This window comes from Myxine glutinosa, chromosome 1 (genome assembly GCF_964187855.1).
Source record: "Myxine glutinosa chromosome 1, kmMyxGlut1.1, whole genome shotgun sequence".
NCBI lineage: Eukaryota > Metazoa > Chordata > Myxini > Myxiniformes > Myxinidae > Myxine > Myxine glutinosa.
The window spans coordinates 237496053-237568141 of NC_136261.1; the positions used below are offsets into that span (position 1 = coordinate 237496053).

Below are 72089 nucleotides of genomic sequence, written 5' to 3' on the forward strand. Positions count from 1 at the left end.
GAATTTTAACCATAAGATAGGAATTTTAACCACAGGATAGGAATTTTAACCACAGGATACGAATTTTAATCACAGGATAGGAGTTTTAACCCCAGGATAGGAATTTTAACCACAGGATAGCGCCTCTGTCTTGGTTATATTATCAGAGTTTCTTGCAACTGAGCACACGACTTCACAAGAAGGACAAACCAAGTTTACCCAACAACCCCTCACGATCATGAAACAGAGAGGTCCTGCTACATGCACACTCTCTGATGGGAAGGTGTGGAATGCAATTCATGTCGCACTTGATATTCAAACCACAAAATGGACTTGCTGCTGAAGTCTGACAGGTTTTGTGGTAACTTTGACCAACAAATGCCTCCACAAGTCTTTGCCCCAGGTGTTTGCCGTGGGACCAGACATCGTCAAGCTCCTGAATGGACGAAGGACTTTGTCATGTGACATGTTTACCTTCAATCACATGCTGACTATATTATTTGTTTTTCATTGCAAAGTGTTGATACGTAATTAAGCAGTTGTGATCATCTTCACCAAAAAGGGACATGTGGTCTGGTGATTTCAGTATTCAGGATATTTACCATCAACAACATGTTTGCCTTATTATTTGTTTTTTTTCATAACTAGAGTTGTTGATAGCTTTTCAAAAAAAGGAACATGTGGTATTGTGTGTTGTGTCAATCTGAAGGAAGGAATTATGTCTCGGTAATGATGAGGCAGAACCGGAGGTGACGTGTGAGAAGGTGTGGAAAGGACATGGAAGAGAGGTCTTTAAACCGTTTCGCTGAAGAACCTGTGCGTCTGTTGCCATGACTATTCAACAATAATCCCGAACATTTCCTCCCTCCACTTCCCACCGTCACGTGACTTCCCTTTCCTCTCTGTCCTTCAGCAATGTTCTTCTTCTCCCATTAAAATAATATCCCACAACTCTTCTTTATCACTTCACACAATGCATATTAATCACCTTTCATAAACAATTATGAAATTGCCAATAATATTTAATAATTTAATATTTAATGCATAATATTATTTAATATATAATTTAATATAATATTATTAATAATAATTTCTGGTGAAACTGCCAAAATCAAGACTCTCTGCTCACCTTCACTCTTTCATTCCTCTTTTTTCCGACCTCTGGAACAAATTCCCTCACTCTCTTCAATCCCACTCCTCCCTCCAGGTCTTTAAAACAGTTGTTCACCATCATCTCTAATCTTCCCCCATCCAAAACCTTGATCTTTTCTACCCCTGTCTCCCGCTCCCTTATGTGACCCCAGATCCACTTTTTTGAAATACCGGCTTCTTCCCTGGAAGTGGTTGCTGTATTCATGTGTTTTATACCTCGATTCCCACGCCTCCTCCCCCCAAGCCCTCTCCCTCCCACAGATCTCCCGATGTTCCTGCTCTCAAATGTTGTACTTGTGTGCTTCCCCCTCTCTCCCCATCTTGTCTCCCACTCCCTTTATTTCGTCTCATGTGCCCGTTCCTGGAAGTCCGAGTCATACCAAAGACAATTTTAACCTTTTGTGTGATTAATGTTAGCTCTTGCACGAGCCTGGATCTTCTCGACAAAAATTTTTTTTTAAACAATTCACTTCTGATAAAAAAATTTTATTTACCCATTCGATCTCTCATTACATCATTCAATGTTCCTCCTTGTGCAGGTACAGGTGTGCAGGCTGTATATAACTCCAAGCACAACCCCACAGCTGCCCCTTCCACCAATTTCCCCTTAGACCTGAAACTTTGTGCTGATTTTGCCTCCATAATGTGAGAAGAAAATGTTTCTCTTTAAATGAACAAATCATATTGATTTGAGCGAATGTTTCAACAATAAGAGTTCCGGTATTTCATTTACTCACGAATAGTAACCAGGTGTGCATGTGCAGGAAGGTAAAAGGTTGTTGTTACGTTTGTGGTGGATCAAAACCTCGGAGTGTTTCACAAAGTCAGTCTTGAAGGAACTGCGCTCCAACGCGAGTCGAAAGAATTGACGCGACCAAAGACGGAATTCGTCCGAGTTGCTTTATTGAAACAAAACAGCTCAGGTATTCTGACAAGCCCGTTTTTCGGGCAACAATATATATACACATTTATGTCGGGAAGTTTGCCCGGTAAAAGCTATACCGGGCATGCCCGGGTATCAAGGGCGAGCCTTGGAAAGGCGAGTCTGGACCTGCCCGGGCGTGTTTGGCTGCGGCCTGGCAAGTCGAGGCTGGGCGTGCCCGGGCGCTCTGGGCGAGCACTGGAAAGGCGATAGCGGGCATGCCCGGACGCTCTGGGCGAGCCCTGGAAAGGCGATAGCGGGCATGCCCGGACGCTCTGGGCGTGCCCTGGAAAGGCGATAGCGGGCATGCCCGGACGCTCTGGGCGAGCCCTGGAAAGGCGATAGCGGGCATGCCCGGACGCTCTGGGCGAGCCCTGGAAAGGCGAGAGCGGGCATGCCCGGGAAAGACGAGACCGGGCGTGCCCGGGAATTCGGGCGTGCCCGGGAACAGTGAGTCCGGGCATGCCCGGGAGAGGCGCGTCTGGTCGTGTTCTGGCCGGTGCAAGGCGATTATGTACATCCAGCGGTAACCGCTACACACGCCCCTCCAGAATCGACCTGCACCGGCAGGGTCAATTTAAGGGGGGTCCGGATGACCCGGCCGAAGCGACCCCTGGAGGGTCGTGGGGAGGGGTCTGACGTGGTGGTGGGTGGTCGAGCGGGGGGAACTGTGGACGGGGGGCGGCCTCGCCGCGGAGGAAGGGCCAACCGTGGTGGTCGGTCGACGTCCATGTGCGCCGGTTTGAGGCGGTCCACAGAAATCCGGTCCGGCCGGCCGCCGAAGTCGACGATGAAAGACTTGTCGCCCCGTCGCAGGACCCAGAAGGGCCCGTCGTACGGCGGCCGGAGTGGCCCCCGGTGCGCGTCATGACGCACAAAGACGTACTCCGCTGTGCGAAGCGCCGGGGGGACGTAGGACTGGGGGCCACCGTGGCGGGACATCGGCACGGGGGCAAATCGTCGGGTGGCCTCCTGGAGGTCCGAGCGCTGGCGAGCGGCGGACCAGGGACTGGTAGCGTCAGGCACGAATTCGCCCGGGACGCGGAGTGGCTGGCCGTAGACGAGCTCGGCGGCGGACGCCTGGAGGTCTTCCTTGGGGGCCGTGCGAAGGCCCAAAAGGACCCACGGCAGCCGGTCGGCCCAACCATCGTCCTGAAGGCCGGCCATGAGTGCGGCCTTCATGGAGCGGTGAAACCGCTCGCACAACCCATTGGCTTGGGGGTGGTAGGCCGTGGTGCGGTGCAGCGTGACCCCCAACGGACGGGCGACCGCGCCCCAAAGCTCAGACGTGAACTGTGGGCCGCGGTCGGATGAGATGTCCGCTGGTGCGCCGAAGCGCGCGACCCAGGTGGAGATGAACGCCTGCGCCACGTCGGCGGTGGTGGTGGAGGTGAGGGGCACGGCCTCCGGCCACCTAGTGGTCCTGTCCACCATGGTGAGCAGGTGGGTGAACCCCCGCGTGGGGGGCAGGGGACCCACCAGGTCCACGTGGACGTGGTCGAAACGCCGCTCAGGCACGGCGAAAGGTGCCAGCGGGGCCTGGGTGTGGCGGTGGACCTTGGCTCGCTGGCAGGCCGTGCAGGCGTTGGCCCAGTCGCGGATGTTTCGTCGAAGGCCGTGCCAGACGAAACGCGCCGACACCAGCTTCTGAGAAGCTTTCCGGCCCGGGTGAGAAAGGCCGTGGATGGAGGCGAAGATGCGGCGCTGCCAGGAAACGGGCACGATGGGGCGAGGCTGGCCCTGGGAGACGTCGCAGAGCAGGACGGTGCCCGCGAAGGGGATGTCGGCCAGGCGGAGGCCCGTGTCCGCCACGCGGAGTGCCTGCACCGATGCGTCGGTGGTCTGGTCGGCCGCCATGAGCGTGAAGTCCACGCCGAGGTGGACCGCGTTCGCGCTGGCCCGCGAAAGGCAGTCGGCCACGGCGTTGTCTTTGCCGGCGACGTGCTGGATGTCCGTGGTGAACTCCGACACGGCGGAGAGGTGGCGCTGCTGGCGGGCCGACCACGGCTCCGTGACCTTAGCCATTGCGTAGACCAACGGCTTGTGGTCGACGAAAGCCGTGAACGGGCGGCCCTCCAGGAGGTGTCGGAAATGGCGAACGGCCAGGAATAGCCCGAGCAGCTCGCGGTCGAACGTGCTGTAGTTTAACTCGTTCGGCCGGAGTTGCCGGCTGAAAAAAGCGAGTGGCTGCCAAACCCCGTCCACCCATTGCTCATGGACGGCGCCCACCGCGTAGTTGGAGGCGTCCGTAGTGAGGGCGATGGGCGCGTTGAGCACCGGGTGAGCCAGCAGCGTTGCGTCGGCGAGGGCCCGTTTGGCACTGGCGAAGGCCGCGTCCATGGCCGCGGACCAAACAATGTCATGCTTGGCCGGCTTGCCCCGGAGGGCCTCGTAAAGGGGCCGCATGAGCTGAGCAGCGCAGGGCACGAATCGGTGATAAAAATTCACCATGCCGAGGAACTCTTGGAGGGCCTTGATGGAACGGGGACGCGGGAACGTGGTGATGGCCTCGACCTTGGTCGGCAGCGGCACGGCCCCGGTATTGGTGAAGCGGTGGCCCAAAAAGTCAACGGTCGTCGCGCCGAAGTGGCATTTGACCGGGTTGACAATTAAGCCGTGCTCGCTGAGGCGACCGAACAGTGTTCGGAGGTGGAGGAGGTGCTCGACGCGGGACGTGCTGGCGACGAGGATGTCGTCCAGATAGACGAAAAGAAACGGCAGGTCGCGCAGCACGCCGTCCATCAAGCGCTGGAACGCCTGGGCCGCGTTCTTGAGGCCAAACGGCATCCGCAAAAATTCGAACAGGCCGAACGGCGTGATGACGGCCGTCTTCGGGATGTCGGCCGCCCGGACAGGTACCTGGTGGTAGCCCCGTATCAGGTCAATTTTCGAAAAGATGACCCGTCCCGCCAAACGGGCGGAAAAGTCCTGAATATGCGGGATCGGGTACCTGTCGGGGGTGGTAGCGTCATTGAGACGGTGGTAGTCGCCACACGGGCGCCATCCACCCCCCGGCTTTGGCACGATGTGCAGTGGCGAGGCCCATGCGCTATCGGAGCGCCGCACGATGCCGAGGTGCTCCAACGCGTCGAATTCGGCCTTTGCCACGGCGAGCTTGGCTGGGTCGAGGCGGCGGGCCCTGGCGTAGACCGGCGGGCCCGTAGTGGGTATGTGGTGCTCGATCCCGTGCCGCACCGCGACGGCCGAAAACGTCGGCCGCGTGAGGGCCGGGAATTCCACGAGCAGGCGAGCGAACTCGTTCGTTGCCGGGAGGGCGCACGCCAGTTCGGTCGGCGCGGAGCTGCTCATTGTGCACGCCAGGGAGCTGAAGGTCTCGGCGTGGACAAGGCGACGTCGTTTGACGTCGACCAGCAGCCCTTGCGCGCAGAGGAAGTCGGCGCCCAGCAAAGCCACGGGGACGCTGGCGGTAACAAAAGTCCATTGAAAGCGCTGGCTGCCGAAGCAGAGGGTGACGACGCGTGGGCCGAAAGTGCGTATGGCCGAGCCATTAGCAGCGACCAAAGAGGGGCCGCAAACTGCGTCCAGCCTGTCCTGCTCGGAGGCAGGTATGACGCTCAGTTGGGCGCCGGTGTCGCACAGGAAACGCCGTCCAGACGCTTTGTCCCGAATAAACAGCAAGTTGCCCGAGTGGCCGGCGCTCATGGCTGGGAATGAACGCCGGCCCGGCCGTTTCCCGACCTGCCGAAAGTGCACGGGGGCCGGCACGTCCGAGCCTTGTGTCCGAACCTGGCGTGGTAATAACACCACGCCCGGTCAGGTGGAGGCCCCGGCCGTCGTGTCGGAAGCGGGCGGTGCAGCGTGGCGGCCGCCAGTTGCACCGGCAGTTCGACCTCCAACCACGCAGGGCGCTCGGGCGTCGTGGGCGTCGCCTCGGACGGCGGCGGGCTCCAGGTAACCGCGCCGATGTGCTGGCCCGCCGAGGAGATCTTATCGGCTTCCCTGGCGAGGCCGCGGGAATCCGTGATCAACGTGCCAGCCAGGGCGAGGCGTACCGGGTTAGGCAGCTGACGGAGGAACAGCTCCCGGAACAGGAATGCCGGAGAGTGCTCGCCGAGCAACGAGAGCATATAGTCCATGCGCTCGGACGGGCGCGTGTCGCCGAGCTCGGGCAGGTCAAGCAGGCGCAGTGCGCGTGCTGCCGGTGAGAGGGCGAAAGCGTCGAGGAGGAGCGTCTTCAGCGCGTCGTATTTGTCAGCAGCCGGCGGGTGCTGGAGGAGGCTCAAGGCGCGGGCCGCGGTGGTGGAACCGAGCGCCGCCACAACATGGTGGAAGCGGGTGTCGTCCGCGGTGATGCCTCGCAGGGCGAACTGAGAGTCCGCCTGGGCAAACCAAACAGCCGCGTGAACCTCCCAGAAGGTAGGCAGTTTAAGCGTCACTGCCGTATCCATGTCGGTAGGTCACCAATGAAGGAACTGCGCTCCAACGCGAGTCGAAAGAATTGACGCGACCAAAGACGGAATTCGTCCGAGTTGCTTTATTGAAACAAAACAGCTCAGGTATTCTGACAAGCCCGTTTTTCGGGCAACAATATATATACACATTTATGTCGGGAAGTTTGCCCGGCAAAAGCTATACCGGGCATGCCCGGGTATCAAGGGCGAGCCTTGGAAAGGCGAGTCTGGACCTGCCCGGGCGTGTTTGGCTGCGGCCTGGCAAGTCGAGGCTGGGCGTGCCCGGGCGCTCTGGGCGTGCCCTGGAAAGGCGATAGCGGGCATGCCCGGACGCTCTGGGCGAACCCTGGAAAGGCGATAGCAGGCATGCCCGGACGCTTTGGGCGAGCACTGGAAAGGCGATAGCGGGCATGCCCGGACGCTCTGGGCGTGCCCTGGAAAGGCGATAGCGGGCATGCCCGGACGCTCTGGGCGAGCCCTGGAAAGGCGATAGCGGGCATGCCCGGACGCTCTGGGGGAGCTCTGGAAAGGCGAGAGCGGGCATGCCCGGACGCTCTGGGCGAGCCCTGGAAAGGCGATAGCGGGCATGCCCGGACGCTCTGGGGGAGCCCTGGAAAGGCGATAGCGGGCATGCCCGGACGCTCTGGGCGAGCCCTGGAAAGGCGATAGCGGGCATGCCCGGACGCTCTGGGGGAGCCCTGGAAAGGCGATAGCGGGCATGCCCGGACGCTCTGGGCGAGCCCTGGAAAGGCGATAGCGGGCATGCCCGGACGCTCTGGGCGAGCCCTGGAAAGGCGAGAGCGGGCATGCCCGGGAAAGACGAGACCGGGCGTGCCCGGGAGGTTCGGGCGTGCCCGGGAACAGTGAGTCCGGGCATGCCCGGGAGAGGCGCGTCTGGCCGTGTTCTGGCCGGTGCAAGGCGATTATGTACATCCAGCGGTAACCGCTACAGTCTCATTCTCATTCATTCTCCAGGTCGTGTATTTCAAGCGTCTCATTCTCCTTCGTGTGCGTGTGTCCTTTCCAACCAACCACGTGATTTTCATTTATTAACACCTGATTTCCTCCAGTCACGTTAATTAATGTGTCTCCCTGGTGGTCTAGTGGTTAGGATTCGACGCTCTCACCGCCGCGGCCCGGGTTCGATTCCCGGGCAGGGAACATTCTTTATTTCTAAACCACAATTTTAACCGTTGGTAATTTAACCACGACATTATTTTTTAACCACATTCAATCTTGCTTGTTGGAGCGTCTATTATCAGTCTGGAAGGTCGATGGTTCAAATCCCTGCTCTGAGTCTGGCAGGTCGGTGGTTTAAATCCCTGCTCTGAGTCTGGAAGGTCGGTATTTCAAATCCCTGCTCTGAGTCTGGAAGTTCGGTGGTTCAAATCCATGCTTTGAGTCTGGAAGGTCGGTGGTTCAAATCCCTGCTCTGAGTCTGGAAGGTCGGTCGTTCAAATCCCTGCTCTGAGTCTGGAAGGTCGGTGGTTTAAATCCATGCTCTGAGTCTGGAATGTCGGTGGTTTAAATCCCTGCTCTGAGTCTGGAATGTCGGTGGTTTAAATCCATGCTCTGAGTCTGGAATGTCGGTGGTTCAAATCCCTGCTCTGAGTCTGGAAGGTCGGTGGTTCAAATCCCTGCTCTGAGTCTGGAAGGTCGATGGTTTAAATCCATGCTCTGAGTCTGGAAGGTCGGTCGTTCAAATCCCTGCTCTGAGCCTGGAATGTCGGTGGTTTAAATCCCTGCTCTGAATCTGGAAGGTCGGTGGTTCCAATCCCTGCTCTGAGTCTGGAATGTCGGTGGTTTAAATCCCTGCTCTGAATCTGGAAGGTCGGTGGTTCAAATCCCTGCTCTGAGTCTGGAAGGTCGGTGGTTCAAATCCCTGCTCTGAGTCTGGAAGGTCGGTGGTTCAAATCCCTGCTCTGAGTCTGGAAGGTCGGTGGTTCAAATCCCGACCGAGTCAAACCAAAGACTTTAAAATGGAACATGATGCTTTCTTGCTTTATGTTCAGCATTTCGAAAAGGCGGAATTCTAATTTAAAAGGGTATTTTCTTGGACCGAACTGATAAACAACCATAGGTTGGTAATATCCTTGCACAGACGTTGAGAGGGTGAACGGGTGGAAGTTTCGCCAAGGAAGCTCATGTTATTACTTTGCAGGCCTGGTGTTGGTCTGACGGTCACATATCTGAACGATCCTACTCGTCCATGTGCCAGGTGCAAACATTTTTCAAGGTGAGTATCAATTTGAGAGAGTGAATCCCACTATGATTTTTACTTCCACCAAGGTATGACGTCCATGAAAAAGAATGATGGACATTTCAAAGGAGTTGCTTGTTGCCATTTTCGACGCCATCTTTATAGAAAGCCGCCATTTTCAAGCAGTATTCAAGTAATTCAGCACTTTGGCTGCACGGCAAATTCTGGTTGTCAAATCATAACTTGTGTTGATCAATCGTTGTTCGCTATAATTATGAACATGTCAATATTTATTTTAACCATTTTTGTCATGTTTGCCTTGAAATCTTTCAAATGCCAAGAAAAAGCCTAAATTTGTTATTTTTAAACATGTCACTCCCAAAAAGATGTGTAACAGAATTGTTCAACTAAATTGCGACAGACCTTTTATGAGCTCAGAATTCTGCTGACCTGCCTATGCAGAGCAGCCTCACATCCACAAAGACGAATCAGATGTTTGAGCAAATGTTGGCTTACGGAACAACGACTGGACAAACCCATTTGGCCAGGACCCTTCAGATCTTGTCAGTATCTCGGGAGTACCTGCCAGACCTGAAGTTTATCGTGACCTGCTATATGCACCACAGAAGGGAAGGAGGCTCACAAGGTATTTCAGGAGCAGAGCCTCCAAAAATTGAAGGTTTCTCCACAAAAAAGCTGAACTTGAAAGGGTTTGTTGAAGTCAATGAGAAATCTGTGAAGGGCACAAACAATTCGGAAGCAGTTCTGCAGAGTAACAGGGGATTGTTTGTCACTATCACACTCATGATTTATCATTCATGATTATCATTATCATTATCATTCATGATTTATTCATGATTCATTATCATTCATTCATTATCATTCATGATTTATCAGGCAGTTCTGCAGAGTAACAGGGGATTTTTTGTCACTATCACACTCATGATTTATCATTCATGATTATCCGATGGTTAATCTCGAAATGTTAACCATGATCATGATTATCATTCAAATATTCTACAGGTGGACGCACTTCTGCGGTAGAATTTCGTGTCAATCGGACCAACGGTTGCCGAGAAAATGAATTTTAAAAGTGCAGACATATACGCCACACGTGTGAATAAAACGAATGCCGAACCCTGCTTTTCGCTTTGCGAGCTCAGAGTCATAAGCGTGTGGTGTCAACAGGCACAAAACAACGACAAACCATTCCTGGTCATGGCAATATCATGCATTGTCGGAACATGAAATATAATGAGACGGCAGGTACGAGCCGACCTTTACATGCTCTGCTGTCGCCAGACACAGCGTATATCCCGTTTGATGGGCCTAGTTTGCCTTTCTCTTTCTATTTCGACTTTGTTCAGCCGCCATGACACCTTTATCAGCAGGTGAGACAGTGCAATGCATTGTGGGATGCCATCAACCAATCCAAAGTTCATCCAAACCTTATTCAGCCTTATCTGGTGGATTATAGCTATCCTCCTCTAATCTTCCCATATGTTATCCATCCGATAGTTTGTCATTGGATAAGAATTTTAACCATCGGAAAGGAATTTTAACCTTCGGATAGGAATTTTAACCACGGGATAGGAATTTTAACCACAGGATAGGAATTTTAACCATCGGATCGGAATTTTAACCATTGGATTGGAATTTTAATTATTGGATCGGAATTTTAACCATCGTGTCAGGATTTTAACCACAGGAAAGGAATTTTAACCATTGGATAGGAATTTTAACCACAGGATAGGGATTGTAACCATCGGGTCGGAATTTTAAGCACAAGATAGGAAGTCGAACCATCGCATTGGAATTGTAACCACAGGATAGGAATTTTAACCATCGGATAGGAATTTTAACTGCAGGATAGGAATTTTAACCGTGGGATCGAAATTGTAACCTTTGGATGTGAATTTTAACCATTGGATAGGAATTTTAAGCATCGGATCGGAATTATAACCACAACATAGGCATTTTAACCACCGGAAAGGAATTTTAACCACAGGATAGGAATTTTAACCACAGGATAGGAATTTTAACCACAGGAAAGGAATTTTAACCTTCGGATAGGAATTTTAACCACAGGATAGGATTTTTAACCATCAGATCAGAATTTTAACCATTGGATAGGAATTTTAATGTTCGGATCAGAATTTTAACAACAGGATAGGAATTTAAACCATTGGATCGGAATTTTAACCATCGCGTCAGAATTTTAACCACAGGAAAGGAATTTTAACCACAGGATAGGAATTTTAACGTTCGGATCGGAATTTTAACCACAGGAAAGGAATTTTAACCATCGGATAGGAATTTTAACCACAGGATAGGAATTTTAACCATCGGATCGGAATTTTAACCATTGGATAGGAATTTTAACGTTCGGATCAGAATTTTAACAACAGGATAGGAATTTTAACCATTGGATCGGAATTTTAACCATCGCGTCAGAATTTTAACCACAGGAAAGGAATTTTAACCATGGGATAGGAATTTTAACCACAGGATAGGAATTTTAACCATCGGATCAGAATTTTAACCACAGGATAGGAATTTTAACCATCGGATAGGAATTTTAACCACAGGATAGGAATTTTAACCATCGGATCGGAATTTTAACCATTGGATTGGAATTTTAATTATTGGATCGGAATTTTAACCATCGCGTCAGGATTTTAACCACAGGAAAGGAATTTTAACCATTGGATAGGAATTTTAACCACAGGATAGGAATTGTAACCATCGGATCGGAATTTTAAGCACAAGATAGGAAGTCAAACCATCGCATTGGAATTGTAACCACAGGATAGGAATTTTAAATGCAGGATAGGAATTTTAAATGCAGGATAGGAATTTTAACCATGGGATCGAAATTGTAACCTTTGGATGGGAATTTTAACCATTGGATAGGAATTTTAAGCATTGGATCGGAATTATAACCACAAGATAGGCATTTTAACCACCGGAAAGGAATTTTAACCATTGGATAGGAATTTTAATGTTCGGATCAGAAATTTAACAACAGGATAGGAATTTTAACCATTGGATCAGAATTTTAACCATCGCGTCAGAATTTTAACCACAGGAAAGGAATTTTAACCATGGGATAGGAATTTTAACCGCAGGATAGGATTTTTAACCATCGGATCGGGAAGCACAAGATAGGAAGTATAACCATCGGATTGGAATTGTAACCACAGGACAGGATTTTTAACGATTGGATAGGAATTTTAACCGTGGGATCGAAATTGTAACCTTTGGATAAGAATTTTAACCATTGCATAGGAATTTTAAGCATCGGATCGGAATTATAACCACAAGATAGGCATTTTAACTGCCGGAAAGGAATTTTAACCACAGGATAGGAATTTTAACGTTTGGATCGGAATTTAACCACAGGAAAGGAATTTTAACCTTCGGATAGGAATTTTAACCACAGGATAGGAATTTTAACCATCTGATCAGAATTTTAACCATTGGATAGGAATTTTATCCTTTGGATAGGAATTTTAACCAGAGGATAGGAATTTTAACCATCGGATCGGAATTTTAACCATTGGATCGGAATTTTAACTATTGGATCGGAATTTTAATCATCGCGTCAGAATTTTAACCACAGGAAAGGAATTTTAACCATCGGATAGGAATTTTAACAACAGGATCGGAATTTTAACCATAGGATCGGAATTTTAACCACAGTATAGGAATTTTAACCACTGAATCGGAATTTTAACCACAGGATAGGAATTTTAACCATCGGAACAGAATTTTAACCGCAGGATAGGAATTTTAACCATCGGATATGAATTTTAACCACAGGATAGGAATTTTGACTATCGGATCGGAATTTTAACCATTGGATCGGAATTTTAACGATTGGATCGGAATTTTAATCATCACGTCAGAATTTTAACCACAGGAAAGGAATTTTAACCATGGGATAGGAATTTTAACCACAGGATAGGAATTTTAACCATCGGATCAGAATTTTAAGCACAAGATAGGAACTATAACCATCGGATTGGAATTGTAACCACAGGATAGGAATTTTAACCATTGGATTGGAATTTTAACTACAGGATAGGAATTTTAACCGTGGGATCGAAATTGTAACCTTTGGATAAGAATTTTAACCATTGCATAGGAATTTTAAGCATCAGATCGGAATTATAACCACAAGATAGGCATTTTAACTGCCGGAAAGGAATTTTAACCACAGGATAGGAATTTTAACGTTTGGATCGGAATTTAACCACAGGAACGGAATTTTAACCTTCGGATAGGAATTTTAACCACAGGATAGGAATTTTAACCACAGGATAGCCCCTCTGTCTTGGTTATATTATCAGAGTTTCTTGCAACTGAGCACACGACTTCACAAGAAGGACAAACCAAGTTTACCCAACAACCCCTCACGATAATTAAACAGAGAGGTCCTGCTACCTGCACACTCTCTGATGGGAAGGTGTGCAATGCAATTCATGTCGCACCTGATATTCAAACCACAAAATGGACTTGCTGCTGAAGTCTGACAGGTTTTGTGGTAACTCTGACCAACAAATGCCTCCACAAGTCTTTGCCCCAGGTGTTTGCCGTGGGACCAGACATCGTCAAGCTCCTGAATGGACGAAGGACTTTGTCATGTGACATGTTTACCTTCAATCACATGCTGACTATATTATTTGTTTTTCATTGCAAAGTGTTGATACGTAATTAAGCAGTTGTGATCATCTTCACTAAAAAGGGATATGTGGTATGGTGATTTCAGTATTCAGGATATTTACCATCAACAACATGTTTGCCTTATTATTTGTTTTTTTTCATAACTAGAGTTGTTGATAGCTTTTCAAAAAAAGGAACATGTGGTATTGTGTGTTGTGTCAATCTGAAGGAAGGAATTATGTCTCGGTAATGATGAGGCAGAACCGGAAGTGACGTGTGAGAAGGTGTGGAAAGGACATGGAAGAGAGGTCTTTAAACCGTTTCGCTGAAGAACCTGTGCGTCTGTTGCCATGACTATTCAACAATAATCCCGAACATTTCCTCCCTCCACTTCCCACCGTCACGTGACTTCCCTTTCCTCTCTGTCCTTCAGCAATGTTCTTCTTCTCCCATTAAAATAATATCCCACAACTCTTCTTTATCACTTCACACAATGCATATTAATCACCTTTCATAAACAATTATGAAATTGCCAATAATATTTAATAATTTAATATTTAATGCATATTATTATTTAATATATAATTTAATATAATATTATTAATAATAATTTCTGGTAAAACTGCCAAAATCAAGACTCTCTGCTCACCTTCACTCTTTCATTCCTCTTTTTTCCGACCTCTGGAACAAATTCCCTCACTCTCATCAATCCCATTCCTCCCTCCAGGTCTTTAAAACAGTTGTCACCATCATCTCTGATCTTCCCCCATCCAAAACCTTGATCTTTTCTTCCCCTGTCTCCCGCTCCCTTATGTGACCCCAGATCCACTTTTTTGAAATACCGGCTTCTTCCCTGGAAGTGGTTGCTGTATTCATGTGTTTTATACCTCGATTCCCACGCCTCCTCCCCCCAAGCCCTCTCCCTCCCACAGATCTCCCGATGTTCCTGCTCTCAAATGTTGTACTTGTGTGCTTCCCCCTCTCTCCCCATCTTGTCTCCCACTCCCTTTATTTCGTCTCATGTGCCCGTTCCTGGAAGTCCGAGTCATACCAAAGACAATTTTAACCTTTTGTGTGATTAATGTTAGCTCTTGCGCGAGCCTGGATCTTCTCGACAAAATTTTTTTTTGAAACAATTCACTTCTGATAAAAAAAATTTATTTACCCATTCGATCTCTCATTACATCATTCAATGTTCCTCCTTGTGCAGGTAAGGTGTGCAGGCTGTATATAACTCCAAGCACAACCCCACATCTGCCCCTTCCACCAATTTCCCCTTAAACCTGAAACTTTGTGCTGATTTTGCCTCCATAATGTGAGAAGAAAATCTTTCTCTTTAAATGAACAAATCATATTGATTTGAGCGAATGTTTCAACAATAAGAGTTCCGGTATTTCATTTACTCACGAATAGTAACCAGGTGTGCATGTGCAGGAAGGTAAAAGGTTGTTGTTACGTTTGTGGTGGATCAAAACCTCGGAGTGTTTCACAAAATCAGTCTCATTCATTCTCCAGGTCGTGTATTTCAAGCGTCTCATTCTCCTTCGTGTGCCTGTGTGTCCTTTCCAACCAACCACGTGATTTTCATTTATTAACACCTGATTTCCTCTAGTCACGTCAAGTCATGTGTCTCCCTGGTGGTCTAGTGGTTAGGATTCGACGCTCTCACCGCCGCGGCCCGGGTTCGATTCCCGGTCAGGGAACATTTTTTATTTTTAAATCACAATTTTAACCGTTGGTAATTTAACCACGACATTATTTTTTAACCACATTCAATCTTGCTTGTTGGAGCGTCTATTATCAGTCTGGAAGGTCGATGGTTCAAATCCCTGCTCTGAGTCTGGAAGGTCGGTGGTTTAAATCCCTGCTCTGAGTCTGGAAGGTCGGTATTTCAAATCCATGCTTTGAGTCTGGAAGGTCGGTGGTTCAAATCCCTGCTCTGAGTCTGGAAGGTCGGTGGTTCAAATCCCTGCTCTGAGTCTGGAAGGTCGGTGGTTCAAATCCCTGCTCTGAGTCTGGAAGGTCGGTGGTTCAAATCCCTGCTCTGACTCTGGAAGATCGGTGGTTTAAATCCCTGCTCTGAGTCTGGAATGTCGGTGGTTTAAATCCCTGCTCTGAGTCTGGAAGGTCGATGGTTTAAATCCCTGCTCTGAGTCTGGAAGGTCGGTGGTTCAAATCCCTGCTCTGAGTCTGGAAGGTCGGTGGTTCAAATCCCTGCTCTGAGTCTGGAAGGTCAGTGGTTCAAATCCATGCTCTGAGTCTGGAAGGTCGGTGGTTCAAATCCATGCTCTGAGTCTGGAATGTCGGTGGTTTAAATCCATGCTCTGAGTCTGGAAGGTCGGTGGTTCAAATCCCTGCTCTGAGTCTGGAAGGTCGGTGGTTCAAATCCCTGCTCTGAGTCTGGAAGGTCGGTGGTTCAAATCCCTGCTCTGAGTCTGGAAGGTCGGTGGTTCAAATCCCTGCTCTGAGTCTGGAAGGTCGGTGGTTCAAATCCCTGCTCTGAGTCTGGAAGGTCGGTGGTTCAAATCCCGACCGAGTCAAACCAAAGACTTTAAAATGGAACATGATGCTTTCTTGCTTGATGTTCAGCATTTAGAAAAGGCGGAATTCTAATTTAAAAGGGTATTTTCTTGGACCGAACTGATAAACAACCATAGGTTGGTAATATCCTTGCACAGACGTTGAGAGGGTGAACGGGTGGAAGTTTCGCCAAGGAAGCTCATGTTATTACTTTGCAGGCCTGGTGTTGGTCTGACGGTCACATATCTGAACGATCCTACTCGTCCATGTGCCAGGTGCAAACATTTTTCAAGGTGAGTATCAATTTGAGAGAGTGAATCCCACTATGATTTTTACTTCCACCAAGGTATGACGTCCATGAAAAAGAATGATGGACATTTCAAAGGAGTTGCTTGTTGCTATTTTCGACGCCATCTTTATAGAAAGCCGCCATTTTCAAGCAGTGTTCAAGTAATTCAGCACTTTGGCTGCACGGCAAATTCTGGTTGTCAAATCATAACTTGTGTTGATCAATCGTTGTTCGCTATAATTAGGAACATGTCAATAATTATTTTAACCATTTTTGTCATGTTTGCCTTGAAATCTTTCAAATGCCAAGAAAAAGCCTAAATTTGTTATTTTAAACATACATCACTCCCAAAAAGATGTGTAACAGAATTGTTCAACTAAATTGCGACAGACCTTTTATGAGCTCAGAATTCTGCTGACCTGCCTATGCGAGCAGCCTCACATCCACAAAGACGAATCAGATGTTTGAGCAAATGTTGGCTTACGGAACAACGACTGGACAAATCCATTTGGCCAGGACCCTTCAGATCTTGTCAATATCTCGGGAGTACCTGCCAGACCTGAAGTTTATCGTGACCTGCTATATGCACCACAGAAGGGAAGGAGGCTCACAAGGTATTTCAGGAGCAGAGCCTCCAAAAATTGAAGGTTTCTCCACAAAAAAGCTGAACTTGAAAGGGTTTGTTGAAGTCAATGAGAAATCTGTGAAGGGCACAAACAATTCGGAAGCAGTTCTGCAGAGTAACAGGGGATTGTTTGTCACTATCACACTCATGATTTATCATTCATGATTATCATTATCATTATCATTCATGATTTATTCATGATTCATTTATCATTCATTCATTATCATTCATGATTTATCAGGCAGTTCTGCAGAGTAACAGGGGATTTTTTGTCACTATCACACTCATGATTTATCATTCATGATTATCCGATGGTTAATCTCGAAATGTTAACCATGATCATGATTATCATTCAAATATTCTACAGGTGGACGCACTTCTGTGGTAGAATTTCGTGTCAATCGGACCAACGGTTGCCGAGAAAATGAATTTTAAAAGTGCAGACATATACGCCACACGTGTGAATAAAACGAATGCCGAACCCTGATTTTCGCTTTGCGAGCACAGAGTCATAAGCGTGTGGTGTCAACAGGCACAAAACAACGACAAACCATTCCTGGTCATGGCAATATCATGCATTGCCGGAACATGAAATATGATGAGACGGCAGGTACGAGCCGACCTTTACCTGCTCTGCTGTCGCCAGACACAGCATATATCCCGTTTGATGGGCATAGATTGCCTTTCTCTTTCTATTTCGACTTTGTTCAGCCACCATGACACCTTTATCAGCAGGTGAGACAGTGCAATGCATTGTGGGATGCCATCAACCAATCCAAAGTTCATCCAAACCTTATTCAGCCTTATCTGGTGGATTATAGCTATCCTCCTCTAATCCTCCCATATGTTATCCATCCGATAGTTTGTCATTGGATAAGAATTTTAACCATCGGAAAGGAATTTTAACATTTGGATAGGAATTTTAACCGCAGGAGAGGAATTTTAACCACAGGATAGGAATTTTAACCATTGGATCGGAATTTTAACCATTGGATTGGAATTTTAATTATTGGATCGGAATTTTAACCATCGCGTCAGGATTTTAACCACAGGAAAGGAATTTTAACCATTGGATAGGAATTTTAACCACAGGATAGGGATTGTAACCATCGGGTCGGAATTTTAAGCACAAGATAGGAAGTCAAACCATCGCATTGGAATTGTAACCACAGGATAGGAATTTTAACCATCGGTTAGGAATTTTAACTGCAGTATAGGAATTTTAACCGTGGGATCGAAATTGTAACCTTTGGATGGGAATTTTAACCATTGGATAGGAATTTTAAGCATCGGATCGGAATTATAACCACAACATAGGCATTTTAACCACGGGAAAGGAATTTTAACCACAGGATAGGAATTTTAACCAGAGGATAGGAATTTTAACCACAGGAAAGGAATTTTAACCATCGGATAGGAATTTTAACCACAGGATAGGAATTTTAACCATCGGATCGGAATTTTAACCATTGGATAGGAATTTTAATGTTCGGATCAGAATTTTAACAACAGGATAGGAATTTAAACCATTGGATCGGAATTTTAACCATCGCGTCAGAATTTTAACCACAGGAAAGGAATTTTAACCACAGGATAGGAATTTTAACGTTCGGATCGGAATTTTAACTACAGGAAAGGAATTTTAACCATCGGATAGGAATTTTAACCACAGGATAGGAATTTTAACCATCGGATCGGAATTTTAACCATTGGATAGGAAATTTAACGTTCGGATCAGAATTCTAACAACAGGATAGGAATTTTAACCATTGGATCGGAATTTTAACCATCGCGTCAGAATTTTAACCACAGGAAAGGAATTTTAACCATGGGATAGGAATTTTAACCACAGGATAGGAATTTTAACCATCGGATCAGAATTTTAACCACAGGATAGGAATTTTAACCATCGGATAGGAATTTTAACCACAGGATAGGAATTTTAACCATCGGATCGGAATTTTAACCATTGGATTGGAATTTTAATTATTGGATCGGAATTTTAACCATCGCGTCAGGATTTTAACCACAGGAAAGGAATTTTAACCTTTGGATAGGAATTTTAACCACAGGATAGGAATTGTAACCATCGGGTCGGAATTTTAAGCACAAGATAGGAAGTCAAACCATCGCATTGGAATTGTAACCACAGGATAGGAATTTTAACCATCGGATAGGAATTTTAACTGCAGGATAGGAATTTTAACCGTGGGATCGAAATTGTAACCTTTGGATGGGAATTTTAACCATTGGATAGGAATTTTAAGCATCGGATCGGAATTATAACCACAACATAGGCATTTTAACCACCGGAAAGGAATTTTAACCACAGGATAGGAATTTTAACCACTGGATCGGAATTTTAAGCACAAGATAGGAAGTATAACCATCGGATTGGAATTGTAACCACAGGATAGGAATTTTAACCACAGGATAGGAATTTTAACCACAGTATAGGAATTTTCACCACAGGATAGGAATTGTAACCATCGGGTCGGAATTTTAAGCACAAGATAGGAAGTCAAACCATCGCATTGGAATTGTAACCACAGGATAGGAATTTTAACCATCGGATAGGAATTTTAACTGCAGGATAGGAATTTTAACCGTGGGATCGAAATTGTAACCTTTGAATAGGAATTTTAACCATTGGATAGGAATTTTAAGCATCGGATCGGAATTATAACCACAACATAGGCATTTTAACCACCGGAAAGGAATTTTAACCACAGGATAGGAATTTTAACCACAGGATAGGAATTTTAACCACAGGAAAGGAATTTTAACCATCGGATAGGAATTTTAACCACAGGATAGGAATTTTAACGTTCGGATCAGAATTCTAACAACAGGATAGGAATTTTAACCATTGGATCGGAATTTTAACCATCGCGTCAGAATTTTAACCACAGGAAAGGAATTTTAACCATGGGATAGGAATTTTAACCACAGGATAGGAATTTTAACCATCGGATCAGAATTTTAACCACAGGATAGGAATTTTAACCATCGGATAGGAATTTTAACCACAGGATAGGAATTTTAACCATTGGATTGGAATTTTAATTATTGGATCGGAATTTTAACCATCGCGTCAGGATTTTAACCACAGGAAAGGAATTTTAACCATTGGATAGGAATTTTAACCACAGGATAGGAATTGTAACCATCGGGTCGGAATTTTAAGCACAAGATAGGAAGTCAAACCATCGCATTGGAATTGTAACCACAGGATAGGAATTTTAACCATCGGATAGGAATTTTAACTGCAGGATAGGAATTTTAACCGTGGGATCGAAATTGTAACCTTTGGATGGGAATTTTAACCATTGGATAGGAATTTTAAGCATCGGATCGGAATTATAACCACAGCATAGGCATTTTAACCACCGGAAAGGAATTTTAACCACAGGATAGGAATTTTAGCCACAGGATAGGAATTTTAACCACAGGAAAGGAATTTTAACCATCGGATAGGAATTTTAACCCCAGGATAGGAATTTTAACCATCGGATCGGAATTTTAACCATTGGATAGGAATTCTAATGTTTGGATCAGAATTTTAACAACAGGATAGGAATTTAAACCATTGGATCGGAATTTTAACCATCGCGTCAGAATTTTAACCACAGGAAAGGAATTTTAACCACAGGATAGGAATTTTAACGTTCGGATCGGAATTTTAACCACAGGAAAGGAATTTTAACCATCGGATAGGAATTTTAACCACAGGATAGGAATTTTAACCATCGGATAGAAATTTAAACTACAGGATAGGAATTTTAACCGTGGGATCGAAATTGCAACCTTTGGATAGGAATTTTAACCATTGGATAGGAATTTTAAGCATCGGTTCGGAATTATAACCACAAGATAGGCATTTTAACCACTGGAAAGGAATTTTAACCAAAAGATAGGAATTTTAACCACAGGATAGGAATTTTAACGACAGGATAGGAATTTTAATAACAGGATAGGAATTTTAACCACAGGATAGGAATTTTAACCGTCGGTTCAGAATTTTAACCACAAGATAGGAATTTTAACCACAGGATAGGAATTTTAACCATCGGATTGGAATTTTAACCATTGGATCGGAATTTTAACTATTGGATCGGAATTTTAACCATCGCGTCAGGATTTTAACCACAGGAAAGGAATTTTAACCATTGGATTGGAATTTTAACCCCAGGATAGGAATTTTAACCACAGGATAGGAATTTTAACCATCGGATTGGAATTTTAACCATTGGATCGGAATTTTAACTATTGGATCGGAATTTTAACCATCGCGTCAGGATTTTAACCACAGGAAAGGAATTTTAACCATCGGATTGGAATTTTAAGCACAAGATAGGAAGTATACCCATCGGATTGGAATTGTAACCACAGGATAGGAATTTTAACCATCGGATAGGAATTTTAACTACAGGATAGGAATTTTAACCGTGGGATCGAAATTGTAACCTTTGGATCGGAATTTTAACCATTGGATAGGAATTTTTAGCATTGGATCGGAATTATAACCACAAGATAGGCATTTTAACCACCAGAAAGGAATTGTAACCATAAGATAGGAATTTTAACCACAGGATAGGAATTTTAACCACAGGATCAGAATTTTAAGCACAGGATAGGAATTTTAACCACAGGATAGGAATTTTAACCACAGGATAGGAATTTTAACTACAGGATAGGAATTTTAACCACAGGATAGGAATTTTAACCACAGGATAGGAATTTTAACCACAGGATAGGAATTTTAACCACAGTATAGGAATATTAACCACAGGATAGGAATTTTAACTGCAGGATAGCACCTATGTCGTGGTGATATTATTAGAGTTTCTAGCAACTGAGCACACGACTTCACAAGGACAAACCAAGTTTACCCAACAACCCCTCACGATCATGAAACAGAGAGGTCCTGCTACATGCACACTCTCTGATGGGAAGGTGTGGAATGCAATTCATGTCGCACCTGATATTCAAACCACAAAATGGACTTGCTGCTGAAGTCTGACAGGTTTTGTGGTAACTCTGACCAACAAATGCCTCCACAAGTCTTTGCCCCAGGTGTTTGCCGTGGGACCAGACATCGTCAAGCTCCTGAATGGACGAAGGACTTTGTCATGTGACATGTTTACCTTCAATCACATGCTGACTATATTATTTGTTTTTCATTGCAAAGTGTTGATACGTAATTAAGCAGTTGTGATCATCTTCACCAAAAAGGGATATGTGGTATGGTGATTCAGTATTCAGGATATTTACCATCAACAACATGTTTGCATTATTATTTGTTTTTTTTCATAACTCGAGTTGTTGATAGCTTTTCGAAAAAAGGAACATGTGGTATTGTGTGTTGTCTCAATCTGAAGGAAGGAATTATGTCTCGGAAATGATGAGGCAGAACCGGAGGTGACGTGTGAGAAGGTGTGGAAAGGACATGGAAGAGAGGTCTTTAAACCTTTTCGCTGAAGAACCTGTGCGTCTGTTGCCATGACTATTCAACAATAATCCCGAACATTTCCTCCCTCCACTTCCCACCGTCACGTGACTTCCCTTTCCTCTCTGTCCTTCAGCAATGTTCTTCTTCTCCCATTAAAATAATATCCCACAACTCTTCTTTATCACTTCACACAATGCATATTAATCACATTTCATAAACAATTATGAAATTGCCAATAATATTTAATAATTTAATATTTAATGCATAATATTATTTAATATATAATTTAATATAATATTATTAATAATAATTTCTGGTGAAACTGCCAAAATCAAGACTCTCTGCTCACCTTCACTCTTTCATTCCTCTTTTTTCCGACCTCTGGAACAAATTCCCTCACTCTCATCAATCCCACTCCTCCCTCCAGGTCTTTAAAACAGTTGTTCACCATCATCTCTGATCTTACCCCATCCAAAACCTTGATCTTTTCTACCCCTGTCTCCCGCTCCCTTATGTGACCCCAGATCCACTTTTTTGAAATACCGGCTTCTTCCCTGGAAGTGGTTGCTGTATTCATGTGTTTTATACCTCGATTCCCACGCCTCCTCCCCCCAAGCCCTCTCCCTCCCACAGATCTCCCGATGTTCCTGCTCTCAAATGTTGTACTCGTGTGCTTCCCCCTCTCTCCCCATCTTGTCTCCCACTCCCTTTATTTCGTCTCATGTGCCCGTTCCTGGAAGTCCGAGTCATACCAAAGACAATTTTAACCTTTTGTGTGATTAATGTTAGCTCTTGCACGAGCCTGGATCTTCTCGACAAAAATTTTTTTTTTAAACAATTCACTTCTGATAAAAAAAATTTATTTACCCATTCCATCTCTCATTACATCATTCAATGTTCCTCCTTGTGCAGGTACAGGTGTGCAGGCTGTATATAACTCCAAGCACAACCCCACATCTGCCCCTTCCACCAATTTCCCCTTAAACCTGAAACTTTGTACTGATTTTGCCTCCATAATGTGAGAAGAAAATGTTTCTCTTTAAATGACCAAATCATATTGATTTGAGCGAATGTTTCAACAATAAGAGTTCCGGTATTTCATTTACTCACGAATAGTAACCAGGTGTGCATGTGCAGGAAGGTAAAAGGTTGTTGTTACGTTTGTGGTGGATCAAAACCTCGGAGTGTTTTATCAAGTCAGTCTCATTCATTCTCCAGTTCGTGTATTTCAAGCGTCTCATTCTCCTTCGTGTGCCTGTGTGTCCTTTCCAACCAACCACGTGATTTTCATTTATTAACACCTGATTTCCTCCAGTTACATCAACTAATGTGTATCCCTGGTGGTCTAGTGGTTAGGATTCGACGCTCTCACCGCCGCGGCCCGGATTCGATTCCCGGTCAGGGAACACCTATTTTATTAAACCACAATTTTATTAAACCACAAAACCACATCGCCCAGGTGTGTATGTGCAGGAAGGTAAAAGGTTGTTGTTACGTTTCTGGTGGATGAAAACCTCGGAGTGTTTCACAAAATCAGTCTCATTCATTCTCCAGTTCGTGTATTTCAAGCGTCTCATTCTCCTTCGTGTGCGTGTGTCCTTTCCAACCAACCACGTGATTTTCATTTATTAACACCTGATTTCCTCTAGTCACGTCAACTAATGTGTCTCCCTGGTGGTCTAGTGGTTAGGATTCGACGCTCTCACCGCCGCGGCCCGGGTTCGATTCCCGGTCAGGGAACATTCTTTATTTCTAAACCACAATTTTAACCGTTGGTAATTTAACCACGACATTATTTTTTAACCACATTCAATCTTGCTTGTTGGAGCGTCTATTATCAGTCTGGAAGGTCGATGGTTCAAATCCCTGCTCTGAGTCTGGAAGGTCGGTATTTCAAATCCCTGCTCTGAGTCTGGAAGGTCGGTGGTTCAAATCCATGCTTTGAGTCTGGAAGGTCGGTGGTTCAAATCCCTGCTCTGAGTCTGGAAGGTCGGTCGTTCAAATCCCTGCTCTGAGTCTGGAAGGTCGGTGGTTTAAATACCATGCTCTGAGTCTGGAAGGTCGGTGGTTCAAATCCCTGCTCTGAGTCTGGAAGGTCGGTGGTTTAAATCCATGCTCTGAGTCTGGAATGTCGGTGGTTTAAATCCCTGCTCTGAGTCTGGAAGGACGATGGTTTAAATCCATGCTCTGAGTCTGGAAGGACGATGGTTTAAATCCATGCTCTGAGTCTGGAAGGTCGGTCGTTCAAATCCCTGCTCTGAGCCTGGAAGGTCGGTGGTTTAAATCCCTGCTCTGAATCTGGAAGGTCGGTGGTTCAAATCCCTGCTCTGAGCCTGGAAGGTCGGTGGTTTAAATCCATGCTCTGAGTCTGGAAGGTCGGTGGTTCAAATCCCTGCTCTGAGTCTGGAAGGTCGGTGGTTCAAATCCCTGCTCTGAGTCTGGAAGGTCGGTGGTTTAAATCCATGCTCTGAGTCTGGAAGGTCGGTGGTTCAAATCCCTGCTCTGAGTCTGGAAGGTCGGTGGTTCAAATCCTTGCTCTGAGTCTGGAAGGTCGGTGGTTCAAATCCGTGCTCTGAGTCTGGAAGGTCGGTGGTTCAAATCCCTGCTCTGAGTCTGGAAGGTCGGTGGTTCAAATCCCTGCTCTGAGTCTGGAAGGTCGGTGGTTCAAATCCCTGCTCTGAGTCTGGAAGGTCGGTGGTTCAAATCCCTGCTCTGAGTCTGGAAGGTCGGTGGTTCAAATCCCTGCTCTGAGTCTGGAAGGTCGGTGGTTCAAATCCCGACCGAGTCAAACCAAAGACTTTAAAATGGAACATGATGCTTTCTTGCTTGATGTTCAGCATTTAGAAAAGGCGTAATTCTAATTTAAAAGGGTATTTTCTTGGACCGAACTGATAAACAACCATAGGTTGGTAATATCCTTGCACAGACGTTGAGAGGGTGAACGGGTGGAAGTTTCGCCAAGGAAGCTCATGTTATTACTTTGCAGGCCTGGTGTTGGTCTGACGGTCACATATCTGAACGATCCTACTCGTCCATGTGCCAGGTGCAAACATTTTTCAAGGTGAGTATCAATTTGAGAGAGTGAATCCCACTATGATTTTTACTTCCACCAAGGTATGACGTCCATGAAAAAGAATGATGGACATTTCAAAGGAGTTGCTTGTTGCCATTTTCGACGCCATCTTTATAGAAAGCCGCCATTTTCAAGCAGTGTTCAAGTAATTCAGCACTTTGGCTGCACGGCAAATTCTGGTTGTCAAATCATAACTTGTGTTGATCAATCGTTGTTCGCTATAATTATGAACATGTCAATAATTATTTTAACCATTTTTGTCATGTTTGCCTTGAAATCTTTCAAATGCCAAGAAAAAGCCGAAATTTGTTATTTTTAAACATGTCACTCCCAAAAAGATGTGAAACAGAATTGTTCAACTAAATTGCGACAGACCTTTTATGAGCTCAGAATTCTGCTGACCTGCCTATGCAGAGCAGCCTCACATCCACAAAGACGAATCAGATGTTTGAGCAAATGTTGGCTTACGGAACAACGACTGGACAAACCCATTTGGCCAGGACCCTTCAGATCTTGTCAATATCTCGGGAGTACCTGCCAGACCTGAAGTTTATCGTGACCTGCTATATGCACCACAGAAGGGAAGGAGGCTCACAAGGTATTTCAGGAGCAGAGCCTCCAAAAATTGAAGGTTTCTCCGCAAAAAAGCTGAACTTGAAAGGGTTTGTTGAAGTCAATGAGAAATCTGTGAAGGGCACAAACAATTCGGAAGCAGTTCTGCAGAGTAACAGGGGATTGTTTGTCACTATCACACTCATGATTTATCATTCATGATTATCCGATGGTTAATCTCGAAATGTTAACCATGATCATGATTATCATTCAAATATTCTACAGGTGGACGCACTTCTGTGGTAGAATTTCGTGTCACTCGGACCAACGGTTGCAGAGAAAATGAATTTTAAAAGTGCAGACATATACGCCACACGTGTGAATAAAACGAATGCCGAACCCTGCTTTTCGCTTTGCGAGCTCAGAGTCATAAGCGTGTGGTGTCAACAGGCACAAAACAACGACAAACCATTCCTGGTCATGGCAATATCATGCATTGTCGGAACATGAAATATAATGAGACGGCAGGTACGAGCCGACCTTTACCTGCTCTGCTGTCGCCAGACACAGCGTATATCCCGTTTGATGGGCCTAGATTGCCTTTCTCTTTCTATTTCGACTTTGTTCAGCCGCCATGACACCTTTATCAGCAGGTGAGACAGTGCAATGCATTGTGGGATGCCATCAACCAATCCAAAGTTCATCCAAACCTTATTCAGCCTTATCTGGTGGATTATAGCTATCCTCCTCTAATCCACCCAGACTTTATCCATCCGATAGTTTGTCATTGGAGAGGAATTTTAACCATTGGATAGGAATTTTAAGCATCGGATCGGAATTATAACCACAAGATAGGCATTTTAACCACCAGAAAGGAATTTTAACCATAAGAAAGGAATTTTAACCGCAGGATAGGAATTTTAACCTTTGGATAGGAATTTTAACCGTGGGTTCGAAATTGTAACCTTTGGATAGGAATTTTAACCATTGGATAGGAATTTTAAGCATCGGATCGGAATTATAACCACAAGATAGGCATTTTAACCACCGGAAAGGAATTTTAACCATAAGATAGGAATTTTAACCACAGGATAGGAATTTTAACCACAGGATCGGAAGTTTAACCACAGGATAGGAATTTTAACCACAGGATAGGAATTTTAACCACAATATCGTGCCTGTGTCGTGGTTATATTATCAGAGTTTCTAGCAACTGAGCACACGACTTCACAAGAAGGACAAACCAAGTTTACCTAACAACCCCTCACGATCATGAAACAGAGAGGTCCTGCAACCTGCACACTCTCTGATGGGAAGGTGTGGAATGCAATTCATGTCGCACCTGATATTCAAACCACAAAATGGACTTGCTGCTGAAGTCTGACAGGTTTTGAGGTAACTCTGACCAACAAATGCCTCAACAAGTCTTTGCCCCAGGTGTTTGCCGTGGGACCAGACATCGTTCAAGCTCCTGAATGGACGAAGGACTTTGTCATGTGACATGTTTACCTTCAATCACATGCTGACTATATTATTTGTTTTTCATTGCAAAGTGTTGATAATTAAGCAGTTAAGCAGTTGTGATAAATTAAGACAATAAAGACAATTAAGCAGTTGTGATCATCTTCACCAAAAAGGGATATGTGGTATTAAAGCGCGGCGTTACGCGCGCTGCTTGTGAGCAAGGAGGAAGCGGACAAGCGGTAACATATGAACGTCTTTATTGTAAGACTACACTGTAACACTGAACTCTTCCGGGCTGGTCGCCCGGTGTATATCCTGAGGCCACGCCTACCCCTCGGGCGTGGCCACCGCCCACTTGGTGCGTGGAATGATGTCACCACGCCAGTGGGCTTTTGTGTCCGCCACACGCGCCCCCCCAGAATTCCCGCGCACCTGGAGGGCCAGTTTGCGGGGCAGACGAATGGCCCCGGCCGAAGCGCCCCCTGGCGATCGGCGGCGTCTGGGGTGCAGGGGGACGTGCGTCGGTGGGTGCCCGTGGCATGCCGTTGGCACCGGGGCGAACCTCTGGGCGGTCTCTTGCAGAGCGGAGCGCTGCTGTGCCGCGGACCATGGTGCCGTGGAGTCGGGGAGGAACTCGCCCGGCACCCGCAGTGGTTGCCCGAAGACCTACTCCGCCGCGGATGCGCGCAGGTCCTCCTTGGGCGCCGTCCGGAGGCCCAGCAGGACCCAGGGGAGCCTGTCGACCCAGCCGCCGTCGCGGAGGGTGGCCCGGAGCGCGGCCTTCAATGAGCGGTGAAATTGCTCACACAGGCCGTTAGCCTGGGGGTGGTAGGCCATGGTTCAGTGCAGCCGGACCCCGAGCCCCTGCGCAACCGCCCCCCAGAGCTCCGAGGTGGACTGGGGGCCGCGGTCGGATGAGATGTCTGAGGGGGCGCCGAACCGGGCGACCCAGGTGGCGATGAAAGCCTGCGCGACATCGGCCGCCGTTGTCGACGCCAAGGGCACGGCCTCCGGCCACCGGGTGGTGCGGTCCACCATGGTGAGGACGTGGGTGAAACCCCGCGAGGGGGGCAGAGGTCCCACCAGGTCCACATGGACGTGGTCAAACCGGCGTTCCGGCACCGTGAACGGGGCCAACGGGGCCTGGGTGTGCCGGTGCACCTTGGCGCGCTGGCACGCGAGGCATGTCCTGGCCCAGCCGCGGACGGCCTTCCGGAGGCCATGCCAGACGAACTTGTCGGCGATCAGCCTTTGGGAGGCCCTCGCGCCCGGGTGGGACAGGCCATGGATGGCGTCAAACACCTGGCGCTGCCAGCCCGCGGGCACAATGGGGCGAGGACGCCCGAGGGAGACGTCGCACAAGAGGGCCGCGCCCGCGCCGTCGAACGGCACCTCGGTGACGCGGAGGCCCGTGACGGCGGTCCGCAAGGCCTGGACGTCGGGGTCAGCGGCCTGGTCCGCTGCCATCCGGGCATAGTCGATGCCGAGGTGGACTGCGTGGGCGACGGCCCGGGAAAGGCAATCCGCCACCGGGTTGTCCTTCCCCGCGACGTGCTGGATGTCCGTCGTGTACTCGGACACGGCCGAGAGGTGACGCTGCTGCCGGGCCGACCACGGCTCGGTGACCTTGCCCATCGCGAAGATCAGCGGCTTGTGGTCGACGAAGGCAGTGAACGCCCGGCCCTCGAGCAGATGGCGGAAGTGCCTGACTGCCAAGTGAAGTCTGAGCAACTCGCGGTCGAAGGTACTGTAACGGCGTTCGGGCGGGCGAAGCTGCCGGCTAAAGAACGCCAGCGGTTGCCAAGCTCCACGCACCCATTGCTCGTGCACCGCGCCCACCGCGTAGTCCGAGGCATCGGTGGTGAGGACGATCGGTGCATCGGGCGCCGGGTGCGCGAGCATGGTGGCGTTAGCCAAGGCGAGCTTCGCGCCCGTGAACGCCGTGTCCATCTGCTCGGTCCAGGTAACGTTGCCTTTGCCCGGCTTACCTCGGAGAGCTTCGTGCAGGGGGCGCAGGAGCTGGGCGATACGGGGCAGGAACCGATGGTAAAAGTTCACCATGCCCAGGAACTCCTGCAGCCCTCTGATCGTGCGGGGGCGCGGAAACCCCTTCACCGCTTCCACCTTGGCCGGCAGGGGGACGGCTCCGTGCCTGGTGACACGGTGCCCCAGAAAATCGATTGTGGCGGCGCCGAACCGGCACTTTGCGGGGTTCACAATCAGGCCATGCTGGCCCAGGCGTTCGAAGAGCGTGCGGAGGTGGCGTAGGTGCTCTTCCCGGGACGCGCTGGCGACAAGGATATCGTCCAGGTAGACGTAGACAAAATCCAAGTCGCGCAGGACGCTGTCCATCAGTCGCTGGAACGCCTGAGCCGCATTCTTCAGACCGAAGGGCATGCGCAGGAACTCGAAGAGTCCGAATGGCGTGATGACCGCCGTCTTCGGGACGTCCTCCGGCCTGACGGGGACCTGATGGTAGCCGCGTATGAGGTCCACCTTCGAGAAGAAGGACCTGCCCGCCAAACGGGCGGAAAAGTCCTGAATGTGGGGGACGGGGTAGCGGTCGGGAGTCGTGGCGTCATTGAGACGGCGATAGTCCCCGCACGGTCGCCATCCCCCGCCGGGCTTCGGCACGATGTGCAGCGGCGACGCCCAAGCGCTCTCTGAGCGCCGAACGATGCCGAGTCGCTCCAGGGTAGCGAACTCCGCTTTTGCCACCGCCAGCTTCGTCGGCTCGAGGCGGCGTGCCCGGGCATAGACCAGTGGCCCGACGGTGGGGATGTGATGGGCCACCCCGTGCTTGACGGCCCCCGCCGAGAAGGTGGGCCGCGTGAGGGCCGGGAAGCCGGTGAGGAGGCGGGTGAATGCGTCCGCTGCCGGAAGCGTACAGACCAACGTGGCCGGAACCGAATCGTTCAGCAAGCCACTTGGCAAGCCGCTCGTTGAGCTGGGCAACGCACATGCGAGCGAGCTGAACGTCTCGGCCTGGACAAGCCGTCTGCGCTTGACGTCGACCAGGAGCCCATTAGCGCACAGGAAGTCCGCGCCAAGCAGTGCCATGGGCACGTCGGCGGTGACGAACGTCCATCGGAAAACCTGCCCTCCAAACCGCAGAGAGAGGCAGCGTTTTCCGTACGTACGGATGGGCGTCCCGTTCGCGGCAAGCAGCGCAGGGCCCCCACCCGCGGCGTGCTTGTCTGACGTGCCGGCGGGAATGACACTCACCTGTGCTCCCGTGTCGCACAGGTAACGGCGCCCGGAGAAGGTGTCCGTTATGAACAGCAGGCTGCTCGAACGGCCGGCGCTCATCGCCACAATTGAGCGCCGGCCCGGGCGTTTCCCGACCCGTTGAAGGAGCACGGCGGATAACACCGCCGAGCTTCGTGGCCGAACTTGGCGTGGAACCAGCACCAGGTGGTGGAGCTGGAGGAGCGCGGCTGGCTCCGCCAGGCCGGTGGAGTCGACGGGTTTCCCCGCGGTGGCGGTTTTCGCCGCGGCGGTGGGCGGGGCGTGGCGGCGTTCACGAGGTGCGTATCAGCATGCTGCTGAAACTCAGCGTGCTGTAGAAGATGATGCTGTGGAACAGCAGCGTCGAAGGCCGTGACGGCCACGCCAACGCTCGCCCGCGTGTCCGAAGCGGCGAAGTACTTGTCCGCCTCGGCCGCCAATGCTCGGGGTTCCGTTAGCCCGGTCCCGGCCAACGCGAGGCGAACCTGCGCTGGAAGTTGGCGACGGAAAAGCGCCCGGAATAGCGAACCGGGGGCTTCGTCGCCCAACAGTGACAGCATATGGTCCATTCGGACCGACGGGCACGTCTCACCGAGCTCGGGGAGATCCAGGAGGCGGTCGGCCCGTGCGTCGTCCGTGAGGCTGAACGTGGCTAGGAGTTGCCGCTTGAGTGCCTCGTACTTGTGGCCGTCCGGTGGGTGGCGAAGGACGGACACAACTCGAGCGGCCGTGCCGGGCCCGAGGGAGGCGACGACATGGCAGTAGCGCAGGTCGTCGTTGGTGAGGCGCCGAAGCTGAAATTGGGCTTCGGCTTGAACGAACCAGACCTCGGCCTGGGCCTCCCAAAATTCGGGAAGTTTAATCGCCATTGACTTGTCGTTGGCCATTGCAATGGCGTCGTGTTCGGAAGGATCGCTACGGCAGATCCAGCGTCGGGGTCACCAGTAAAGCGCGGCGTTACGCGCGCTGCTTGTGAGCAAGGAGGAAGCGGACAAGCGGTAACATATGAACGTCTTTATTGTAAGACTACACTGTAACACTGAACTCTTCCGGGCTGGTCGCCCGGTGTATATCCTGAGGCCACGCCTACCCCTCGGGCGTGGCCACCGCCCACTTGGTGCGTGGAATGATGTCACCACGCCAGTGGGCTTTTGTGTCCGCCACAGTATGGTGATTCAGTATTCAGGATATTCACCATCAACAACATGTTTGCCTTATTATTTGGTTTTTTTCATAACTAGAGTTGTTGATAGCTTTTCGAAAAAAGGAACATGTGGTATTGTGTGTTGTCTCAATCTGAAGGAAGGAATTATGTCTCGGAAATGATGAGGCAGAACCGGAAGTGACGTGTGAGAAGGTGTGGAAAGGACATGGAAGAGAGGTCTTTAAACCGTTTCGCTAAAGAACCTGTGCGTCTGCTGTCATCACTATTCAACAATAATCCCGAACATTTCCTCCCTCCACTTCCCCCCGTCACGTGACTTCCCTTTCCTCTCTCTCCTTCAGCAATGTTCTTCCTCTCCCATTAAAATAATATCCCACAACTCTTCTTTATCTCTTCACACAATGCATATTAATCACATTTCATAAACAATTATGAAATTGCCAATAATATTTAATAATTTAATATTTAATATATAATATTATTTCGTATGTAATTTAATATAATATTATTAATAATAATTTCTGGTGAAACTGCCAAAATCAAGACTCTCTGCTCACCTTCACTCTTTCATTCCTCTTTTCTCCCACCTCTGGAACAAACTCCCACACTCTCTTCAATCCCACTCCTCCCTCCAGGTCTTTAAAACAGTTGTTCACCATCATCTCTGATCTTCCCCCATCCAAAACCTTGATCTTTTCTACCCCTCTCTCCGCTCCCTTATGTGACCCCAGATCCACTTTTTTGAAATACCGACTTCTTTCCTGGAAGTGGTTGCTGTATTCATGTGTTTTATTCCTCGCCCACCCACCCCCCCTTTCCACGCCTCCTCCCCCCAAGCCCTCTCCCTCCCACAGATCTCCCGATGTTCTTTCTCTCAAATGTTGTACTTGTGTGCTTCCCCCTCTCTCCCCATCTTGTCTCCCACTCCCTTTATTTCGTCTTTTGTGTCCGTTCCTGGAAGTCCGAGTCATACCAAAGACAATTTTAACCTTTTGTGTGATTAATGTTTGCTCTTACACGAGCCTGGATGTTGTAGACAAAAAATTTTTTTTTTTTAAACAATATTCACTTCTGATTAAAAAAAAATTATTTCCCCATTCGATCTCTCATTACATCATTCTAGTTTTTCACGGCCGGAAATATCCGAAGTTGAGACGGAATTCACCGAATTAATGAAGAAGAAAATTTAATAAATTTTAATCTCATCCAGAATGCAAATGGTGTCATTTTGAACTCGGTACGGGACCTACGACACCTACCTCCTATCAACTACCTAACCTACTGATGCCAGAGTGATGGGTAAAATAGTGGCAAGAGGCTTTGGCTTCGCCGGCTCATTGCGGCTTTGCAGTCGGGTACTAGTATGTTGAAAAACCAGATTATGCTGGATCCCGTGGCTTGAGAATTTCGAAGCTTTGACGCACCAAATCGCTCAATGGAGGCCGCCATCTTGCGGATGCGGAAGTATGCATAACAAATTGAAAAAAGTTCAATAGGAGTTTGTTTCACCCGTCTTTTTTTGATTCACAATCCTATGCACCTCTAATTTGTAATTAAAATACTTTCAGACCAACCTCGTTCCCCAGGCCCACACGGGCCCTGGTTATCTTCAACGAAAATCGTCACCAATTACCAGAACCAATGAGATTCGAGCATTTGAAAAAATATTTCATAAAAGCTTTTTACCACATTTCGGATGCTGAAAATGGCGTCAAATATTCTCAAATTGACGAAGAATTATTTTTTTAGAAATCTCGCGGCTGTAGGGGATAGTTTTTCACGGCCGGAAATATCCGAAGTTGAGACGGAATTCAAAGAATTAATCAAGTAGGAAAGTTTATAAATTTTAATCTCATCCAGAATGCAAATGGTGTCATTTTGAACTAGGTACGGTACCTACTACACCTACCTACTATCAACAACCTAACCTACTGATGCCATAGTGATGGGTAAAATAGTGGCAAGAGCCTTTGGCCTCGCCGGCTCATTGCGGCTTTGCAGTCGGGTACTAGTATGTTGAAAAACCAGATTATGCTGGATCCCGTGGCTTGAGAATTTCGAAGCTTTGACGCACCAAATCGCTCAATGGAGGCCGCCATCTTGCGGATGCGGAAGTATGCATAACAAATTGAAAAAAGTTCAATAGGAGTTTGTTTCACCCGTCTTTTTTTGATTCACAATCCTATGCACCTCTAATTTGTAATTAAAATACTTTCAGACCAACCTCGTTCCCCAGGCCCACACGGGCCCTGGTTATCTTCAACGAAAATCGTCACCAATTACCAGAACCAATGAGATTCGAGCATTTGAAAAAATATTTCATAAAAGCTTTTTACCACATTTCGGATGCTGAAAATGGCGTCAAATATTCTAAAATTGACGAAGAATTATTTTTTAGAAATCTCGCGGCCGGAGGGGATAGTTTTTCACGGCCGGAAATATCCGAAATTGAGACGGAATTCACCGAATTAATCAAGTAGAAAATTTAATAAATTTTAATCTCATCCAGAATGCAAATGGTGTCATTTTGAACTCGGTACGGTACCTACGACACCTACCTCCTATCAACTACCTAACCTACTGATGCCAGAGTGATGGGTAAAATAGTGGCAAGAGGCTTTGGCTTCGCCGGCTCATTGCGGCTTTGCAGTCGGGTACTAGTATGTTGAAAAACCAGATTATGCTGGATCCCGTGGCTTGAGAATTTCGAAGCTTTGACGCACCAAATCGCTCAATGGAGGCCGCCATCTTGCGGATGCGGAAGTATGCATAACAAATTGAAAAAAGTTCAATAGGAGTTTGTTTCACCCGTCTTTTTTTGATTCACAATCCTATGCACCTCTAATTTGTAATTAAAATACTTTCAGACCAACCTCGTTCCCCAGGCCCACACGGGCCCTGGTTATCTTCAACGAAAATCGTCACCAATTACCAGAACCAATGAGATTCGAGCATTTGAAAAAATATTTCATAAAAGCTTTTTACCACATTTCGGATGCTGAAAATGGCGGCAAATATTCTCAAATTGACGAAGAATTATTTGTTTAGAAATCTCGCGGCTGTAGGGGATAGTTTTTCACGGCCGGAAATATCCGAAGTTGAGACGGAATTCAAAGAATTAATCAAGTAGGAAAGTTTATAAATTTTAATCTCATCCAGAATGCAAATGGTGTCATTTTGAACTAGGTACGGTACCTACTACACCTACCTACTATCAACAACCTAACCTACTGATGCCATAGTGATGGGTAAAATTGCGGCAAGAGGCTTTGGCTTCGCCGGCTCATTGCGGCTTTGCAGTCGGGAACTAGTAGCCGGCGAAGCCGGTGTTGTGAATGAACGCGTACGTATTATGTTGAAAAGCCAGATTTTGCTGGATCCCTTGAGAATTTCGAAGCTTTGACGCACCGAATCGCTCAATGCAGGCCGCCATCTTGCGGATGCGGAAGTATGCATAACAAATTGAAAAAAGTTCAACAGGAGTTTGTTTCACCCGTCTTTTTTTGATTCACATTCTTATGCACCTCTAATTTGTAATTAAAATACTTTAAGACCAACCTCGTTATCTTCAACGAAAATCGTCACCAAACACCGGAACCAATGAGATTCGAGCATTTGAAAAAATATTTAAAAAACCAAATCACTCAATGGAAGCCGCCATCTTCCGGATGCGGAAGTGTGCATAAAAAATTGCGAAAAAATTCAATAGGAGTTTGTTTCACCCGACTTTGTTTGATTCACAAACTAATGCACCTCTCATTTGTAATTAAAATACTTTAAGACCAACCTCGTTCCACGGCCCACACGGGCCCTGGTTATCTTCAACGAAAACCGTCACCAAACACCGGAACCAATGAGATTCGAGCATTTGAAAAAATATTTCAAAAAAGCTTTTTACCACATTTCGGACGCTGAAAACGGCGTCAAATATTCTAAAATTGACGAAGAATTATTTTTTTGAAATCTCGGGGCCATAGGGGATACTTTTTCACGGCCGGAAATATCCGAAGTTGAGACGGAATTCACTGAATCAATCAAGAAGGTAATTTTATAAATTTTAATCTCATCCAGAATGCAAATGGTGTCATTTTGAAATAGGAACGGTACCTACTACACCTACCTACTACCAACTACCTAACCTACTGATGCCAAAGTGATGGGGAAAATAGTCGCAAGGGGCTTTGGCTTCGCCGGCTCATTGCAGCTTTGCAGTCAGGAACTAGTAGCCGGCGAAGCCGGTGTTGTGAATGAACGCGTACATATTAGCCGGCGAAGCCGGTGTTGTCAATAAACGAGTACGTATTATGTCGAAAACCAGATTATGCCTTGGCTTGAGAATTCCGAAGCACAACGGAGGCTGCCATCTTGCGGATGCGGAAGTATGCATAACAAATTGAAACCGTTCAATAGGAGTTTCTTTCACCCGTCTTTGTTTGATTCACAATCTTATGCACCTCTAATGTGTTATTAAAATACTTTAAGACCAACCTCGGCCCGCTCGGCCTGGTTATCTTCAACGAAAAGCGTCACCAAACACCGGAACCAATGAGATTCGAGCATTTGAAAAAATATTTCTAAAACCAAATCACGCAATGGAGGACGCCATCGACCGGATGCGAAAATTTGCATAAAACAATTGCGAAAAAGTTCAATAGGAGTTTGTTTCACCTGTCGTTCTTTGATTCACAATCTAATGAACCTCTAATTTGTAATTAAAATACGTTAAGACCAACCTCGTTATCTTCAACGAAAATCGTCACCAAACACCGGAACCAATGAGATTCGAGCATTTCAAAAATTATTTCAAAAAACTTATTACGCGTTTCGGAGGGTGAAAACGGCGTCAAATATTCTAAAATTGACGAAGAATTATTTTTTAGAAATCTCGCGGCCGGAGGGGATAGTTTTTCACGGCCGGAAATATCCGAAATTGAGACGGAATTCACCGAATTAATCAAGAAGAAAATTTAATAAATTTTAATCTCATCCAGAATGCAAATGGTGTCATTTTGAACTCGGTACGGTACCTACGACACCTACCTCCTATCAACTACCTAACCTACTGATGCCAGAGTGATGGGTAAAATAGTGGCAAGAGCCTTTGGCTTCGCCGGCTCATTGCGGCTTTGCAGTCGGGTACTAGTATGTTGAAAAACCAGATTATGCTGGATCCCGTGGCTTGAGAATTTCGAAGCTTTGACGCACCAAATCGCTCAATGGAGGCCGCCATCTTGCGGATGCGGAAGTATGCATAACAAATTGAAAAAAGTTCAATAGGAGTTTGTTTCACCCGTCTTTTTTTGATTCACAATCCTATGCACCTCTAATTTGTAATTAAAATACTTTCAGACCAACCTCGTTCCCCAGGCCCACACGGGCCCTGGTTATCTTCAACGAAAATCGTCACCAATTACCAGAACCAATGAGATTCGAGCATTTCAAAAATTATTTCAAAAAAGCTTATTACGTGTTTCGGAGGGTGAAAACGGCGTCAAATACGTATTCTAAAATTGACGAAGAATTGTTTTTTAGAAATCTCGCGGCCGGAGGGGATAGTTTTTCACGGCCGGAAATATCCGAAATTGAGACGGAATTCACCGAATTAATCAAGAAGAAAATTTAATAGATTTAAATCTCATCCAGAATGCAAATGGTGTCATTTTGAACTCGGTACAGTACCTACTACACCAACCTACGACCAACTACCTAACCTACTGATGCCAGAGTGATGGGTAAAACAGTGGCAAGAGGCTTTGGCTTTGCCGGCTCATTGCGGCTTTGCAGTCGGGTACTAGTATGTTGAAAAACCAGATTATGCTGGATCCCTTGGCTTGAGAATTTCGAAGCTTTGACGCACCAAATCGCTCAATGGAGGCCGCCATCTTGCGGATGCGGAAGTATGCATAACAAATTGAAAAAGTTCAAAAGGAGTTTGTTTCACCCGTCTTTGTTTGATTCACAATCATATGCACCTCTAATTTGTAATTAAAACACTTTAAGACCAACCGCGTTCCCCGGGCCCTGGTTATCTTCAACGAAAATCGTAACCAATTACCGGAACCAATGAGAGTCGAGCATTTGAAAAAATATTTTAAAAAAGCTTTTTACCACATTTCGGATGCTGAAAACGGCGTCAAATATTCTCAAATTGACGAAGAATTATTTTTTAGAAATCTCGCGGCCGTAGGGGATAGTTTTTCACGGCCGGAAATATCCGAGGTTGAGACGGAATTCACCGAATTAATCAAGAAGGAAAGTTTATAAATTTTAATCTCATCCAAAATGCAAATGGTGCCATTTTGAAATAGGTACGGTACCTACTACACCTACCTACGACCAACTACCTAACCTACTGATGCCAAAGTGATGGGGAAAATAGTGGCAAGGGGCTTTGGCTTCGCCGGCTCATTGCGGCTTTGCAGTCGGGAACTAGTAGCCGGCGAAGCCGGTGTTGTGAATGAAAGCGTACGTATTATGTTGAAAAGCCAGATTTTGCTGGATCCCTTGAGAATTTCGAAGCTTTGACGCACCAAATCGCTCAATGGAGGCCGCCATCTTGCGGATGCGGGAGTATGCATGACAAATTGATAAAAGTTCAATAGGAGTTTGTTTCACGGGTCTTTTTTTGATTCACAATCTTATGCACCTCTAATTTGTAATTAAAATACTTTTAGACCAACCTCGTTATCTTCAACGAAAATCGTCACCAAACACCGGAACCAATGAGATTCGAGCATTTGAAAAAATATTTAAAAAACCAAATCACTCAATGGAGGCCGCCATCTTCCGGATGCGGAAGTATGCATAAAAAATTGCGAAAAAATTCAATAGGAGTTTGTTTCACTCGACTTTGTTTGATTCACAATCTAATGCACCTCTCATTTGTAATGAAAAAACTTTTTTTTTTTTTTTTTTTTTTTTTTGTATACAAGATCGAGGCTCGTGAAAGAGCGAACATTAATTACACAGAAAGACAAACAGACACATAAAACAAATAACATCGGGAGCGGTAGACAAGATGGGGAGAGAGGGGGAAGGACACAAACACAACATTTGAGAGCAGGGACCGAGAGACATGGAGACATCGAGAGATCTGTGGGAGGGAGAGGGCTTTGGGGGGAGACATGTGAAGGGGGGGAGGCATGTGAAGGGGGGGAGGCATGTGAAGGGGGGGGGGTGGGAGAGGTATAAACATATGGACACTGCCAGGATTTCCAGGAAAGAAGTTGGAATTTCAAACAAGGTGGATCTGGGGTGAATTAGTGGGGGTAGAAAAGATCAAGGTTATGGATGGGGGAAGATAAGAGATGGTGGTGAACAGCTCTTTTAAAGACCTGGAGGGAGGAGAGGGATTGAAGGGAGTGTGGGAGTTTGTTCCACAGGCGGGAGAAAAGAGGAATGAAAGAGTGAAGGTGAGCAGAGAGCCGAGATTTCGGCAGTTTAACCATCAGAGGGTTGCTGGCAGATCTTGTGCGACCTGTAGGAATATTTGGGGGACAGAGCACAGAGAGAGCTGGGGGAGCAAGGCCGGAGAGGAGTCGGTAGAAGACAGAAAGACCACCTACCTGCCTGCGGTGAGTGAGTGAAAGGCCCTCAGAGATAGCTTCATCGCGGGAGATTCCAATGATTTTGAAAGCTTTGGATTCAACAGCGTGAAGCCGAGCCAGGTGTGAGGCAGGAGCACCAGCCCATAGGGGAGAACAGTATTCCATTGAGCTGCGGATGAAAGCCTTGTATGTGGTGAGGAGCTCAGGTGTGCCGAGGAAGGACTTCGCACGACGGAGGATGCCCAGTCGGCGACTGGCTTTGGAGGCCAGCTTGGAAATGTGGTTTTCCCAAGAAAGATCATGGCAGATAGTGAGACCCAAAAGCTTGAGTGACAGAACTTCTTGGAGAGGATTGTTGAGAAAGTAGATGGGAGGGTTGTCCAGTCAATCTTTTCAGAGAGACATAGTAAGAGAGTGAGATTTGGCAGGATTGAAAGACATGTTCCACTTGTTTGACCAGTCTGTGATTTTGTCCAGGTCTTCAGAGAGTGAGGAGGCTGCAGACTGCCGATCTGAGGGAAGAGGAATGGAGCGGCAGAGAGTGGAGTCATCAGCAAAGAGATAGAGAGGATTTTCCAGAGAGTCAGAGAGATCATTGATAAAGACCAGAAAAAGCACAGGGCCCAGCACACTTCCTTGGGGAACTCCAGCCTGAACAGGAAGGGGAGATGAGAGAAATCCATTCAGGGCCACACGTTGACTACGACCAGAGAGGAAGTCCGCAAGCCATGCATGGAGATTTCCATGGATACCATAGGAGGAGAGTTTGGTGAGCAGAGCTGGGTGCCAGACCGTATCAAAGGCCCTTGATATGTCAAGGGAGACAGCTCTGATTTCCTGTTTGGCATTGAGGACCTCCATCCATTGTTGAGACAGCAGAAGCAGCATGTCCAGAGTAGAGTGACCTGGTCTGAAACCAAATTGATGATCAGAGATCAAGCCATTGGAGAAGAGGAAAGATTTCATATCCGAAGCAATGATGGATTCCATGACTTTGCTGATAATTGGGAGCAGGCTGATTGGTCTGTAGTTGCAAGGATCTGTTTTTGCACCTTTTTTGTGTAAAGCGGTAATGTTAGCTGATTTCCAGGATGCTGGCAGATGACCTTGAGCAAAAGATAGGGTGAAAAGAACAGAGAGAGGGTGAGATAGAGCGGCAGAGCAGGATTTTAGGACCCATGGGCTGATGCCGTCTGGTCCAGTTGCAGAATCAGAGTCGAGGTTTGACAAAAACTCCTCCACCTTGTCAGGAGAGAAGGACACAGAGTCCAGGAGCAGTTGGGTTCGACTGGGAAAGGTGGGAACAGAGAGAGATGGGTTTGGGACTAAGGATTTCGAGGCGAACACAGAGTTGAGGCATTCGGCTTTGTCACGTGCAATGTCAACTGTGTGTCCATTTGAGGTAAGGGAGGGGATGGAGGGGGAACAAACACCAGAAACGGATTTACTTTAAGACCAACCTCGTTCCCCGGGCCCACACGGGCCCTGGTTATCTTCAACGAAAATCGTCACCAAACACCGGAACCAATGAGATTCGAGCATTTGAAAAAATATTTCAAAAAAGCTTTTTACCACATTTCGGACGCTGAAAACGGCGTCAAATATTCTAAAATTGACGAAGAATTATTTTTTAGAAATCTCGCGGCCATAGGGGATAGTTTTTCACGGCCGGAAATATCCGAAGTTGAGATGGAATTCACCGAATCAATCAAGAAGGAAATTTTATAAATTTTAATCTCATCCAGAATGCAAATGGTGTCATTTTGAAATAGGTACAGTACCTACTACACCTACCTACTACCAACTACCTAACCTACTGATGCCAAAGTGATGGGGAAAATAGTGGCAAGGGGCTTTGGCTTCGCCGTCGGGAACTAGTAGCCGGCGAAGCCGGTGTTGTGAATGAACGCGTACATATTAGCCGGCGAAGCCGGTGTTGTCAATAAACGCGTACGTATTATGTCGAAAACCAGATTATGCCTTGGCTTGAGAATTCCGAAGCGCAATGGAGGCCGCCATCTTGCAGATGCGGAAGTATGCATAACAAATTGAAAACGTTCAATAGGAGTTTCTTTCACCCGTGTTTGTTTGATTCACAAGCTTATGCACCTCTAATGTGTTATTAAAATACTTTAAGACCAATCTCGGCCTGCACGGGCCTGGTTATCTTCAACGAAAATCGTCACCAAACACCGGAACCAATGAGATTCGAGCATTTGAAGAAATATTTCAAAAACCAAATCACTCAATGGAGGCCACCATCTTCCGGATGTGGAAGTATGCATAAAGAAAATTGCGCAAAAGTTCAATAGGAGCTTGCTTCACCCGTCTTTGTTTGATTCACATTCTTATGCACCTCTAATTTGTAATTAAAACACTTTAAGACCAACCGCGGCCCCGGGCCCTGGTTATCTTCAACGAAAATCGTAACCAATTACCGGAACCAATGAGATTCGAGCATTTGAAAAAATATTTCAAAAAAGGTTTTTACCACATTTCGGACGCTGAAAACGGCGTCAAATATTCTCAAATTGACGAAGAATTATTTTTTAGAAATCTCGCGGATGTAGGGGATAGTTTTTCACGGCCGGAAATATCCGAAGTTGAGACGGAATTCACCGAATTAATCAAGAAGGAAAGTTTATAAATTTTAATCTCATCCAAAATGCAAATGGTGTCATTTTGAAATAGGTACGGTACCTACTACACCTACCTACTACCAACTACCTAACCTACTGATGCCAAAGTGATGGGGAAAATAGTGGCAAGGAGCCTTGGCTTCGCCGGCTCATTGCGGCTTTGCAGTCGGGAACTTGTAGCCGGCGAAGCCGGTGTTGTGAATGAACGCGTACATATTATGTTGAAAAACCAGATTATGCTGGATGCCTTGAGAATTTCGAAGCTTTGACGCACCAAATCGCTTAATGGAGGCCGCCATCTTGCGGATGCGGAAGTATGCATGACAAATTGATAAAAGTTCTAAAGGAGTTTGTTTCATGGGTCTTTTTTTGATTCACAATCTTATGCACTTCTAATTTGTAATTAAAATACTTTTAGACCAACCTCGTTATCTTCAACGAAAATCGTCACCAAACACCGGAACCAATGAGATTCGAGCATTTTGAGCAAATGCAAATGAGATTCGAGCAAATGAGATTCGAAATATTTAAAAAACCAAATCACTCAATGGAGGCCGCCATCTTCCGGATGCAGAAGTGAGATTCGAGCATTTGAAAAAATATTTTAAAAACCAAATCACTCAATGGAGGCCGCCACCTTCCGGATGCAGAAGTGTGCATAAAAAATTGTGAAAAAATTCAATAGGAGTTTGTTTCACCCGACGTTGTTTGATTCACAATCTAATGCACCTCTCATTTGTAATTAAAATACTTTAAGACCAACCTCGTCCCCCGGGCCCACACGGGCCCTGGTTATCTTCAACGAAAATCGTCACCAAACACCGGAACCAATGAGATTCGTGCATTTGAAAAAATATTTCAAAAAAGCTTTTTAACACATTTCGGATGCTGAAAACGGCGTCAAATATTCTAAAATTGACGAAGAATTATTTTTTAGAAATCTCGCGGCCAGAGGGGATAGTTTTTCACGGCCGGAAATATCCGAAGTTGAGATGGAATTCACCGAATCAATCAAGAAGGAAATTTTATAAATTTTAATCTCATCCAGAATGCAAATGGTGTCATTTTGAAATAGGTACGGTACCTACTACACCTACCTACGACCAACTACCTAACCTACTGATGCCAAAGTGATGGGGAAAATAGTGGCAAGGGGCTTTGGCTTTGCCGGCTCATTGCAGCTTTGCAGTCGGGAACTAGTAGCCGGCGAAGCCGGTGTTGTGAATGAACGCGTACATATTAGCCGGCGAAGCTGGTGTTGTCAATAAACGCGAACGTATTATGTCGAAAACCAGATTATGCCTTGGCTTGAGAATTCCGAAGCGCAATGGAGGCCGCCATCTTGCGGATGCGGAAGTATGCATAACAAATTGAAAACGTTCAATAGGAGTTTCTTTCACCCGTCTTTGTTTGATTCACAATCTTATGCACCTCTAATGTGTTATTAAAATACTTTAAGACCAACCTCCGCCCGCACGGGCCTGGTTATCTTCAACGAAAAGCGTCACCAAACACCGGAACTAATGAGATTCGAGCATTTGAAAAAATATTTCGAAAACCAAATCACGCAATGGAGGCCGCCATCGACCGGATGCGGAAGTTTGCATAAAACAATTGTGAAAAAGTTCAATAGGAGTTTGTTTCACCTGTCGTTCTTTGATTCACAATCTAATGAACCTCTAATTTGTAATTAAAATACGTTAAGACCAACCTCGTTATCTTCAACGAAAATCGTCACCAAACACCGGAACCAATGAGATTCGAGCATTTCAAAAATTATTTCAAAAAAGCTTATTACGTGTTTCGGAGGGTGAAAACGGCGTCAAATATTCTAAAATTGACGAAGAATTGTTTTTTAGAAATCTCGCGGCCGGAGGGGATAGTTTTTCACGGCCGGAAATATCCGAAATTGAGACGGAATTCACCGAATTAATCAAGAAGAAAATTTAATAGATTTTAATCTCATCCAGAATGCAAATGGTGTCATTTTGAACTCGGTACAGTACCGACTACACCAACCTACGACCAACTACCTAACCTACTGATGCCAGAGTGATGGGTAAAACAGTGGCAAGAGGCTTTGGCTGAGCCGGCTCATTGCGGCTTTGCAGTCGGGTACTAGTATGTTGAAAAACCAGATTATGCTGGATCCCTTGGCTTGAGAATTTCGAAGCTTTGACGCACCAAATCGCTCAATGGAGGCCGCCATCTTGCGGATGCGGAAGTATGCATAACAAATTGAAAAAAGTTCAAAAGGAGTTTGTTTCACCCGTCTTTGTTTGATTCACAATCATATGCACCTCTAATTTGTAATTAAAACACTTTAAGACCAACCGCGTTCCCCGGGCCCTGGTTATCTTCAACGAAAATCGTAACCAATTACCGGAACCAATGAGAGTCGAGCATTTGAAAAAATATTTTAAAAAAGCTTTTTACCACATTTCGGATGCTGAAAACGGCGTCAAATATTCTCAAATTGACGAAGAATTATTTTTTAGAAATCTCGCGGCCGTAGGGGATAGTTTTTCACGGCCGGAAATATCCGAAGTTGAGACGGAATTCACCGAATTAATCAAGAAGGAAAGTTTATAAATTTTAATCTCATCCAAAATGCAAATGGTGCCATTTTGAAATAGGTACGGTACCTACTACACCTACCTACGACCAACTACCTAACCTACTGATGCCAAAGTGATGGGTAAAATTGTGGCAAGAGGCTTTGGCTTCGCCGGCTCATTGCGGCTTTGCAGTCGGGTACTAGTAGCCGGCGAAGCCGGTGTTGTGAATGAACGCGTACGTATTATGTTGAAAAGCCAGATTTTGCTGGATCCCTTGAGAATTTCGAAGCTTTGACGCACCAAATCGCTTAATGGAGGCCGCCATCTTGCGGATGAGGCAGTATGCACAACAAATTGAAAAAAGTTCAAGAGGAGTTTGTTTCACCCGTCATTTTTTGATTCACAATGCTATGCACCTCTAATTTGCAATTCAAATACTTTAAGACCAACCTCGGCCCGCACGGGCCTGGTTATCTTCAACGTAAATCGTCACCAAACACCGGAACCAATGAGATTCGAGCATTTTAAAAAATATTTAAAAAACCAAATCACTCAATGGAGGCCGCCATCTTCTGTATGCGGAAGTGTGCATAATAAAATTGCGAAAAAGTTCAATAGGAGTTTGTTTCACCCGACCTTGTTTGATTCACAATCTTATGCACCTCTAATTTGTAATTAAAATAATTTAAGAACAACCTCGTTCCCCTGGGCCCACACGGGCCCTGCTTATCTTCAACGAAAATTGGTAACTAATTACCGGAACCAATGAGATTCGAGCATTTGAAAAAATATTTCATAAAAGCTTTTTACCACATTTCGGACGCTGAAAACGGAGTCAAATATTCTCAAATTGACGAAGAATTATTTTTTAGAAATCTCGTGGCCGTAGGGGATAGTTTTTCACGGCCGGAAATATCCGAAGTTGAGACGGAATTCACCGAATTAATCAATAAGGAAAGTATATAAATTTTAATCTCATCCAAAATCCAAATGGTGTCATTTTGAACTAGGTACGGTACCTACTACATCTACCTACTATCAACTACCTAACCTACTGATGCCACAGGGATGGGTAAAATAGTGGCAAGGGGCTTTGGCTTTGCAGTCGGGTACTAGTACTCCCACCAAGGTATGAAGTCCATGAAAAAGAATGATGAACATTTAAAAGGAGTAGCTTGTTGCCATTTTCGACGCCATCTTTATCGAAAGCCGCCATTTTCAAGCAGTGTTCAAGTAATTCAGCACTTTGGCTGAATCACCTTTCATAAACAATTTAAAGAATTCACTTCTGATCAAAAAAAATTATTTTCCCATTCGATCTCTTATGACATCATTCAATATTCCTCCTTGTGCAGGTGCATGTGTGCAGCCTATATATAACTCCAAGCACAACCCCACACCTCCCCCTTCCACAAATTTCCCCGAAAACCTGAAACTTTGTGCTGATTTTGCCTCCATAATGTGAGAAGAAAATGTTTCTCTTTAAATGACCAAATCATATTGATTTGAGCGAATGTTTCAACAATAAGAGTTCCGGTATTTCATTTACTCACGAATAGTAACCAGGTGTGCATGTGCAGGAAGGTAAAAGGTTGTTGTTACGTTTCTGGTGGATGAAAACCTCGGAGTGTTTCACAAAATCAGTCTCATTCATTCTCCAGTTCGTGTATTTCAAGCGTCTCATTCTCCTTCGTGTGCCTGTGTCCTTCCTAACCAACCACGTGATTTTCATTTATTAACACCTGATTTCCCCCAGTCACGTCAAGTCATGTGTCTCCCTGGTGGTCTAGTGGTTAGGATTCGACGCTTTCACCGCAGCGGCCCGGGTTCGATTCCCGGTCAGGGAACATTTTTTTTATTAAACTACATTTTTAACCGTTGGTAATTTCACAACGTCGTTATTTTTTAACCACATTCAATCTTGCTTGTTGGAGCGTCTATTAATCAGTCTGGAAGGTCGGTGGTTCAAATCCCTGCTCTGAGTCTGGAAGGTCGGTGGTTCAAATCCCTGCTCTGAGTCTGGAAGGTCGGTGGTTGAAATCCCTGCTCTGGGTCTGGAAGGTCGGTGGTTTAAATCCCTGCTCTGAGTCTGGAATTAAATCCCTGCTCTGAGTCTGGAAGGTCGGTGGTTCAAATCCCTGCTCTGAGTCTGGAAGGTCGGTGGTTCAAATCCCTGCTCTGAGTCTGGAAGGTCGGTGGTTCAAATCCCTGCTCTGAGTCTGGAAGGTCGGTGGTTCAAATCCCGACCGAGTCAAACCAAAGACTTTAAAATGGAACATGATGCTTTCTTGCTTGATGTTCAGCATTTAGAAAAGGCGGAATTCTAATTTAAAAGGGTATTTTCTTGGACCGAACTGATAAACAACCATAGGTTGGTAATATCCTTGCACAGACGTTGAGAGGGTGAACGGGTGGAAGTTTCGCCAAGGAAGCTCATGTTATTACTTTGCAGGCCTGGTGTTGGTCTGACGGTCACATATCTGAACGATCCTACTCGTCCATGTGCCAGGTGCAAACATTTTTCAAGGTGAGTATCAATTTGAGAGAGTGAATCCCACTATGATTTTTACTTCCACCAAGGTATGACGTCCATGAAAAAGAATGATGAACATTTCAAAGGAGTTGCTTGTTGCCATTTTCGACGCAATCTTTTTGAAAGCCGCCATTTTCAAGCAGTGTTCAAGTAATTCAGCACTTTGGCTGCACGGCAAATTCTGGTTGTCAAATCATAACTTGTGTTGATCAATTGTTGTTCGCTATAATTAGGAACATGTCAATATTTATTTTAACCATTTTTGTCATGTTTGCCTTGAATTCTTTCAAATGCCAAGAAAAAGCCGAAATTTGTTATTTTTAAACATGTCACTCCCAAAAAGATGTGTAACAGAATTGTTCAACTAAATTGCGACAGACCTTTTATGAGCTCAGAATTCTGCTGACCTGCCTATGCGAGCAGCCTCACATCCACAAAGACGAATCAGATGTTTGAGCAAATGTTGGCTTACGGGACAACGACTGGACAAATCCATTTGGCCAGGACCCTTCAGATCTTGTCAATATCTCGGGAGTACCTGCCAGACCTGAAGTTTATCGTGACCTGCTACATACACCACAGAAAGGGAAGGAGGCTCACAAGGTATTTCAGGAGCAGAGCCTCCAAAAATTGAAGGTTTCTCCACAAAAAAGCTGACTTGAAAGGGTTTGTTGAAGTCAATGAGAAACTGTGAAGGGCACAAACAATTCGGAGGCAGTTCTGCAGAATAACAGGGGATTGTTTGTCACTATGATACTCATGATTTATCATTCGTGATTATCCGATGGTTAATCTCGAAATTTTAACCATGATCATGATTATCATTAAAATATTCTCCAGGTGGAGGCACTTCAGTGGTAGAATTTCGTGTCAATCGGACCAACGGTTGCAGAGAAAAGGAATTTTAAAAATGCAGACATGTGCAGACATATACGCCACACGTGCGAATAAAACGAATGCCGAACCCTGATTTTCGCTTTGCGAGGTCAGACTAATAAGCGTGTGGTGTCAACAGGCACAAAACAACGACAAATCCATTCCTGGTCATGGCAATATCATGCATTGTCGGAACATGAAATATGATGAGACGGCAGGTACGAGCCGACCTTTACATGCTCTGCTGTCGCCAGACACAGCATATATCCCGTTTGATGGGCCTAGGTTGCCTTTCTCTTTCTATTTCGACTTTGTTCAGCCGCCATGACACCTTTATCAGCAGGTGAGACAGTGCAATGCATTGTGGGATGCCATCAACCAATCCAAAGTTCATCCACACCTTATTCAGCCTTATCTGGTGGATTATAGCTATCCTCCTCTAATCCACCCAGACTTTATCCATCCGATAGTTTGTCATTGGAGAGGAATTTTAACCATCGGAAAGGAATTTTAACCTTAGGATAGGAATTTTAACCATCGGATAGGAATTTTAACCACAAGATAGGAATTTTAACCATCGGATCAGAATTTTAACCACAGGATAGGAATTTTAACCATCAGATAGGAATTTTTAACCACAGGATAGGAATTTTAACCATCGGATCGGAATTTTAACCATTGGATCGGAATTTTAACTATTGGATCGGAATTTTAACCACAGGATAGGAATTTTAACCATCGGATCAGTATTTTAAGCACAGATAGGAAGTATAACCATCGGATTGGAATTGTAACCACAGGATAGGAATTTTAACCATCGGATAGGAATTTTAAATTCACGATAGGAATTTTAACCGTGGGATCGAAATTGTAACCTTTGGATAGGAATATTAAACATTGGATAGGAATTTTAAGCATCGGATCGGAATTATAACCACAAGATAGGCATTTTCACCACCGGAAAGGAATTTTAACCACAGGAGAGGAATTTTAATGTTTGGATCGGAATTTTAACCAGAGGAAAGGAATTTTAACCATCGGACAGGAATTTTAACCATAGGATAGGAATTTTAACCATCGGATCGGAATTTTAACCATTGGATAGGAATTTTAACGTTCGGATTGGAATTTTAACCACTGGATAGGAATTTTAACCAGAGGATCGGTATTTTAACCTCAGGATAGGAATTTTAACCAGCGGATCGGAATTTTAACCACAGGATAGGAATTTTAACCATCGGATCAGAATTTTAACCACAGGATAGGAATTTTAACCATTGGATCAGAATTTTAACCATTGGATCGGAATTTTAACTATTGGATCAGAATTTTAACCATCGCGTCAGAATTTTAACCACAGGAAAGGAATTTTAACCGTTGGACAGGAATTTTAACCACAGGATAGGAATTTTAACCATTGGATCGGAATTTTAAGCACAAGATAGGAAGTATAACCATCGGATTGGAATTGTAACCACAGGATAGGAATTTTAACCATCGGATAGGAATTTTAACTACAAGATAGGAATTTTAACCGCGGGATCGAAATTGTAACCTTTGGATAGGAATTTTAACCTTTGGATAGGAATTTTAAGCATCGGATCGGAATTATAACCACAAGATACGCATTTTAACCACCGTGAAGGAATTTTAACCATAAGATAGGAATTTTAACCTCAGGATAGGAATTTTAACCACAGGATAGGAATTTTAATCACAGGATAGGAATTTTAACCACAAGATAGGAATTTTAACCACACGATAGCGCCTATGTCGTGGTTATATTATCAGAGTTTCTAGCAACTGAGCACACGACTTCACAAGAAGGACAAACCAAGTTTACCCCACAACCCCTCATGATCATTGAACAGAGAGGTCCTGCTACCTACACACTCTCTGATGGGAAGGTGTGGAATGCAATTCATGTCACACCTGATATTCAAACCACAAAATGGACTTGCTGCTGAAGTCTCACAGGTTTTGAGGTAACTCTGACCAACAAATGCCTCCACAAGTCTTTGCCCGAGGTGTTTGTCGTGGACCAGACATCGTCAAGCTCCTGAATGGACAAAGGACTTTGTCATGTGACATGTTTACCTCCAATCACATGCTGACTATATTATTTGTTTTTCATTCCTGATTGTTATTACGTAATTAAGCAGTTGTGATCATTTTCACCAAAAAGGGATATGTGGTATGGTGAATCAGTATCTATATAATAATAGCGTAAGGACTCGACTTTGTTATCCCTTTTACGCCGCACCCAGTGACCCGATGCCCACGGCACTAATGGATTTACAATCTACGAACCGCGCTCTTTGTTTATCACATACAGCCATACTCGAAAAATCTGAATTAGCCGACGTTGGGGCCCAAAAGCATCCGATTAACTGCCGATACGACGCCATCTTACGACGCCATCGTATTGGCGTCTGCTGGACGAAGGCGAAGCAAGCCGTCCGCTGATTGGACAATCGAAGGCGACAGCAAGCCGTCCACTGAGTGGACAATCCCAGAGTGGTGCTATGCCGATTCCTATTACGAATCCATTCATTTTTCAAAAGTATATCGTGGCGTTGTCATTTAAGTAGATTGCAATAAATACGTTGTTCATATACGCACTCTTCATTCTCATCTTTCTTCCTAACTCTTACTCGGACAAGCAAATCCCCTATGCCATCCATAATGGTACACTCTATCCATACACCACATCCTCCCTTCCGTGGATGTTCCACGGGTTTCGGCTAGTTCATTATATTACCATCAACAACATGTTTACTCTATTTTTTATTTTTTTTTCATAACTAGAGTTGTTGATATCTTTACGAAAAAAGGAACATGTGGTGTTGTGTTTTGTCTCAATCTGAAGGAATGAATGATGTCTTGGAAATGAGGACACAGAACCGGAAATGACGTGTGAGAAGGTGTGGAAAGGACATGGAAGAGAGGTCATTAAACCGTTTCGCTGAAGAACCTGTGCGTCTGTTGCCATTACTATTCAAAAATAATCCCGAACATTTCTTCCCTCCACTCACCACCGTCACGTGACTTCCCTTTCCTCTGTCCTTCAGCAAGTTCTTCCTCTCCCAATAAAATAATATCCCACAACTCTTCTTTATCACTTCACACAATGCATATTAATCACCTTTCACAAACAATGAAGAAATTGCCAATAATATTTAATAATTTAATATTTAATATATAATATTATTTAATATATAATTTCATATAATATTATAAATAATAATTTCTGGTGAAACTGCCAAAATCAAGACTCTCTGCTCACCTTCACTCTTTCATTCCTCTTTTTTCCGACCTCTGGAACAAACTCCCACACTCTCTTCAATCCCACTCCTCCCTCCAGGTCTTTAAAACAGCTGTTCAACACCATCTCTGATCTTCCCCCATCCAAATCCTTGATCTTTTCTACCCCTGTCTCCCGCTCCCTTATGTGACCCCAGATACACTTTTTTGAAATACCGACTTCTTTCCTGGAAGTCGTTGCTGTATTCATGTGTTTTATACCTCGCCCACCCACCCCCCCTTTCCACGCCTCCTCCCCCCAAGCCCTCTCCCTCCCACAGATCTCCCGATGTTCCTTCTCTCAAATGTTGTACTTGTGTGCTTCCCCCTCTCTCCCCATCTTGTCTCCCACTCCCTTTATTTCGTCTTTTGTGTCCGTTCCTGGAAGTCCGAGTCATACCAAAGACAATTTTAACCTTTTGTGTGATTAATGTTTGCTCTTGCACGAGCCTGGATGTTGTAGACAAAAAATTTTTTTTTTTTAAACAATATTCACTTCTGATAAAAAAATTTTTATTTCCCCATTCGATCTCTCATTACATCATTCTAGTTTTTCACGGCCGGAAATATCCGAAGTTGAGACGGAATTCACCGAATCAATCTGGAAGGAAATTTTATAAATTTTACTCTCATCCAGAATGCAAGTGGTGTCATTTTGAAATAGGTACTGTGCCTACTACACCTACCTACGACCAACTACCTAACCTACTGATGCCAAAGTGATGGGGAAAATAGTGGCAAGGGGCTTTGGCTTCGCCGGCTCATTGCGGCTTTGCAGTCGAGTACTAGTAGCCGGCGAAGCTGGTGTTGTGAATGAACGCGTACGTATTATGTTGAAAAGCCAGATTTTGCTGGATCCCTTGAGATTTTCGAAGCTTTGACGCACCGAATCGCTCAATGCAGGCCGCCATCTTGCGGATGCGGAAGTATGCATAACAAATTGAAAAAAGTTCAACAGGAGTTTGTTTCACCCGTCTTTTTTTGATTCACATTCTTATGCACCTCTAATTTGTAATTAAAATACTTTAAGACCAACCTCGTTATCTTCAACGAAAATCGTCACCAAACACCGGAACCAATGAGATTCGAGCATTTGAAAAAATATTTTAAAAACCAAATCACTCAATGGAAGCCGCCATCTTCCGGATGCGGAAGTGTGCATAAAAAATTGCGAAAAAATTCAATAGGAGTTTGTTTCACCCGACTTTGTTTGATTCACAAACTAATGCACCTCTCATTTGTAATTAAAATACTTTAAGACCAACCTCGTTCCACGGCCCACACGGGCCCTGGTTATCTTCAACGAAAATCGTCACCAAACACCGGAACCAATGAGATTCGAGCATTTGAAAAAATATTTCAAAAAAGCTTTTTACCACATTTCGGACGCTGAAAACGGCGTCAAATATTCTAAAATTGACGAAGACATTATTTTTTAGAAATCTCGGGGCCATAGGGGATAGTTTTTCACGGCCAGAAATATCCGAAGTTGAGACGGAATTCACCGAATCAATCAAGAAGGTAATTTTATAAATTTTAATCTCATCCAGAATGCAAATGGTGTCATTTTGAAATAGGAACGGTACCTACTACACCTACCTACTACCAACTACCTAACCTACTAATGCCAAAGTGATGGGGAAAATAGTCGCAAGGGGCTTTGGCTTCGCCGGCTCATTGCAGCTTTGCAGTCGGGAACTAGTAGCCGGCGAAGCCGGTGTTGTGAATGAACGCGTACATATTAGCCGGCGAAGCCGGTGTTGTCAATAAACGAGTACGTATTATGTCGAAAACCAGATTATGCCTTGGCTTGAGAATTCCGAAGCACAATGGAGGCCGCCACCTTGCGGATGCGGAAGTATGCATAACAAATTGAAAACGTTCAATAGGAGTTTCTTTCACCCGTCTTTGCTTGATTCACAATCTTATGCACCTCTAATGTGTTATTAAAATACTTTAAGACCAACCTCGGCCCACTCGGGCCTGGTTATCTTCAACGAAAAGCGTCACCAAACACCGGAACCAATGAGATTCGAGCATTTGAAAAAATATTTCTAAAACCAAATCACGCAATGGAGGCCGCCATCGACCGGATGCGAAAATTTGCATAAAACAAATGCGAAAAAGTTCAATAGGAGTTTGTTTCACCTGTCGTTCTTTGATTCACAATCTAATGAACCTCTAATTTGTAATTAAAATACGTTAAGACCAACCTCGTTATCTTCAACGAAAATCGTCACCAAACACCGGAACCAATGAGATTCGAGCATTTCAAAAATTATTTTAAAAAAGCTTATTACGCGTTTCGGAGGGTGAAAACGGCGTCAAATATTCTAAAATTGATGAAGAATTATTTTTTAGAAATCTCGCGGCCGGAGGGGATAGTTTTTCACGGCCGGAAATATCCGAAATTGAGACGGAATTCACCGAATTAATCAAGAAGAAAATTTAATAAATTTTAATCTCATCCAGAATGCAAATGGTGTCATTTTGAACTCGGTACGGTACCTACGACACCTACCTACTATCAACTACCTAACCTACTGATGCCAGAGTGATGGGTAAAATAGTGGCAAGAGGCTTTGGCTTCGCCGGCTCATTGCGGCTTTGCAGTCGGGTACTAGTATGTTGAAAAACCAGATTATGCTGGATCCCGTGGCTTGAGAATTTCGAAGCTTTGACGCACCAAATCGCTCAATGGAGGCCGCCATCTTGCGGATGCGGAAGTATGCATAACAAATTGAAAAAAGTTCAATAGGAGTTTGTTTCACCCGTCTTTTTTTGATTCACAATCCTATGCACCTCTAATTTGTAATTAAAATACTTTCAGACCAACCTCGTTCCCCAGGCCCACACGGGCCCTGGTTATCTTCAACGAAAATCGTCACCAATTACCAGAACCAATGAGATTCGAGCATTTGAAAAAATATTTCATAAAAGCTTTTTACCACATTTCGGATGCTGAAAATGGCGTCAAATATTCTCAAATTGATGAAGAATTATTTTTTTAGAAATCTCACGGCTGTACGGGATAGTTTTTCATGGCCGGAAATATCCGAAGTTGAGACGGAATTCAAAGAATTAATCAAGTAGGAAAGTTTATAAATTTTAATCTCATCCAGAATGCAAATGGTGTCATTTTGAACTAGGTACGGTACCTACTACACCTACCTACTATCAACAACCTAACCTACTGATGCCATAGTGATGGGTAAAATTGCGGCAAGAGGCTTTGGCTTCGCCGGCTCATTGCGGCTTTGCAGTCGGGAACTAGTAGCCGGCGAAGCCGGTGTTGTGAATGAACGCGTACGTATTATGTTGAAAAGCCAGATTTTGCTGGTTGCCTTGAGAATTTCGAAGCTTTGACGCACCAAATCGCTTAATGGAGGCCGCCATCTTGCGGATGCGGAAGTATGCATGACAAATTGATGAAAGTTCAAAACGAGTTTGTTTCATGGGTCTTTTTTTGATTCACAATCTTATGCACTTCTAATTTGTAATTAAAATACTTTTAGACCAACCTCGTTATCTTCAACGAAAATCGTCACCAAGCACCGGAACCAATGAGATTCGAGCATTTTGAGCAAATGCAAATGAGATTTGAGCAAATGAGATTCGAAATATTTAAAAAACCAAATCACTCAATGGAGGCCGCCATCTTCCGGATGCAGAAGTGAGATTCGAGCATTTGAAAAAATATTTTAAAAACCAAATCACTCAATGGAGGCCGCCATCTTCCGGATGCAGAAGTGTGCATAAAAAATTGCGAAAAAATTAAATAGGAGTTTGTTTCACCCGACGTTGTTTGATTCACAATCTAATGCACCTCTCATTTGTAATTAAAATACTTTAAGACCAACCTCGTCCCCCGGGCCCACACGGGCCCTGGTTATCTTCAACGAAAATCGTCACCAAACACCGGAACCAATGAGATTCGTGCATTTGAAAAAATATTTCAAAAAAGCTTTTTACCACATTTCGGACGCTGAAAACGGCGTCAAATATTCTAAAATGGACGAAGAATTATTTTTTAGAAATCTCGCGGCCAGAGGGGATAGTTTTTCACGGCCGGAAATATCCGAAGTTGAGATGGAATTCACCGAATCAATCAAGAAGGAAATTTTATAAATTTTAATCTCATCCAGAATGCAAATGGTGTCATTTTGAAATAGGTACGGTACCTACTACACCTACCTACTACCAACTACCTAACCTACTGATGCCAAAGTGATGGGGAAAATAGTGGCAAGGGGCTTTGGCTTTGCCGGCTCGTTGCAGCTTTGCAGTCGGGAACTAGTAGCCGGCGAAGCCGGTGTTGTGAATGAACGCGTACATATTAGCCGGCGAAGCTGGTGTTGTCAATAAACGCGAACGTATTATGTCGAAAACCAGATTATGCCTTGGCTTGAGAATTCGGAAGCGCAATAGAGGCCGCCATCTTGCGGATGCGGAAGTATGCATAACAAATTGAAAACGTTCAATAGGAGTTTCTTTCACCCGTCTTTGTTTGATTCACAATCTTATGCACCTCTAATGTGTTATTAAAATACTTTAAGACAAACCTCCGCCCGCATGGGCCTGGTTATCTTCAACGAAAAGCGTCACCAAACACCGGAACTAATGAGATTCGAGCATTTGAAAAAATATTTCGAAAACCAAATCACGCAATGGAGGCCGCCATCGACCGGATGCGGAAGTTTGCATAAAACAATTGTGAAAAAGTTCAATAGGAGTTTGTTTCACCTGTCGTTCTTTGATTCACAATCTAATGAACCTCTAATTTGTAATTAAAATACGTTAAGACCAACCTCGTTATCTTCAACGAAAATCGTCACCAAACACCGGAACCAATGAGATTCGAGCATTTCAAAAATTATTTCAAAAAAGCTTATTCCGGGTTTCGGAGGGTGAAAACGGCGTCAAATATTCTAAAATTGACGAAGAATTATTTTTTAGAAATCTCGCGGCTGGAGGGGATAGTTTTTCACGGCCGGAAATATCCGAAATTGAGACGGAATTCACCGAATTAATCAAGAAGAAAATTTAATAGATTTTAATCTCATCCAGAATGCAAATGGTGTCATTTTGAACTCGGTACGGTACCTACTACACCAACCTACGACCAACTACCTAACCTACTGATGCCAGAGTGATGGGTAAAATAGTGGCAAGAGGCTTTGGCTTCGCCGGCTCATTGCGGCTTTGCAGTCAGGAACTAGTAGCCGGCGAAGCCGGTGTTGTGAATGAAAGCGTACGTATTATGTTGAAAAGCCAGATTTTGCTGGATCCCTTGAGAATTTCGAAGCTTTGACGCACCAAATCGCTCAATGGAGGCCGCCATCTTGCGGATGCGGGAGTATGCATGACAAATTGATAAAAGTTCAATAGGAGTTTGTTTCATGGGTCTTTTTTTGATTCACAATCTTATGCACCTCTAATTTGTAATTAAAATACTTTTAGACCAACCTCGTTATCTTCAACGAAAATCGTCACCAAACACCGGAACCAATGAGATTCGAGCATTTGAAAAAATATTTAAAAAACCAAATCACTCAATGGAGGCCGCCATCTTCCGGATGCGGAAGTATGCATAAAAAATTGTGAAAAAATTCAATAGGAGTTTGTTTCACTCGACTTTGTTTGATTCACAATCTAATGCACCTCTCATTTGTAATTAAAATACTTTAAGACCAACCTCGTTCCCCGGGCCCACACGGGCCCTGGTTATCTTCAACGAAAATCGTCACCAAACACCGGAACCAATGAGATTCGAGCATTTGAAAAAATATTTCAAAAAAGCTTTTTACCACATTTCGGACGCTGAAAACGGCGTCAAATATTCTAAAATTGACGAAGAATTATTTTTTAGAAATCTCGCGGCCATAGGGGATAGTTTTTCACGGCCGGAAATATCCGAAGTTGAGATGGAATTCACTGAATCAATCAAGAAGGAAATTTTATAAATTTTAATCTCATCCAGAATGCAAATGGTGTCATTTTGAAATAGGTACGGTACCTACTACACCTACCTACTACCAACTACCTAACCTACTGATGCCAAAGTGATGGGGAAAATAGTGGCAAGGGGCTTTGGCTTCGCCGGCTCATTGCAGCTTTGCAGTCGGGAACTAGTAGCCGGCGAAGCCGGTGTTGTGAATGAACGCGTACATATTAGCCGGCGAAGCCGGTGTTGTCAATAAACGCGTACGTATTATGTCGAAAACCAGATTATGCCTTGGCTTGAGAATTCCGAAGCGCAATGGAGGCCGCCATCTTGCAGATGCGGAAGTATGCATAACAAATTGAAAACGTTCAATAGGAGTTTCTTTCACCCGTGTTTGTATGATTCACAATCTTATGCACCTCTAATTTGTAATTAAAATACTTTAAGACCAACCTCGGCCCGCACGGGCCTGGTTATCTTCAACGAAAATCGTCACCAAACACCGGAACCAATGAGATTCGAGCATTTGAAGAAATATTTCAAAAACCAAATCACTCAATGGAGGCCACCATCTTCCGGATGTGGAAGTATGCATAAAGAAAATTGCGCAAAAGTTCAATAGGAGCTTGCTTCACCCGTCTTTGTTTGATTCACATTCTTATGCACCTCTAATTTGTAATTAAAACACTTTAAGACCAACCGCGGCCCCGGGCCCTGGTTATCTTCAACGAAAATCGTAACCAATTACCGGAACCAATGAGATTCGAGCATTTGAAAAAATATTTCAAAAAAGCTTTTTACCACATTTCGGATGCTGAAAACGGCGTCAAATATTCTCAAATTGACGAAGAATTATTTTTTAGAAATCTCGCGGCCGTAGGGGATAGTTTTTCACGGCCGGAAATATCCGAAGTTGAGACGGAATTCACCGAATTAATCAAGAAGGAAAGTTTATAAATTTTAATCTCATCCAGAATGCAAATGGTGTCATTTTGAAATAGGTACGGTACCTACTACACCTACCTACTACCAACTACCTAACCTACTGATGCCAAAGTGATGGGGAAAATAGTGGCAAGGGGCTTTGGCTTTGCAGTCGGGTACTAGTACTACCACCAAGGTATGAAGTCCATGAAAAAGAATGATGAACATTTCAAAGGAGTAGCTTGTTGCCATTTTCGACGCCATCTTTATCGAAAGCCGCCATTTTCAAGCAGTGTTCAAGTAATTCAGCACTTTGGCTGAATCACCTTTCATAAACAATTTAAAGAATTCACTTCTGATTAAAAAAATTTATTTTCCCATTCGATCTCTTATGACATCATTCAATATTCCTCCTTGTGCAGGTGCATGTGTGCAGCCTATATATAACTCCAAGCACAACCCCACACCTCCCCCTTCCACAAATTTCCCCGAAAACCTGAAACTTTGTGCTGATTTTGCCTCCATAATGTGAGAAGAAAATCTTTCTCTTTAAATGAACAAATCATATTGATTTGAGCGAATGTTTCAACAATAAGAGTTCCGGTATTCATTTACTCACGAATAGTAACCAGGTGTGTATGTGCAGGAAGGTAAAAGGTTGTTGTTACGTTTCTGGTGGATGAAAACCTCGGAGTGTTTCACAAAATCAGTCTCATTCATTCTCCAGTTCGTGTATTTCAAGCGTCTCATTCTCCTTCGTGTGCCTGTGTCCTTCCTAACCAACCACGTCATTTTCATTTATTAACACCTGATTTCCCCCAGTCACGTCAAGTCATGTGTCTCCCTGGTGGTCTAGTGGTTAGTATTCGACGCTCTCACCGCCGCGGCCCGGGTTCGATTCCCGGTCAGGGAACATTTTTTTTATTAAACCACATTTTTAACCGTTGGTAATTTCACAACGTCGTTATTTTTTAACCACATTCAATCTTGCTTGTTGGAGCGTCTTTTAATCTGTCTGGAAGGTCTGTGGTTCAAATCCCTGCTCTGAGTCTGCAAGGTCGGTGGTTCAAATCCCTGTTATGAGTCTGGAAGGTCGGTGGTTCAAATCCCTGCTCTGAGTCTGGAAGGTCGGTGGTTCAAATCCCTGTTATGAGTCTGCAAGGTCGGGGGTTCAAATCCCTGCTCTGAGTCTGGAAGGTCGGGGGTTCAAATCCCTGCTCTGAGTCTGGAAGGAAGGTCGGTGGTTCAAATCCCTCCTCTGAGTCTGGAAGGTCGGTGGTTCAAATCCCTCCTCTGAGTCTGGAAGGTCGGTGGTTCAAATCCCTCCTCTGAGTCTGGAAGGTCGGTGGTTCAAATCCCTCCTCTGAGTCTGGAAGGTCGGTGGTTCAAATCCCTCCTCTGAGTCTGGAAGGTCGGTGGTTCAAATCCCTGCTCTGAGTCTGGAAGGTCGGTGGTTTAAATCCATGCTCTGAGTCTGGAAGGTCGGTGGTTCAAATCTCCTCCTCTGAGTCTGGAAGGTCGGTGTTTCAAATGCATGCTCTGAGTCTGGAAGGTCGGTGGTTTAAATCCATGCTCTGAGTCTGGAAGGTCGGTGGTTCAAATCCCTGCTCTGAGTCTGGAAGGTCGGTGGTTTAAATCCATGCTCTGTGTCTGGAAGGAAGGTCGGTGGTTCAAATCCCTGGTCTGAGTCTGGAAGGAAGGTCGATGGTTGAAATCCCTGCTCTGAGTCTGGAAGGAAGGTCGGTGGTTGAAATCCCTGCTCTGAGTCTGGAAGGTCGGTGGTTCATAATCCCGACCGAGTCAAACCAAAGACTTTAAAATGGAACATGATGCTTTCTTGCTTGATGTTCAGCATTTAGAAAAGGCGTAATTCTCATTTAAAACGGTATTTTCTTGGACCGAACTGATAAACAACCATAGGTTGGTAATATCCTTGCACAGACGTTGAGAGGGTGAACGGGTGGAAGTTTCGCCAAGGAAGCTCATGTTATTACTTTGCAGGCCTGGTGTTGGTCTGACGGTCACATATCTGAACGATCCTACTCGTCCATGTGCCAGGTGCAAACATTTTTCAAGGTGAGTATCAATTTGAGAGAGTGAATCCCACTATGATTTTTACTTCCACCAAGGTATGACGTCCATGAAAAAGAATGATAGACATTTCAAAGGAGTTGCTTGTTGCCATTTTCGACGCCATCTTTATAGAAAGCCGCCATTTTCAAGCAGTGTTCAAGTAATTCAGCACTTTGGCTGCACGGCAAATTCTGGTTGTCAAATCATAACTTGTGTTGATCAATCGTTGTTCGCTATAATTATGAACATGTCAATATTTATTTTAACCATTTTTGTCATGTTTGCCTTGAATTCTTTCAAATGCCAAGAAAAAGCCTAAATTTGTTATTTTAAACATGTCACTCCCAAAAAGATGTGTAACAGAATTGTTCAACTAAATTGCGACAGACCTTTTATGAGCTCAGAATTCTGCTGACCTGCCTATGCGAGCAGCCTCACATCCACAAAGACCAATCAGATGTTTGAGCAAATGTTGGCTTACGGGACAACGACTGGACAAATCCATTTGGCCAGGACCCTTCAGATCTTGTCAATATCTCGGGAGTACCTGCCAGACCTGAAGTTTATCGTGACCTGCTACATACACCACAGAAAGGGAAGGAGGCTCACAAGGTATTTCAGGAGCAGAGCTTCCAAAAATTGAAGGTTTCTCCACAAAAAAGCTGAACTTGAAAGGGTTTGTTGAAGTCAATGAGAAACTGTGAAGGGCACAAACAATTCGGAGGCAGTTCTGCAGAGTAACAGGGGATTGTTTGTCACTATGATACTCATGATTTATCATTCATGATTATCCGATGGTTAATCTCGAAATGTTAACCATGATCATGATTATCATTCAAATATTCTGCAGGTGGAGGCACTTCAGTGGTAGAATTTCGTGTCAATCGGACCAACGGTTGCAGAGAAAATGAATTTTAAAAATGCAGACATGTGCAGACATATACGCCACACGTGCGAATAAAACGAATGCCGAACCCTGATTTTCGCTTTGCGAGCTCAGACTAATAAGCGTGTGGTGTCAACAGGCACAAAACAACGACAAATCCATTCCTGGTCATGGCAATATCATGCATTGCCGGAACATGAAATATGATGAGACGGCAGGTACGAGCCGACCTTTACCTGCTCTGCTGTCGCCAGACACAGCATATATCCCGTTTGATGGGCCTAGTTTGCCTTTCTCTTTCTATTTCGACTTTGTTCAGCCGCCATGACACCTTTATCAGCAGGTGAGACAGTGCAATGCATTGTGGGATGCCATCAACCAATCCAAAGTTCATCCAAACATTATTCAGCCTTATCTGGTGGATTATAGCTATCCTCCTCGAATCCACCCAGACTTTATCCATCCGATAGTTTGTCATTGGAGAGGAATTTTAACCATCGGAAAGGAATTTTAACCATTGGATAGGAATTTTAACCATGGGATAGGAATTTGAACCACAAGATAGGAATTTTAACCATCGGATCAGAATTTTAACCACAGGATAGGAATTTTAACCATCAGATAGGAATTTTAACCTCAGGATAGGAATTTTACCATCGGATCTGAATTTAAACCATTGGATCGGAATTTTAACTTTTGGATCGGAATTTTAACCATCGTGTCAGAATTTTAACCACAGGAAAGGAGTTTTAACCATTGGATAGGAATTTTAACCACAGGATAGGAATTTTAACCATCGGATCGGTATTTTAAGCACAAGATAGGAAGTATAACCATTGGATTGGAATTGTAACCACAGGATAGGAATTTTAAACATCGGATAGGAATTTTAAATTCACGATAGGAATTTTAACCGTGGGATCGAAATTGTAACCTTTGGATAGGAATTTTAAACATTGGATAGGAATTTTAAGCATCGGATCGGAATTATAACCACAAGATAGGCATTTTCACCACCGGAAAGGAATTTTAACCACAGGAGAGGAATTTTAATGTTCAGATCGGAATTTTAACCAGAGGAAAGGAATTTTAACCATCGGATAGGAATTTTAACCACAGGATAGGAATTTTAACCATCGGATCGGAATTTTAATCATTGGATAGGAATTTTAACGTTCGGATCGGAATTTTAACCACAGGATAGGAATTTTAACCAGAGGATCGGTATTTTAACCACAGGATAGGAATTTTAACCAGCGGATCGGAATTTTAACCACAGGATAGGAATTTTAACCAGCGGATCGGAATTTTAACCACAGGATAGGAATTTTAACCATCGGATCAGAATTTTAACCACAGGATAGGAATTTTAACCATTGGATCGGAATTTTAACCATTGGATCGGAATTTTAACTGTTGGATCAGAATTTTAACCATCGCGTCAGAATTTTAACCACAGGAAAGGAATTTTAACCATTCGATAGGAATTTTAACCACAGGATAGGAATTTTAACCATCGGATCGGAATTTTAAGCACAAGATAGGAAGTATAACCATCGGATTGGAATTGTAACCACAGGATAGGAATTTTAACCTTCGGATAGGAATTTTAACTACAGGATAGGAATTTTAACCGTGGGATCGAAATTGTAACCTTTGGATAGGAATTTTAACCATTGGATAGGAATTTTAAGCATCGGATCGGAATTATAACCACAAGATAGGCATTTTAACCACCGGAAAGGAATTTTAACCATAAGATAGGAATTTTAACCACAGGATAGGAATTTTAACCCCAGGATAGGAATTTTAACTACAGGATAGGAATTTTAACCACAGGATAGCGCCTATGTCGTGGTTATATTATCAGAGTTTCTTGCAACTGAGCACACGACTTCACAAGAAGGACAAACCAAGTTTACCCAACAACCCCTCACGATCATTAAACAAAGAGGTCCTGCTACCTGCACACTCTCTGATGGGAAGGTGTGGAATGCAATTCATGTCGCACCTGATATTCAAACCACAAAATGGACTTGCTGCTGAAGTCTGACAGGTTTTGTGGTACCTCTGACGAACAAATGCCTCCACAATTCTTTGCCCCAGGTGTTTGCCGTGGGACCAGACATCGTCAAGCTCCTGAATGGACGAAGGACTTTGTCATGTGACATGTTTACCTTCAATCACATGCTGACTATATTATTTGTTTTTCATTGAAAAGTGTTGATACGTAATGAAGCAGTTGTGATCATCTTCACCAAAAAGGGACATGTGGTATGGTGATTCAGTCTTCAGGATATTTACCATCAACAACATGTTTGCCTTATTATTTGTTTTTTTTCACAACTAGAGTTGTTGATAGCTTTTCGAAAAAAGGAACATGTGGTATTGTGTGTTGTCTCAATCTGAAGGAAGGAATTATGTCTCGGAAATGATGAGGCAGAACCGGAAGTGACGTGTGAGAAGGTGTGGAAAGGACATGGAAGAGAGGTCTTTAAACCGTTTCGCTGAAGAACCTGTGCGTCTGTTGCCATTACTATTCAACAATAAATCAATAATCCCGAACATTTCCTCCCTCCACTTCCCACCGTCACGTGACATCCCTTTCCTCTCTGTCCTTCAGCAATGTTCTTCCTCTCCCATTAAAATAATATCCCACAACTCTTCTTTATCACTTCACACAATGCATATTAATCACCTTTCATAAACAATTATGAAATTGCCAATAATATTTAATAATTTAATATTTAATATATAATATTATTTAATACTAGCAGAAGTACCCGGCATTGCCGGCGGGGGAGGGGAGGGGAACGGGGGGAGGGGAGAAGAGGGGGGGAGGGGAGAAGAGGAGGGGAGGGGAGAAGAGGAGGGGAGGGGAGAAGAGGGGGGAGGGGAGGAGAGAAGAGGGGGGGAGGGGGAGGGGGCGGGGAGGAGAAGGGGGGAGGGGAGGAGAGGGGGGAGGGGGAGGGGGAGGGTGATGGGGAAGGGGGAGGGGGAGGGGAGGGGAGGGGGAGGGGTAGGGGGAGGGGAGAAGAGGGGGGGATGGGAGAAGAGGGGGGGGAGGAGAGAACAAGGGGGAGGGGGAGGGGCCGGGGAGGAGAAGGGGGGAGGAGAGGGGGGAGGGGGAGGGTGATGGGGAAGGGGGAGGGGGGAGGGGTAGGGGAGGGGGGAGGGGTAGGGGGAGGGGGAGGGGATGGGGGAGGAGGGAGGGGGAGGGTGGAGGGGAGGTGGAAGAGGAGGGGAGGGGAACGGGGGGAGGAGAGGGGGGAGGGGAGAAGAGGGGGGGGAGTAACCGGCATTGCCGGGTGGGGAAGAGGAGGGGAAGGGAACGGGGGGGAGGGGAGGAGAGGGGGGAGGGGAGGAGAGGGGGGGGAGGGGAGAAGAGGGGGGAGGGGAGAAGAGTGGGGGGGGGGAAGTACCCGGCATTCCGTGTATAAACGTGAGGGAGAAGAGGGGGGAGGGGAGGAGAGGGGGGAGGGGGAGGGGAGGGGGGAGGGGGAGGAGAGGGGGGAGGGCGCGCGAATCGTCGAATCAGCGCGCTGCTCTGCCACCGATTTCAGAATGCGTGTATAATATTCCTCGCCGAAAAAAAAAATGGATCTAAAGATGAAAGAAAAAAAAACCTATGTGATGTGAATGGCAATGTTCCTCGCTCAAATGTGAAAAAACGCAATCGCGCGGCAAGGAACATCACATGATCGCTCTGAGCGCTCGATTGCAACTCTGCGTCGTGTCGTGGGCGTGGCCAACGTGGCCTCATGCTCCCAGGTGATTGGCTAACTCGAGCTCGAGAGAGCCATAATGCGCTACGTTATGGCAAAAAATATGGATCTAAAGATGAAAGGGAAAAAAACCTATGTCGTGTGAATGGCAATATTCCTCGCTGAAATGTGAAAAAACGGAATCGCTTTTTGCTGTGAAATACGTGCGAACGTGTAACTGAGTTAATGGCGGCAAGGAACATCACGTGATCGCTCTGAGTGAATCATCGTGCTGCTCTGCCATTCCGGTCATAATGTGCCTCGCTGAAATGCGCTGAGGTAAAAATATGGTTTTGTAGCGGTTACCGCTGGGTGTACACAATCGCCTTACACCTACCAAGGACGCGGCCAGGGAGCAATCACCATGCCGGGCTCGTCCAGGCCGCCCGGACAGGCCCAGACGCGCCTCTCCCGGGCATGCCCGGACTTGCTGTTCCCGGGCTCGCCCGAGCCTCCCGGGCACGCCCGGTCTCGTCTTTCCCGGGCATGCCCAGACTCGTCTTTCCAGGGCTCGCCCAGGACACCCGGGCATGCCCGCTCTCGCCTTTCCAGGGCTCGCCCAGGATGCCCGGGCATGCCCGCTCTCGCCTTTCCAGGGCTCGCCCAGGACGCCCGGGCATGCCCGCCCTCGCCTTTCCAGGGCTCGCCCAGGATGCCCGGGCAGGTCCAGACTCGCCTTTCCAGGACTCGCCCTTGACGCCCGGGCATGCCCAGGCTCACTTTTCCCAGGCAAACGCTCCGGCATAATGTGTATATATATTGCTGCCCGATAAACGGGCTTTTCAGAGTACCCGAGTTTGATACGTGCAATAAAGCAACTCGGACGAATTTCTGTCTTTGGTCGCGTCAATCCTTCCGACTCGCATTGGAGCATAGCTCCTTCATTGGTGACCCCGACGTTCCAACGCTTGATGGACGGCGTGCTGCGCGACCTGCCATTTCTTTTCGTCTATCTGGACGACATCCTCGTCGCCAGCACGTCCCGAGCCGAGCACCTCCTCCACCTCCGAACGCTGTTTGGATGCCTCAGCGAGCACGGCTTAATTGTCAACCCGGCCAAATGCCACTTCGGCACGACGACCATTGACCTTTTGGGCCACCGCATCACCAAGACCGGGGCCGTGCCGCTGCCGACCAAGGTCGAGGCCATCACCAAGTTCCCGCGTCCCCGCTCCATCAAGGCCCTGCAAGAGTTCCTCGGCATGGTGAATTTTTATCACCGATTCGTGCCCCGCGCTGCTAAGCTCATGCGGCCCCTTTATGAAGCCCTCCGGGGCAAGCCGGCCAAGCATGACATCGTCTGGTCCGCGGCCATGGACGCGGCATTCACGAGCGCGAAGCGGGCCCTCGCCGACGCAATGCTGCTGGCTCACCCGGTGCTCGACGTTCCCATCGCCCTCACGACGGACGCCTCCAACTACGCGGTGGGCGCCGTCCATGAACAATGGGTGAACGGGGTTTGGCAGCCACTCGCTTTTTTCAGCCGGCAACTCCGGCCGAACGAGGTAAAATACAGTACGTTTGACCGTGAGCTCCTCGGTCTATTCCTGGCCGTTCGCCATTTCCGGCACCTCCTGGAGGGCTGCCCGTTCACGGCTTTCGTCGACCACAAGCCGTTGGTTTACGCAATGGACAAAGTCACGGAGCCGTGGTCGGGCCGCCAGCAGCGCCACCTCTCCGCCGTGTCGGAATTTACCACGGACATCCGACACGTCGCTGGCAAAGACAACGCCGTGGCCGACTGTCTTTCTCGGGCCAGCGCGAACGCGGTCCACCTCGGCATGGACTTCGAGCTCATGGCGGCCGACCAGACCACCGACACCATGGTGCAGGCCCTCCGGGCGGTGGACACGGGCCTCCGCCTGGCCGACATCCCCTTCGCGGACACCATCCTGCTCTGCAACGTCTCCCAAGGCCAACCTCGCCCCATCGTGCCCGTTACCTGGCAGCGCCGCATCTTCGCCTCCATCCACGGCCTTTCTCACCCGGGCCGGAAAGCTTCTCAGAAGCTGGTGTCAGCGCGTTTCGTCTGGCACGGCCTTCGACGGGACGTCCGCGACTGGGCCAACGCCTGCACGGCCTGCCAGCGGGCCAGGGTCCACTGCCACACCCAGGCCCCACTGGCACCTTTCACTGTGCCCAAACGGCGTTTCGACCACATCAACGTGGACCTGGTTGGTCCCCTTCCCCCTTCGCGGGGTTTCACACACCTGCTCACCATGGTGGACAGGACCACCAGGTGGCCGGAGGCCGTTCCCCTCATTTCCACCACCACCACCGACGTGGCACAGGCTTTCATCGCCACCTGGGTCGCCCGTTTCGGCGAACCGGCAGACATCTCTTCGGACCGCGGTCCGCAGTTCACCTCCGAGCTGTGGGGCGCGGTCGCCCGCAACCTAGGAGTCCAGCTCCACCGTACCACGGCCTACCACCCCCAAGCCAATGGGTTGTGCGAGCGTTTTCACCGCTCCATGAAGGCCGCACTCATGGCCGGCCTTCAGGAGGACGGTTGGGCCGACCGGCTGCCGTGGGTCCTTTTGGGCCTCCGCACGGCCCCCAAGGAGGACCTCCAGGCGTCCACCACCGAGCCCGTTTACGGCCAGCCGCTCCGCGTCCCAGGCGAGTTCGTCCCCGACGCTACCAGTCCCTGGTCCGCAGCTCGCCAGCGCTCGGACCTCCAGGAGGCCGCCCGACGATTTGCCCCCGTGCCAACGTCCCGCCACGGTGGCCCCCAGTCCTACATCCCCCAAGCGCTTCGCACAGCGGAGTACATCTTTGTGCGTCATGACGCACACCGGGGGCCACTCCGGCCACCTTACGACGGGCCCTTCCGGGTCCTGCGACGGGACGACAAGTGATTCGTCATCGACTTCGGCGGCCGGGCGGACCGGATTTCAGTGGACCGCCTCAAGCCGGCGCACGTGGACGTTGACCAACCACCACGGTTGGCCGGTTCGACCAACCACCACGTGGTGGTCGACCAACCACCACGTCGACCAACCACCACGGCACCACGGTTGGCCGGTTGGCAAGGCCGCCCCCCGTCCACAGTTCCCCCCCGCTCGACCACCCACCACCACATCGGACCCCCCCCCCCCCCCCACGGCCCTCCAGGTGTCGCTTCGGCCGGGTCATCAGGACCCCCCTTAAGTTGACCCTGCCGGTGCAAGTCGATTCTGGAGGGGCGTGTGTAGCGGTTACCGCTGGGTGTACACAATCGCCTTACACCTACCAAGGACGCGGCCAGGGAGCAATCACCATGCCTGGCTCGTCCAGGCCGCCCGGACAGGCCCAGATGCGCCTCTCCTGGGCATGCCCGGACTCGCTGTTCCCGGGCTCACCCGAGCCTCCCGGGCATGCCCAGACTCGTCTTTCCAGGGCTCGCCCAGGACACCCGGGCATGCCCGCTCTCGCCTTTCCAGGGCTCGCCCAGGACGCCCGGGCATGCCCGCTCTCGCCTTTCCAGGGCTCGCCCAGGACGCCCGGGCATGCCCGCCCTCGCCTTTCCAGGGCTCGCCCAGGATGCCCGGGCAGGTCCAGACTCGCCTTTCCAGGACTCGCCCTTGACGCCCGGGCATGCCCGGTCTCGCTTTTCCCGGGGAAACGCTCCGGCATAATGTGTATATATATTGCTGCCCGAGAAACGGGCTTTTCAGAGTACCCGAGTTTGATACGTGCAATAAAGCAACTCGGACGAATTTCTGTCTTTGGTCGCGTCAATCCTTCCGACTCGCGTTGGAGCATAGCTCCTTCAGTTTAAAAATATTATGAAATAAATTTTTTGGTCGACCATGTTCTTCCCAGGCTCAATGGCCATGTTTGTGCCAAATATCAAGTACGTGAGCCTCTCCGTTTAGGAGTCTACCGGTAACATTACACACACACACACACACACACACACACACACACACACACACACACACACACACACACACACACACACACACACACACACACAAACTGTGTTTTATATAGATATATATAATTTAATATAATATTATTAATAATAATTTCTGGTGAAATGCCAAAATCAAGACTCTCTGCTCACCTTCACTCTTTCATTCCTCTTTTCTCCCGCCTCTGGAACAAACTCCCACACTCTCTTCAATCCCACTCCTCCCTTCAGGTCTTTAAAACAGCTGTTCACCACCATCTCTGATCTTCCCCCATCCAAAACCTTGATCTTTTCTACCCCTGTCTTATGCTCCCTTATGTGACCCCCGATCCACTTTTTTGAAATACCGACTTCTTTCCTGGAAGTCGTTGCTGTATTCATGTGTTTTATTCCTCTCCCACCCACCCCCCTTCCCACGCCTCCTCACCCCAAGCGCTCTCCCTCCCACAGATCTCCCGATGTCCCTGCTCTCAAATGTTGTACTTGTGTGCTTCCCCCTCTCTCCCCATCTTGTCTCCCACTCCCTTTATTTCGTCTCATGTGCCCGTTCCTGGAAGTCCGAGTCATACCAAAGACAATTTTAACCTTTTGTGTGATTAATGTTTGCTCTTGCACGAGCCTCGATCTTGTAGACCAAATTTTTTTTTTAAAGAATTCACTTCTGATAATTTCTTTTTGTTTTCCCCTTTCGATCTCTCATTACATCATTCAATGTTCCTCCTTGTGCAGGTACAGGTGTGCAGCCTATATATAACTCCAAGCACAACCCCACATCTCCCCCTTCCACCAATTTCCCCTTAAACCTGAAACTTTGTGCTGATTTTGCCTCCATAATGTGAGAAGAAAATCTTTCTCTTCAACTGAACAAATCATATTGATTTGAGCAAATGTTTCAACAATAAGAGTTCCGGTATTTCATTTACTCACGAATAGTAACCAGGTGTGCATGTGCAGGAAGGTAAAAGGTTGTTGTTACGTTTGTGGTGGATTAAAAGCTCGGAGTGTTTTATCAAGTCAGTCTCATTCATTCTCCAGTCGTGTAATTCAAGCGTCTCATTCTCCTTCGTGTGCGTGTGTCCTTTCCACCCAACCACGTGATTTTCATTTACTAGGGCATGCCCGTACTATATCTATATCTAAAATTATATCCCCCCCCTCTATTTACATGAAATGGTTTGGTCCAAAGCGAACGGCTTGCGAGTGGTGACAATCCCCCCCCTCTATTTACATGCAATGGTTTGGTCCAAAGCGAACGGCTTCCGGAGTTTGGTAAAGAAATCGCCATCGCGTGCACAAACGCGCAGGAAAGCGAATGAATCGCAAATTCGTTTTTATTAGTTGTAAAACATAGTTTAACGCCAACATAGTTTGCAAACGTGAAATAAATGAATACGCTCTCAAATGTGCCATCCGAGGCAGAGTGTGCCCGCCACGTTCGGCACACGCGATCGTTCGCTGCTCTCTGATTGGTTGAATCGTTTTTTGGACATAGCTCGGTAAGTAATTGTCCGATTAATATGAAACCTTGAAAAGGCACATCCTCGGGTCCCCAGCAATATACCTGGCAAGTTAAAAGTATATCGGACCCGTGGTTGTCGAGAAACAGCGGTCACAGACAAACAGACGTACAGACGTACAAACGTACAAACAGAGATTACTGGAATTATAGATAGATTAACACCTGATTTCCTCCAGACACGTTAATTAATGTGTCTCCCTGGTGGTCTAGTGGTTAGGATTCGACGCTCTCACCGCCGCGGCCCGGGTTCGATTCCCGGTCAGGGAGCTTCTTTTTTTTTTTTTAACCACTATTTTTACCGTTGGTAATTTAACAACGTCATTATTTTTTAACCACATGAATGTGGTCTATCATGTGGTATCGACATCTTGCTTGTTGGAGCGTCTATTATCAGTCTGGAAGGTCGGTGGTTCAAATCCCTGCTCTGAGTCTGGAAGGTCGGTGGTTCAAATCCATGCTCTGAGTCTGGAAGGTCGGTGGTTCAAATCCCTGCTCTGAGTCTGGAAGGTCGGTGGTTCAAATCCCTGTTATGAGTCTGGAAGGTCCGTGGTTCAAATCCCTGCTCTGAGTCTGGGAGGTCCGTGGTTCAAATCCATGCTCTGAGTCTGGAAGGTTGGTGGATCAAATCCCTGTTATGAGTCTGGAAGGTCCGTGGTTCAAATCCCTGCTCTGAGTCTGGGAGGTCCGTGGTTCAAATCCATGCTCTGAGTCTGGAAGGTCGGTGGTTCAAATCCCTGCTCTGAGTCTGGAAGGTCGGTGGTTCATAATCCCTGTTCTGAGTCTGGAAGGTCGGTGGTTCAAATCCAGACTGAGTCATACCAAAGACTTTGAAATGGTACATGATGATTCCTTTGATGATGTTCAGCATTTAAAAGGGTATAGTACGTATCAACAACCATAGGTTGGTAATACGAGCACAGACTTCAAAACAGCAGTTCACCACCATCTCTTATCCTTCCCCATCCAAAACCTTGATCTTTTCTTCCCCCGTTAAAAGTTAAAACACCCCAAATCCACCTCTTTCAAAATCCGACTTCATTCCTGGTTGTGTTCAGTTGTTCAATTCTTTTCTGACAATGTCGAACACAAATTGTCTTCCTGGCACTTAAAAAAAATCCTTCCATTTAGTCGTACCTTCTTGGAAATATATATATATATATATATATATATATATATATATATATATATATATATATATATATATATATATATATACATATATATATATAATTATATATATATATATTTGTGCAGCGTCTGTCCTGTCCTGTGTTGTCACTGAACTACTTTCTCAAACTTTTGTGAAATCGTACCAAACTTCTGGAATGCACATATCTCTCCCGTCCGTATGTCCTAAGGGTATTATTTTTGAAAAAAATTCCAATATATATATATTTGTTTTGGGGGAATGTTTTTGGGAATTTTTTTTTTCAACTTCAATTGTATCGACTAGTATATATATATATATATATTTTTATATATATATATATATATATATATATTGCTGCGGTTTTGAAATAAAGGTTAATTTCCCCTCTTAATTAGTTACACCACAACATGTAGCCTCGCGATAGTTCAGTTATTTCTTAGTAAATGTAAGCGTAGCCCTTTCCTGTGTTTAGGTTTGCGTTGAGTAGGCTCATGAGATTCGGTGTTCTTTTGGCGCTTTGGTTTTGGTTTAGCGCTGAAATACCACGCGGCAGGACTGAACAAGTCGACCGAGGCCGAAGGAAGGCGGGGCAGGAGGAGTTGTCGGTAAGCACGAGCTGCCAATCAGGGCTCGAGGGGAGTGGCTTACCACTGCGGCAGGAGGCGGGGTTTGGAACATTCGAGTCGGGCCGGGGCGGGACCATATAACCCTGCTCCGAGCCCCCCCCCCCCCCCCCACCAGAGAGGCTAGAGGAGTGGAGATGAGTTCCGAGTCCTGAGT

The 72089-nt window shown here is 46.1% G+C and overlaps 7 non-coding genes across 7 annotated transcripts; all 7 read left to right on the top strand.

The window, feature by feature from the left end:
• Positions 1-7554: 7554 nt before the first annotated feature.
• Positions 7555-7626, top strand: TRNAE-CUC (transfer RNA glutamic acid (anticodon CUC)). Its single transcript has one exon. It is a non-coding gene; the product is annotated as a tRNA-Glu (tRNA).
• A 7335-nt stretch (positions 7627-14961) lies between these two features.
• TRNAE-CUC (transfer RNA glutamic acid (anticodon CUC)) lies at positions 14962-15033 on the top strand. Its single transcript has one exon. It is a non-coding gene; the product is annotated as a tRNA-Glu (tRNA).
• Positions 15034-23550: 8517 nt separating this feature from the next.
• On the top strand, positions 23551-23622 carry TRNAE-CUC (transfer RNA glutamic acid (anticodon CUC)). The gene has a single exon. It is a non-coding gene; the product is annotated as a tRNA-Glu (tRNA).
• Positions 23623-23884: 262 nt separating this feature from the next.
• Positions 23885-23956, top strand: TRNAE-CUC (transfer RNA glutamic acid (anticodon CUC)). The gene has a single exon. It is a non-coding gene; the product is annotated as a tRNA-Glu (tRNA).
• A 22261-nt stretch (positions 23957-46217) lies between these two features.
• TRNAE-UUC (transfer RNA glutamic acid (anticodon UUC)) lies at positions 46218-46289 on the top strand. Its single transcript has one exon. It is a non-coding gene; the product is annotated as a tRNA-Glu (tRNA).
• Positions 46290-58863: 12574 nt separating this feature from the next.
• On the top strand, positions 58864-58935 carry TRNAE-CUC (transfer RNA glutamic acid (anticodon CUC)). The gene has a single exon. It is a non-coding gene; the product is annotated as a tRNA-Glu (tRNA).
• An 11419-nt stretch (positions 58936-70354) lies between these two features.
• TRNAE-CUC (transfer RNA glutamic acid (anticodon CUC)) lies at positions 70355-70426 on the top strand. The gene has a single exon. It is a non-coding gene; the product is annotated as a tRNA-Glu (tRNA).
• Positions 70427-72089: the final 1663 nt, after the last annotated feature.